The sequence below is a fragment of the Lissotriton vulgaris genome, chromosome 4_1, assembly GCF_964263255.1.
Source record: "Lissotriton vulgaris chromosome 4_1, aLisVul1.2, whole genome shotgun sequence".
Taxonomy (NCBI): domain Eukaryota; kingdom Metazoa; phylum Chordata; class Amphibia; order Caudata; family Salamandridae; genus Lissotriton; species Lissotriton vulgaris.
Window position 1 is genome coordinate 824,105,316 of NC_141691.1, and position 72,089 is coordinate 824,177,404.

Genomic DNA, 72,089 nt, shown 5'->3' on the forward strand with positions numbered 1-72,089 from the left:
ATCCTGTCCTTAATAATGAAATTGATGATTTTTCTCTACTAGATCGATCACCGCCTCCGTACGTTTCGCCTACGGCTCCACTTGCAGAATCGGATGATGAAGGACAGGATAAGTCGGGAAAGAAGGGGGTATCTGGTCTCAGGTTTTCGGCGGAGAGATCCGCGCATTTACGTAGTTGGGCTCGTAGAGTGAATACAAAGTTTGCTTCTCAGTCTGAAATTATTTCTGAAAGGGGTACCTGGACAGACCAAGAGTTATTGTATTTTATGTCCACTTTGGCAGACGAAGTTGTTACCTCATTTCGTAAAATTTCAGATACGCTAGAACCTAAGGATGTGTCAGTTCATCGTGAGAATTTAGAAACAGGTGTATTTGTTCTTGCAGATGTCGATGCCTTTTACAAACAACTGATCAAGCTGCGAGATGAGACTATCAGATTGCGAGACGAGCGGAAAAAGATTAAGGAGTCCGGGCTGGAATCCGACGGGCAGTCTAAGGAGTGTTCTCTCCGGGGTTCAGATAAGAGTTCTGCAATGCATGTTATGCCTATGCGTGAAGCTGCACCTTTGTATGTTCCACCGAAGGGGGAAGGTACAGATGATGATAGAAGGTCAAAGGATGCGAAGGGGTATTTTGTATATAATTGGGTGTATACGCCTTGGAATAGAGCGGATGTTATGGCGTTGAAAAATTCTCTACCTGACCTTCGTAAAAATCCGGCAGCATTCTATGAAGGGGTGGAAGGGGCTATTTCATCTTGTGTGATGACTCTGGTTGATGTAGATTTGTTTTTTGGATTAATACTTCCGCCTGACATGTGGAGACAAACTCGTAAAAATAATGATGAGACAATACTAGGGGGTACATGGAAGGAGATAAATCAAGCTGACTTAGAGAGGAAACCGGCATGCAAGCCTTGCCAGCTGATTTTAGACCTTCCAACGGCCATTTTGGTTAAATTAAAAACGCTCGTACCTTCTAAAAAGATAGATTGGACCATGTTAGCTTCGTGTAAACAAAAGCCAGATGAAACGGTCTCAGACTTTTTTACACGCTTTGAAGAGGCGTTTCACGATTACAGTGGTCAATCTTTAACAGACGATACAGGTCGGCATTTGTTTGTAGATAAGTATGTGGCTAATCTCCTGCCGGAGATTGCCAAACGATTGAAGTCGAGTGAAAGTTCCTGGGCCACGGCGACCCCTGCGTCTTTGTTGACTATGGCTCAGTATTATGAGCGGCACGAGTTGGAGGCTAAAGAAAGTGTTGATAAAAAAGCGAAAGAATTGAAAACGAAGGTGATGTTGGCGCAGGTTCGTGGAACACAGGGTAGAGGGAACGACAGGGGTAGACGAGGTGGAGGAAATACGTCGTATGGTCGTACGGATATTGCGGAGGATCAATGTGCTTATTGTAAGGAGTTTGGGCATTGGGCTGAGGATTGTCCGGTACTACGGGAACAACGTAGCCAGCGTGGTCGAGGAGGTGGTAGGTCACGGGGCGGTTATGCGGGGGCGAGAGGTGGCGGAGGTGATCATGGAAGGGCTGAGCAAGGGGGCCGTGGCCAGGATGAACGAAATACTTTTGATAGACGGAACCAATATCAGATTTCAGAGGGTGAGAATGTGGAGCACCAGGATTATGTGCATGCGTAGGACTGCGTAGGATGGGGTGCGGAACCAATTGAAGTGCCGGTAGATCAGGAGGGTCCATATGTAACAGCGGGCATTTTGGGTTCTACTGATCAATTCCTAGTAGACACCGGAGCTACTCGTAGCGCCTTGTCAAAGAAGTTGGTTCCGAGGGCTCCCCTGTCTGGCGAAATGATAACATGCGTAGGGTTCGATGGCACACCCTCCCCTAGCCCTTTGTCTAAACCCCTTGCACTCTGTCTTGATAAATTTTTTAGTTTCGGCCAATTTTTGTTATCTCCCTATACCCCAGATAATATCTTGGGCCTTGATTTGCTTAAATATTTTCGAGCAACGATACGGTGCGCTCCTGAAGGAGTGCGGGTTATCCTGAATGACAATTACCCTGATCCGAATAGGTTCTATACCATATCGGACATTCCCGCTTTGGCCTCTCTCCCGCACACGTTATGGGCGACCTCAGACACGGATGTGGGGGAGATGCGTATTCCACCTATTCATATTACTGTTAAGGAGGGGGCCTCTTTGCCACGAGTGCCACAGTATAAGATTTTGAAGGAAGGTGAAATTGCCCTGACTCACATTGTCCAAGACTTGATTGCTGCTGGGGTGGTGGAAGAGGTTTCTTATAATGTCTGTAACAGCCCTATTCTCCCGATTCTTAAAAGAGATACTGATGACAAAGTCTATCGCTTTATTATTGACTTGAGAGAGATCAACAAAATTGTCATTCCCCAATATCCGGTGGTGTCCGATATTACGACCTTGCTCACACTGGTACCACCAACAGCCACGACCTTTAGTGTAATTGACTTGAAAAATGCGTTCTTTTCCATCCCTGTCCATCCTGATAGCAGATATTTGTTTGGCCTCACGTTAAATAATAAATCGTATAGATTTTGTCGTGTTCCTCAAGGTTACACTGAGAGCCCGAGTATCTACAGCCAGGCTCTGAAAAGACAGCTTGATTCCTTTGAGTTGCAGTCGGGGGTTGTTCTGATCCAATATGTGGACGACCTTCTGCTTGCTGCAGATTCTTACACACAATGTGAGGAGAGTACGATTGCGCTGCTTTCCTTTTTGGCACAGAATAATCACAAGGTTTCTAAGAAAAAGCTTCAATATTGTAGACCCAAGGTGACCTACCTCGGTCATCTTTTGTCTAAGGAGGGGCGTGCGTTAACATCAGATCGAATTCAGGCGATTTTAGATACACCAGTCCCCCACACACAGAGAGATGTACGCGCTTTTATAGGGTTAACGTCCTTTTGTAGGCAGTGGATCATGGGGTTTTCGCACATTATAAAACCCTTGTTAGCATTACTGTCCAAAGCCACGCCAATGCCCCTTGAATGGACAGATGAATGTCAAAATGCTTTTGAACAATTGAGACAAGCCCTTTGTTCTGCACCCGTATTAGGTACACCAGATTATATGAAGATTTTTACATTGTACGTGCATGAGAAAGATGGGTGCGCGTTATCAGTGTTAGTGCAGACACGCGGGGATAAGCAGAGGCCATGTGCATACTTTTCTGCCATTCTTGATCCCGTAGCGCGAGGGTTACCTGGGTGTTTCCGAGCAGTCGCAGCAACAGCAGTAGCGATACGGCAGAGTGAGGGAATAGTGCTATCGCACAAAATGTTGGTGTTAGTTCCTCATGCAGTAGATGCCCTGCTAAACCAAACAAAGACCCAATATCTCACGAGTGCACGGTTAACAGGATACGAGCTTACCCTGTTGGCGCCACATATCACACTAAAAAGATGTGCTACTCTGAATCCTGCCACTTTATTGCCCTATCCGGTCGAGGAGGGTCAGGAAGAAAAACATCATGACTGTGTTTTCTTGACCGAGGAACAGACAAAGGGTCGTGTTGACCTACAGGATATGCCACTTCCAGATGTGGATGGGGAACTGTGGGTTGATGGATCATGTTTGAGGCTGCCAGATGGCACAACTTCCGCAGCCTATGCAATAACGACACTTAAGACAGTGGTGGAAACAGCTAGAATACCACAGAAATCGGCTCAAGCAGCGAAGCTGATAGCCCTGACAAGAGCCTGCGAATTGAGTGCTGGCCTATGTGTGAACATATACACAGACAGCCGGTACGCCTTCGGGGTAGCACATGACTTCGGTCTACTCTGGAGAGAGCATGGGTTTTTAACTTCTCATGGAGTACACATTATGCACGGAGAGTTGGTGCGTGATCTCCTCAACGCGTTGCTTTGTCCAAAGAAAGTAGCGAAAATTAAATGTAGCGCCCATAAAAAGATCACTGATGAAATAGGTCAGGGAAATGCCTTTGCGGACAGCATAGCGAGACAAACGGCTATGTCCCGAGATGACTCCCCCATGTACGTGACAAAATCCCAAGCAGAGCGATGGAATGATGCTAGAGCGGAAATATTAGACATTCAGAAATCAGCTACTGAATCAGAACTTGCAGCATGGGCAACTGATGGGGTGCTAGACGATGAAGGGTGTTGGAGAAGCAAGGACATGGAGAAATGGAAATTGCCTGCAGCTTACTTGCAAGCGATGGTCCAGATGACACATGGGTTAGCGCACGTGGGGGCTCTTGCAATTACTCGATTGTTAACGAGAGTTTGGGAGCATCCCGAGATTGCTAATACTGCTAAGAGAGTAGTGCAGACCTGTTTGATATGTTTGCAGCACAATCCTGGAAAGGGGACCCATACTCCGAAAGGAGGGTTCGTTCCACCTTCTGCGCCATTCGAGGTACTCCAAATGGATTATATCCAGCTTGAGCGCTGCAATAACCTGAAGTATGTCTTAGTGGTGGTATGTGCTTTTAGCAAATGGGTTGAGGCCTTCCCCACGAAAGATAATACAGCACTGACAACAGCTAAGGTGTTGCTCAAGGAGTATTTCCCTCGATTCGGAATTTGCAAATTTTTGTGGAGCGACAATGGGCCTCATTTTGTCGGGAAAATTGTGGAATACGTGCTGAAGGGGTTAGGGATCCAACAGAAGTTTCATGCTGTGTTCCACCCTCAGTCGGCAGGTCTTGTCGAGCGGTATAATGCCACGTTGAAACTAAAATTGGCTAAGATCGTGGCGTCCACGTCATTGAAATGGCCGGATGCCTTACCGCTAGCGTTACTCTCTCTTAGATCAGGGCCCCACTCTCGAACAGGCCTCACACCATATGAAGTGGTGTTTGGAAGGCCTATGAATATCTGGGGGGTGCCCAAGCCGCGATTGATACATGATGTGACTTGTATAATGATGAACGATTATTTGGCACGATTAACAAATGATTTGCTTTCTATTCATCAACAGGTTCGAGAAGCGCTCCCTGACCACTCTACTGGAGAGGGCCATGATCTTCGCCCTGGTGATCATGTAATGATCAGGTCGTTTGAGAGGACGAATAGCTTGGAACCGAGGTGGCGTGGCCCCGAGCAGGTCCTCCTGGCTACTCGAACGGCTGTACGAGTGACCAACAGGAAGCGGTGGATACACTCATCCCACTGCCGTCGTGTCTCTCCTGACCTGGTGAATCCTGCTGTGTTGACCGACTACAAAGAGATTCTGGATAAAGAAAAGAGCCCAGCGGTGACATCGGCCGAAGCTGAGGGAGCCTTCCCGGACCACACTGTTTCTGGACGAGAGCACTACAATCTACGGCCACGATGAGAAGATTTTTGGGTTGTTTTTGAAACTGGTTGGTTACCGCTCCAGGTTTGTGAAACGGAAACCGGGAATTCCAAGGGGGGGGGATCAGTTCTGCTAAGTGTAGCGACACCCATCTTGGCCCGGAGAAGAAAACAACGGCTACCTCGGAGCTCAGCACCGTATTTTTTTTTTTTAGGTATAATACACACATATGTACATTTGAGAACTTGTGAATTTTTTGAACTTTTTGAACATTTAAGACTTTGAACTATAATTGAACTATGGCGTCGTCTGCATCACGGGATAAACGAATACTGGGTGCCATCCTTTTTGTCCTAACGATTGTGGTGATAGCAGTAATAGCCTGGGTAGTTGAACTTGTGGTGCCCGCACGTAAACATTTGCTGCCGACTACCCCGGCTCCATCTGAACATTTTCACTTCACCTTGCCTTACCATGAAGAACGGCACCGACAGACTTATCTGAACAATAGCTTCATTCAGATCTTGCATCATACACATAACATGACAAATACCTCAAATTGTTGGGTGTGTGGGATGCTGCCTGGGCACCAGAAGAAAGGGGGCACTCCACTCATTCCACTCCCGTTCTCACATAATGGATCCTGCAATGCCTGGTACACTCTGCTCTTCACTTTGAGATGGCCAACAAAAGGGGGGGTGCTTTTCCGTTTAAATAAAGTATGTTACCATGACCGAGATGGGTATCCGCGAGCTGAGGGTACTCGATTTGAATGGGAGGAGTACCGCCCGACAATATCTCTGCCCCGCGTGTTTACAGCAATCAACGTAATATTAATGTCTCCAGCTCACATGTTATAAATGTCATTGCCACGAAAGCTGATTTGTGTATGCGTAATAAAGGCACGATTTCGGTTGGGAAAAGCGAATGTAATACCACAATAACGTTTGACAGCCCGAATGGTATATCGTTTGTAGCATCACAAAATACGTATTTTATTTGCGGAACGAAAGGGTATCATCAGCTCCCTTTGGGATGGTTAGGTACTTGCTATGTATCTTTTGTACTACCTCCTGTATTCATTGCCCCACCAATGTACCATAATGATTATATTTTGTACCATGATTTTATACTGAACCGTGTTAAACGTGCCGTTGTGTTGGATGATATTGACCAGACAGACACTGCTTTGCAACAGTATGTGGATTTTAATTTTGGACTGTTTTCCTTTGTTGGGGCTGCTTTGAATAGTCGGAAGATACGAAGACTAACTCGTGTAGTTGAGGCTGTAGCGAACGACACTGCTATTGCACTGGGGAACATTACTGAGGAACTTCAGATTTCTAGAATTGTCACATTGCAGAACAGAATGGTTTTAGACGTAGTTCTAGCCGATCGTGGGGGGGCATGTAGAATTATCGGGAGTAGCTGCTGTGTCTACGTACCTGACAACTCACCATCCGTTTATGATGCAATCTCAAAACTGCATAAGGTAGCTGCGGAAATACATCCGGATAATGGAACTTGGACTCTTTCAGGGTGGTTCTGGTCAATACTTACCACTTGGGGTTGGAAACTACTAACGATTCTATGTATTAGTGTGGGGATACTGTTTGGCGTATGTCTATGTATTCAATGTGGTCCAGCTTTGTGTTCTATGTGCCTATCGGCTTGTATACCATCAAGACGAACTCTTGCTCATGACAAAATGATGCTTCATAAAGAAGTAACTCAAATAATGTTGATTGATATCGAAGATGAACACCCAGATTATGTTCACTATGAGGTAGCTTCAGCTGAACGCTAAAAGGGTCGTCTGTCGTAATTTGACGATGGCCGAGTTAGCGCTTAGCTGTAGCTACACGTTTTCTGTTTAAATTGGCCATACTCGGAAACGCCATTTTGTGTGTTACGGCGGCCATCTTAGATCATGAACGGCCTCGTGGCCAGCGTACCCTTTAGTCCGTTGTCCGTACCACTGACCACTTGAGTTTGCCCAGCAACAGGCTATTTTTAGTAACGGTCAAGCCTGTACATGCGCAGTCCCCTCTGACCAGTCGTCCCTCAGGAATGTGTCGCAAACTGACCAGTGGGTTTGAAACCCTCCAATGAGCTGGCAGTGTTCCAAAACATGACCATATATGTACATAATGTTCTGTAACTTTGTGCCGCCTGTCCTTTTTATTACCTGTAAAACGTATAAAAGAGGGGGTCACACCGATGTTCGGTGTGATACTTCTTGCATTACCGAAGGGTGCTGTAGGAATGTACCACCACCCCATGGGGTCTTAATAAACTTGTTCTTTGAATTTTTCAGTTTCCGTGCCAACAGTCCTTCCAATGTAAGTGGGTTATCTTTGGAGCATGTAGGCCTTGGGAACCCGATACTACATTATCTCCCGTCTTGTAAACTTTTCCTTGGGAGTGGAACCACCACAGGCAAACAGTATCTACTTAGCTTCTGCTTAAGGGATATTCTGGAAAAGTCCAGATTTCTCTGGGCATCAGTTTTGGAGTTCAACGCACCCAGGTGTTCCAGGTCAGGGATACCTCTTACTAACATCTCAGTTCTTTTTCATCCCTGCTTTCTCACCTTTTTACATTTTTCCCAAATTGTTCTTCCCCCTTCATTCCTGTTTTCTGCCTTCCTCCCTTTTGCTCTGTCTCAAAGTCTGATGAAGAAAAATACTTTGCTGTTCCCAAAAACGAATTGAGGTGGCCGCCATCTTCAACAACTGGCACAAATTAAGCTATGGACAGTAAACAGAGGTAGTACCAGTGGTTAATTTGTAAAAGAAAACAAGGCATATTTATGAGCCCCGTGCACCGCCGGAGCGTCACTTTTCATGAAGCTCCAGCAGTGCAAACTACGAAATCATATTTTTATGAGGTCACACAAAGCTACTTTGCAAGGCTTTGAATGATCTTACAGATATTGAGTAAGGCAAGGCAGCGCTAATCATTGTGTTGTCTTACTCTGTGCTAGGGAGGCATTCCATGGGTGTTGCTGTGGATCTCCCCATGCAGCACCCATGGCTTTTGATGCTTTCGCAGATTTACAAAACCATATAAATCTGGGGATGCACCAAAGCGTTACGCCTCCCTAGGGGAGGCACAGCAAAGAGAAATAACCTTATTTCCCCACATTGTTTCCTCTTTTCATGTGTGCTCCAAACTGTAGCACATGTAGAAAGAGGAAAACACCTCCTGGGATTGTTTTCGTGCAGGAAGGTGCCCCTTCCTGCACAAAAACAATCGGCCGACAACACAGGCACCCTTACACTGTGGTGCAAGGGTTCCTGCTTGGAGCTAGGCATCCAAAATGGCACCAGAGTAGGGGGAACGGACAGGAATGCACCGTATTGGATAAATATGGTGCAATACTGCCCCTTCACTTTGAAGTAGGGCAGGGCAAGGCAGCAAGGCGACTTGCAGTGCTGCCCTACATCAGAACCCCATAAACAAGGCCTTAAGTGTCGGGACTTTAAGTTTTTCTCAGAATCCTCTGGCCGGTACCATCCCATGACAGGGTGATGAATACCAATCCTGTGTAGTCTTGATTCCACCTCATGCCTTTTTCGTCTACCACCAGACCCTCTCTGCCTCTTTATCTCGCTGTTTCAGGTTCTTTTGCATCCCTGCTTCTTTCTTTGTCACTGCTTTTATGTCTTTCTCTTCTTCCTTGTTTCCACCATCTGTGTTTTTCTCTCCCTTACTCTTGGTCAAAAACTAATAGGAAATGTAAGTACTAGCCTTCAAAAACAAGTATATGTGGGCCTCACCTTCAACCACCATCTCAGTTTAAGCTCTGAGTAGAATTTAAGAAACCAAGGGAATATTGAAATGTATGCAGAGATCTTGTCAGTTCCGGGTTAGGGAAATTGAATATAACATTTTATTTATTTGAGTTTAATGATCTCATTTCCTCAGACCAATGATTGGTTCAGGGATCTTCTGCACTGTCCCTCTGATTGTCACTCATCTCAGTGAACTTTACATTTTATGTTTATGTACTTTTGTAAATATTATAATGTTACAGGGCTTGTCAGTTAAAACTGCTGCTTAAAAAGTTAAATTTTACTCAGGGTAGACCGGCACAGATTTATGTACAGCAGCTACACCCTGTTGATATATGCATAGCATTAGCCAGTTGCATTTACCAGGCAAGGAAAATTAGGAAACTGTTTTTATCATATTTATCAGTATGCCTATAACAGGTCATTATTTGTTTGTTTAGTGATAAAATATAAATTTTCATACCTTAAAAAAGACATTATCTTAATTGTATTAATTGCAAATGTTCTTCTTTTAACCATTTTTTGTTATATATTGAAATTGTATGTCTTGATTAATTTGATGTTAATATCTATTTTATGTTTTTATATAAACCAGATAAAATTATGATTAATTGATTGAGTCTAATATTAATCATTTGCATTTTTATAAAGCTCTTGCTCACAGTAATGTATGTGTTTGGTAGCATTATGCCTAAATGATTTTACTAAAACTCAGCCCAGTGGTACTAAAGGCAATGAAACTCAAATAGATGAAAAGCAGAATTTGCTTTACATCCCTAAATTAAAACCTGAAATCGTGCGAGGGATTTCAAAACTCCAGGTAAAATAAACATTTGCTAGAGTGCTCACTATGCACTTGAAAAGGGGCAAATTAGGCCTTTATCGGCAATATGCAGGCAAACTCTCATTAGAAGCTCAGAGGGAGAAAGGAAAGGGTCGCCCTCCACTCAGAACCTATAATACAACAAAAGACCCAGTCCAAGGGCGTCAAAGCATGTCAGTGACTCAAAAAAAGGGGCAGTCAATATATACTGCTACCTATTGCTCTCTTATACAATTTATAAGGAGATACTGCACTGCACTCCGCCCAAGTTAAAAGACAAACCTGTTCTCCCTGACAGTGCCACAGAACAACAAATATTGTGACCTAAATGAGTTGGTCGCAAATGTTCACACAATAGTGTTGGACTAAATTCTCATTAGAAACAATGTGTGAGAAACAAGTGACGCCTCACGGAAACACCACCAACGGGGTAACTGGTATGTAATTTCCAGAAAAGCCCCTGTCTCATCATCGGTAGTCACTTGATTCTCAAAAAAATAAGAAGAAAGGAAAGAAGTGTGCAAAACAAACAACAAAAACTGTGACAAACAGTGGAAAGCAGAAGTATTTGCTAGTGACAAACACATAACATAAACACGTGCATAAAACACAGCATAAAGTTCCCTTAACCAACTTTATTTATAGGGAGGTGATTATATGCTGTTTGTGTTAAAAAGGCTGGTAGCTATTCATGCATACCATTACCTAGTGCCAGTGCCGACATGTTTCACTGCTATAACAACTTAAGCAGTTTCATCAGGGCTGCACTCATACGCTGCCACTCCACTTTTGGACACTAGTTCTGTGTGCACTGTCAAAGAAGAACAGGTAAAAGAACATAATTAAAAGCATGTAAACCCACAGTTAACACTCCGTATGTGAAACAGATGGTGTATAAGTAATGTTACCCAGAGTCAGCCAAGTTAGTCATACCAGCCGCTCCGGTGTCGGTAAGGTACGAGGGTACTCCAATAGTGAGCTATCACCTTCACTTAACCTTAAGTTTTCTGTTGAAAAAGAGTTTACACGAATTTGTAAGACAAATCCTAATAAGACCCAAAAGGCCATCTTATCAGTGTGTAAAACATGACTCTTAGTTAATTAGTCACCTTATGTAGTGTTATACATTCTACATCCAACCCCATTCGGCTAATGCTAAACAGTCATCAAATGGGAACTGCACACTAATTGTAAAAGCGCTAGGAAGAAAAAGTCAGCACCCGCTGCCAGGATTGCTTAAAGAAGCCTTATGTAGCTACCCGAGCCCGACTGCCTTCTTGAACAGACAGGTACCCGTGTGCTGCCCTCAGGGTTGATTCAGGCCTATACTTGGTAGGAGGGCCAGGGCATATGATTTTGTCCACATGTTTTCCACATTCTCTCCGTTGTCTCCTGCCTTTTGTTTATTTGGCATCTAGCAAAATGAGACCTGTTGTCTCGCCAAGCATGAGGTCCGTATTGGTATGGGGCACACACAGTTCCTTTAATGTCTATTAGTAGTATCAAGTGTCTAGCAGCCAGGAAGGGTGTCTGATTCGTCCATACATGAGCATTGGTCTTTGCAGCCACAATCATGCCCTAGCCATAAAGATTGATTTATACAATAACAGTTTTGTTCTTAAAATATATAACATCAGTTCCTCCCCTGTGTACCAGGTTTCTTTTTAAGATGGCCGCCATTTGGAGTACTAGGGTAGCACGATTTAGGAACCTATATCCAGTATAAACATGCCTTCGACACCTGTTAAGAGAGTTACCACACACAGTATGGGAATTTCCTTTAAAGAGCCTTGCACCATCCAGAATGGTTCTGGTATACATTAGTTTGGTAATGGAGTGGTATTATAATCATTAGGTACATAACTTTGTGTTTTGATCTGTTTGCCTACAGGCTCCAGCGCTTGATTTGACTAGTCCAATATGGCCGCCGTGGCTGGCACCGTAATCACATGACAGGATCGCAGGGCCGGTGACCGTTTGAAAGCTATTATTTCAGTGCGTCCGTGCGGTGCAAAGTTACGGTGGAGGAACAGCGTCTACCTGACGGTATCACGGTGAGGTTTGCTAACGAGGTCCGGTGCCAGGCAGGCACCGAGACTGTGGCAGGTCCGACAGTTTGTAACTTTCGAATTGTTGGGCTATTGGACTGTTCCGATGAGGCGGGCAGGGCAGCACACGAGTACCTGTCTGTTCAAGAAGGCAGTCGGGCTCGGGTATCTACATACGGCTTCTTTAAGCAATCCTGGCAGCGGGTGCTGACTTTTTCTTCCTAGCGCTTTTACAATTAGTGTGCAGTTCCCATTTGATGACTGTTTAGCATTAGCCGAATGGGGTTGGATGTAGAATGTATAACACTACATAAGGTGACTAATTAACTAAGAGTCATGTTTTACACACTGATAAGATGGCCTTTTGGGTCTTATTAGGATTTGTCTTACAAATTTGTGTAAACTCTTTTTCAACAGAAAACTTAAGGTTAAGTGAAGGTGATAGCTCACTATTGGAGTACCCTCGTACCTTACCGACACCGGAGCGGCTGGTATGACTAACTTGGCTGACTCTGGGTAACATTACTTATATACCATCTGTTTCACATACGGAGTGTTAACTGTGGGTTTACATGCTTTTAATTACGTTCTTTTACCAGTTCTTCTTTGACAGTGCACACAGAACTAATGTCCAAAAGTGGAGTGGCAGCGTATGAGTGCAGCCCTGATGAAACTGCTTAAGTTGTTATAGCAGTGAAACATGTCGGCACTGGCACTAGGTAATGGTATGCATGAATAGCTACCAGCCTTTTTAACACAAACAGCATATAATCACCTCCCTATAAATAAAGTTGGTTAAGGGAACTTTATGCTGTGTTTTATGCACTTGTTTATGTTATGTGTTTGTCACTAGCAGATACTTCTGCTTTCCACTGTTTGTCACAATTTTTGTTGTTTGCTTTGGACACTTCTTTCCTTTCTTCTTATTTTTTTGAGAATCAAGTGACTACCGATGATGAGACAGGGGCTTTTCTGGAAATTACATACCAGTTACCCCGTTGGTGGTGTTTCCGTGAGGCGTCACTTGTTTCTAACACATTGTTTCTAATGAGAATTTAGTCCAACACTATTGTGTGAACATTTGCGACCAACTCATTTAGGTCACAATATTTGTTGTTCTGTGGCACTGTCAGGGAGAACAGGTTTGTCTTTTAACTTGGGCGGAGTGCAGTGCAGTATCTCCTTATAAATTGTATAAGAGAGCGATAGGTAGCAGTATATATTGACTGCCCCTTTTTTTGAGTCACTGATATGCTTTGACGCCCTTGGACTGGGTCTTTTGTTGTATTACAGGCAATATGCAGGCCCCACTGGGTGGGGTCCTAAGCCTTCTGTATTACCTCACACAATAGGCACACCAGGTTTAAATTTAGGACAGACTGCATCATTGAGTGCTTAGCTCACTGAACAATTTTGTAAACTTAAATGCTCCATCTTTACTATTCTTATGTCCTCTCCTGAGCCCTTCTAGCCCATCTTACAAAAAGAACAGTAACAACCACAAAGTACTTACTTACTATCACAAAGAATGAAAATGAAAAGTAAGCAATCAGCTAAATAAGCATTCGGGAAGAATATGATTCAGGTAATTTTTAGCAATCTCCAGATTGCAAATTTTCCACGCGTTCTCAATTAATTTTTCACCAGCATTTCTGACTAACATAGACTGAGTTTCAGAGGGTTCAGATTTCTATAAACATCATCAACACCTAACCGGTACAAAAAAAGGACCACCGAAAGAGCATTTTGCACTAGTTGGTCAGTCTAAATGTCATTGTAAAACTGCTCTAGTTTAATCTATGCAATCCAGAAGAAATGTTGCACAATTAACAAAAATGATCCTGGTGCAATCTTTGTAATCAAGAACTGGATCCAAAAACATCAAAAAATGTCAGCCAATGATTTCTTGAGCAGCCATGCTTGATCTGTTTTCGTGAATCACAGATAGTTGGGAACAAAATGCAAGTGAAGATGCAGCTTAGTTTAAATGTACGTCAGCAAAGAGGAAAGTTATAGGCCTAGATGTAGGTAATAGCAATTTACTGAATGGTAAGTACCGAATTTTACAGATTCGGTATTCACTATTCGGTAATTGCTATGTAGGTAAAATAATCTGTAAAAATACCGAATCTGTATGATTCGGTAATTACCGATTCTGTAATTACAGAATCGGTATTTGCCATTGATTCCTATGGGCCTTGAAGCCCATAGGAATCAATGGCAAATACCCATTCTGTAATTACAGAATCGGTAAAATTACCGATTTTGCAAGGGTGACAGGGTGTCACTTTAACACCCTGTTGCACCCCTGTTTCTGGCTTGTGTGCCATTTGACACACAGACATGCCCTTAGGGCATGTCTGTGTGCCACATGGCACAGGTGTACATGCACAGATGTGCATGTACACTGGAATTCGTTATTTACCATGGAATAGTATTCCATGGTAAATAACGATTCGGTAAGGGCCTGTGGCACTGATTACAGTGCCACCTACATCTTGATTTACAGAATCTGTAAATTTACCGATTCGGTAATTTACCGATTCTGTATATTTACCGAATCGGTAATTATACCTATTCTGTAAATAAAATGCCCCCTACATCTCAAAAGCCAAATACCGGTCGGAAACGGCCGAAATCGTCCGTTTCCGACCGGTCTTAAGGCTCCTACATCTGGCCCATAGTCCGCATTCTAATATTGGGTTATGTGACTCCTTTGAAATCTGTAAACTTAACAGTCTCTGAGGTTAGTTCTGACTCCATTTATATTTGTAATATATGGGCTATTTCCCGACTGTCAGTGACGCTTTGTGTTTCTGGTATTCATCACCTGTCTGTTCGCAAATCCCTAATAGACACTGCCTTGTGCTCATGACCCTGTGAACGATTTGCACACCAATAATAAAGAAATAATCTATTTTTACATTATTATAACCAACAAAACCCATTAAATCTGATATGATGAGATCCTTGGCGACAAAAAAAAGCATCTGGCAAAGGCTTTGTCAGGGTAGAAGACTGACTGTGCATTGAAAAGTGGCAAGTGTTTGTGAATGGAATAAAAGAAAAAGGCACAGTCATATGTACCACTCATCCATTCTTCCATTCCTTAATTCCCTCATGCCTCCTCCATGCATAGCCCTACTTCCTTTGTTTGTACATCCATCAGTAAAGCAAGTTAATTGCTTTCAGTAACACAGAGGGCATCATGTTTGAGTATGTGCTTTGCCTTGCTATGTTTTCATAGGTCAGCCTTTACAGCAAGTAATCAGAATTGTTTCTTGACTGCAGATTCATAACCACCAAAGGACATGTTCATAACATGTAAATGCTCTGAAGTCCTGTTTCCAAGCAAAAATCCAATCACTGCCCTCTGTGTTGCTTTTAATTTAGGCTTTAGAAAAACCTCAAGTGAGGAAAACAAATCCCTGTTTTCCTCCATTCAAATAAAACATGTTAATATCTGTTTTGATTGTCTTTGGTTTGAATGTATTTCTTCAGTCTGTACACTGGCATTTTGAAATGTTGTTCTGAAATGGGCAGCTTTTGAAAACATAACTCTTTGGAAGTGGCTATCCTGCTTCTTGCCAATTAATCCATAATCTCTCCTATTTAGGCAAGGGCTAAATAATCTCTGGCCAGCTAAATAACTGAAACTTCAATGTTTATCTAGCCACATGCTAAATAGAAAAAATAATGTACTATTTGACAGGCGGACGGATAAATAGTACGAAGGAGGTCTTTATTTTGCCAGACATTAAGAAAAAAAGGCTGCAGGTAATGGTACCTTGGAGGCCATCTGGTAATGGGGATGAACCATGTGTGAATTACTTGAAAGCTAGTGCATATGTAAATGTACATTAGTAGGTACAAAGGAAAGATCATGAAATAAGCTAAGTTGTTTACAGATGAAGAAAGAGTACAAACAATTTTGAATGAAAACATTTATGTTCCTTTAATATTTAACAAAAGAAATGTAGGAATCAAAACTTCTGTTTCAGGAGCTTCGGCATATGGCACACACCTATTTTACGTTTCAGTCTAGGAGATTGTGGCTGTCTGCAAAAAATAATGGGTATGGTTTTAAAGATGATACGCAAACGTTTCGCATTGATGAGAATCCACAGTTTTTTTACATGTATCATCTTCCTTTTGATGATTTCTGATGGCTGGGCTCATTTTGGACTTCTTGTGGAAAGCCTTGAGCTAGTTTGTTGTATCTATTTAAGGATTGTCCTTGCTTAGTATTCCAAAGCTAGCAACACAGCAGCAGTCAACAAGTGCAAGTAAAAACATGGAATTCAGAAAGATAGGGGGTATATGGGGCACAGAGGGATGGACACTGACAAACAGCAATTGGTGTTTGGGAGCACAGAGCTTTGGGACATTTGCAGGAGGAAAAGTCAGTGAGACACGGTAATGGGGCTTCTGTGCAATGGGGACATGAAAGAACAAGACTGGCAAGCAATGCATCTGGGACATTCATGAGAGGAATGTTTAGTCACTCAGCTGGGTGCTAAATGAAGATGCATATCAGTCTCATGTCATGAGTGACCCATTCAGCCATACTGACATTTTAGACACTCAACCAATGTATGTTGTGAATGTAGTTCCATTTTTATCATGCTAAGCAGTGTTTTAAGTGAGCAAAGTCCTGTCTTTACTGAGCCCTCATATCTGGTCTTGACAGTGCAGCAAAAGACATCTGGAAGCTGTACCTGACTAAAGGTTTTAAGGTTTTCTGAAGGGGCAAGGACAAGGAAGGAGAAGGACAAGTTGGAGGAGGATGATGACCAGTAGGGCCAGGAAATCGACCTTGTGGAGGGCTAGAATAATCAGCTCCAGGAGACCAGAACAAGAAAAAACTGTCTCAAGGAGACATAATAAACAAGGATCAGGGTTACCAATGCCAGAGGGGACCAGGAACAACTAGACTAGGAGGCGCAGGACAAGGAAAAACAGAACTAGGGGTGCCCAGACCATGATAAGAAGGATCATGAAGGCTAGGTGCTTGGGGAACAGGGGGATCAGAACCCAGTGGACAAAGTCCTGAAGGAACAGAAGGACCTGGGTAAAAGGAACAGGAGGTCCTGGACTATAAAAAGAAGGAGGGTTAGGAGTTTCAAGGTGTAAGATCAGGAGGAGAGAGAGGACGAGGACTAGGAGTAGGGATAGCAGATCCAGGTGGACAGACCACAGAGGACCAATACCAAGTGACCTGTGGAAAAGTGACTAGAGACAGGAGGCCCAGGATCACTGTGATCAGATCAAGGAGGACCAAGGATCCAGGGGGACCTAAACTAGCAGAACCAGACGGCTCTAGATCATCAGAACCAGGTGGAATATAAAGGACCATGAGGAGCATGGCCAGAAGGTCAATGAAGTGCAAATTAGGGGACCCTAAATGTGAATGACGAGGACCATATTAACCAGGGTGATCTGCAACATGAGAACCAGAAGGAACAGATCCACAGGAATGAGGAAGCAAGACCCCAGGGGACCATAACTAGGAGGTCCATGATAGAGGGGACCAGGATCAGAAGGCCAAGAAGACACAGGAACAGACAATCTAGGAGACTAGGATAATTACAAGGACTAGGATGGGGCACAACTATTAAGGGACTAGGAGGGCTAGGCAAACCAAGGTCAGTTGTCCCAGAACCCGAAAACCCAATACAATAGGATTAGAGAAAGGTGTACAAGAACTAAGACCAGGACTACATGGGCCAGGGGTACCAGGAGCAGAAGGATTAGGAACCAGCAAACCAGGGGGCTAGATAAACCAGGGGCGCAAGACAAGGAAAGCTGATGGGCAATAATTAGGGTGAGAAGGATGAAACGGTCCCGGACAGGAAGCCTGTGAAACAGCAGACTCAGGATCTAGAGGACTAGGGAGAGCCGTACATGGCAATGACAATCAGAAAGCCCAGACCAAGGAAGTACATGGGCAGACAGTTGCAAGGCTAGCATGAATCACAGCTAAAGGAACATCAGGACTTATTAAAGGCTAGGATGATCTATGGTGGGACAGGACAAGAGCAGGAAGACTAGGGTCAGAAGGATCATGACCAGATTGAAGAGGACTATGAAGGTCAGGACCAGGAGGTCAATGGTCAATAGGATCAGAAGGGCAGGATAAGCACACCAGGGATTAGAAAGACCAAAGGAACTAAAAGCATCATGGCCAAGAGGATTGGAAACAGGGATAGGAGCAGGACCGTACTGGCTACCGGGCGTTTTGGCATACTGCTGAGCTGGGGGCTGATGTCACTGTGATGGGAGCTAATTTCGTTGATGGAGACCTGCGTGTGCCATGAAATAAACCAAGCAAAACTAATTTCGTTCAGCAGACACAGGTCCCCATCAACAAAATCAGCCTCCCAGCTCGGCAGCATGCCAAAATGCCCGGTAGCCAGTCCGGCCCCAGCTAATCAGACACTATGAGACCAGAGCTTGGATTACCAAGTGGGGCAGACCAATCATCTCAGATAGCAGGACCAGTATCAGGAGGATCAGATACAAGAAAAATGGTGTCCAGGAATACCAGTACCAAAATGACCAGATTCAGGAGGACCCAAACAATGAGAATCTGCATCAAGAGGGCCAGAACCAGTGGCTGCTGTACCAGTAGGACTAACGGAATACAAAACTGATCAAGGGGGACCAGGCCAACTCAAACCAGGGGGACAAACATCTAATAGGACTAGGATATGTAAGGCCAGATTGACTAAGGGGGCAAGCAGGGGGCACGCAGGACCAGGGACGGTGGTACCAGGGATAGGAGATTCAGGGTGAGAACTAAAAATTAAGAATCAGACAAGAAAGAAAAATGTTCAGATGGGCCAAAAATAGTTGAAAAAGAAAGGCCTGGATGGCCAAAAGGCAAGGTTTGTTATAACTTGCACCATAGTGCATGAATGACCAGGATGACCAATACAAAAGAGACCAAGACTTGAATTTCTGGTGGACCATTTACAGGAGAACTAGGCAAAGGAGAACCCAGACTATAAGCAACATGAGGATCAGGGCCAATGTGGACAGAATCTGAAGAAAACAAGGACAATGAAAGATAAGAATACAATGAGCATGGTCAGGAGGGTCAGAGAGGTGAGTCCAGGGACACAGGCAACCATAAGCAGAAGGAAAGCCCTCTAAGAAGACCAGTTAACAAAGGACCAGGGGGGCCAAGAAGATCATGGCAAAGAGGATCATGACATTGAGTAACAACACCAGGAGGACCAGGGTGATGAGGAAAAAGAGGATCAGCACCAGGGACATCAGAACAGCAATGACCAAAGACAGCAGGATTAGACCTCAGACCTGGAAACAGGATGGTCTGGAAGATGGGAAGCAGGGTGGCACTCCCAGGAGAGCAGAACAAGGAAGGCCACGGTGACTTGGTGTTGAACCAAGAGGACAAGAAGTGGGATGAGCAGGGTCAGGAGTAAGACCAGATCCAGGACATTAGGAAAATCAGGAGAATGAGGATTATGGCCAGTGGGTCCAGAGGACCAGAACATGCAAGGAAGACCAGGCTTTCAGTACTAAGGATACCAGGATGACTATTGAAAGGAGGTCCAGCACCAGACCAAGGAGGAAACGTTGGATCAGAACCAAGATGATCCAAAATAGTCCTAGGAGTGCCAGGGACCTTAGGACTAGTACACAGAGTACCAATTGGAGAAAAAAGAGCAGGACCTGGGAGTAGCAAGACCAGAGTGAGAAAGAGCAGGAAGACTGGAACAGCCAGCTCTAGGAAGACCTAGGGGACTAGACATGGATGACAATGAGGACCAGGGACAAATTGACCAGAAAAATCCAAACGGAGAGAAACAGAACCAAGAGGGCCCAGAAAGTGGGAGCAGGGTCAAAAGGACATGAGGACAAGGCACATGGTCAGAAAAATCCAACCTAGGAGTATAAGGACTAGGACAAGAGGGTGAGTCCTAAGAGGACCAGGACACAAGAGGCCTGGTGGAGTGAGAGGATCATTAGAACAAAGAGTTGGTGTACAAGGAATCTATGAACAGAGTGATGAATGTTGGAAGGAACAGGTCAAGGGGATGAGTCTCAAAATGACCAGGTAGCATCAGGAAGAGAAAGGCGAAGGGGACTTGGAAGTATATAATAACCAGAAGGACCAGGACCAAGAACACTAGGCATACAAAGAACCAATTATGGATGAGAAGAAGCAAGAGGATCAAGTCTAGTGGGCACAAAAGCTGAAAGAGAACAATGACTGCGAGGACCAGGAATAGGAAGACCAGTGCTAGGCAAACCAGACTGAAAGTGAGAAAGATTAGGAGAACATTATCTTGTGAATAAGAAGGAAGTGGCTTGGAAACCGGAGTCAACAGGACAAACGCTAAGAGGGCCAGGGCAAAAAAAAAGAACAGTTGGAACACTACCATTGAGAAAGGGATGATCAACTCACAGAGGCCCAGAAGTATCAGGATCTATCAATGAGAACCAGGAAGAGGTGGAATAGGAAAACCAGAACAAGAAGGGCCAGTATAACAGGAGCCAGGATAACCAAGCCAGTGGATGACCTGAACAAGGAAAACTAGGACTACTTGGAGAAGTTAGTGCAGAACCAGGATGATAAACAGCGGAAGGACCTCGGTTATGACAAGATGGGAGAGGACTAAGAGAACTAGTCATATCAGGAGCAGGTGGGCTAGGGCCAGTAGGACCAGGGATGAGATAGGTAGGATTTAGCGGACTAGAAGGAACAGGATAAGCAGGAGCAGAATGGGGCTTGGAGGAGGGATTCCGCAGATTTCTGCGGGTGGGCAGAAGTGCTTGACCAACCGTTTGCACTGTTTTTTTACATGCAGGAAGAGCGATGCCCGCTTCTGCACTGCAAAAGCAGCGTAAATGACACCATGCAATGTGCTTGGGTACTGGCATTTAGTTTTACGTGTTTTCCTGTTCTGTGCTTGTGCTGGGCCTGATTTTTGTAATCTAAATTATATTTTAGCATTCCTCTCCTTATTCAGAGAAATTGGTGTCAGAGGAATGGCACTTAGATGCTTTGAAAGCTTCCTTGCCGACAGATCTCAGCAAGTCCAACTTGAGTCATTCACTTCTCAGACCTAGGCTATGGAAAAAGGGGTACCACAGGGCTCCATTCTAAGCCCCACATTATTCAACATTTATGTATCTTCTCTCGCCTCTATTATCAGCTCTTGTGGTTTGACACTGTTTCGTATGCGGATGATACTCAACTGACCATTACCATTGATGCAAAAAATGCATGTTAATGACGGCGGCCTGGATGACTGCTAACATTTCCACTTACCCATGTGTAAATTCTCGATGCTGATAATAACGAAACATTAATCACGGCATTGCTCTCCTTTCAGCGCTCTTCCTATCAGCGGAGGCTTTTCTTGTTGTGAATCCGGTAAGCTGATAATGGCTTATAAAAATCTTGGTAGCTATGTGGCCATTGCTTTATACCATGTTTATTGTACTAATTACTATTCTTTATGGTTTAGGCAATTTTTAATACTCAGGCTACCGATTCTCATACCAGTCCTTCAGGTACACCCACGTCCCTTGGTTTTCACAGGTTTGGTGTCCGCCTATGGTGAAGGTTGAATTCAGGTTTGGTCCCCTTTAATTTTTCTTGTTGGTCACGGTCACCCTCAGGTTCGTGCACTGCGTTATGACAACCCTAATTCACGGTGTTAACTCACGTTACTATGTCTTTTGTGGCATTGATGGTCAACTAACACAACTGCTTTTATCACATGGTCAAACTTTAAATGAATGAATTTTCTACAATTGAATGTTTCTGTTCGGTCCGCAATGTGTAATACTTGGTGGAGTAAACTAAGTGTATACTTGTGTGTGTGATCAACAACAGTTTTTTTGAAGGAAATGCCCTAATCTGTGTATTTTGTTTTGTTTTTTCTCCCCCTTTGAATCTTTTCCTTGCTGTATTTAATATGTGTTGTGGCAATAGTGCCCATAGTACGGGCCAAAAAGTTAATTGTGACTTTTTTAATATAAAGAGAAGGCATATAATTGATGTCCTGAAGATGAACCTTTAATATGTCATAGGTTCGGAACGTCGTCGACCGTGTCACACTATATGTGTATGAACTATGCTATTTGATGCCAGCAATAGTGTGCAATTAATATTGTCTGATTGTGAACTGTACTACACAGACTGTTCATATTGCCTCCAACTCCTTGTTTGTCCTCTTCCTAAGTGTGTTAGTCGGACATCGGCTGGTGTCCTGCTGTCATTACAGTGAATTTTGTGAAATTGTTTATTACTAAAATAAAAACTGTCGGGCTGGACAAAGAATATAGTGCCTATTTAGTCTACATTTATCTTTTTTTTTAAATTCCACTTGTCTAGGGACCATTGTCCTGTATAAAAAACATTTTGCATCTCAACACAACCAAAACTGAGATTCTGCTGTTCAGGAAAGCAGAGGAGCTTTGGTCTACAGATTGGTGGCCTCCAGTGCTGGGTGACCCTCCGACCCCCAAAAATGGGTGAAAAACGTAGGTATCATGGTGGATGATAAACTCTCCATGGAGCAGCACGTGAAAAGCATTTCGGGCACCTGTTTCGGCTTGATGCGTATGCTCAGAAAGATCTTACCTTGGCTTCCCCTCTCTGTAAGAAAGTTGCTTATTCAGACATTACTAGTAAGCAGGCTGGATTATGGTAATTCCCTACTGGTAGGGATTAGGGAAGATCTTCTGCTCTAGACTGCAGGTCGTGCAGAATACTGCTGCACGTCTTGCCCTTAATCGCCCATCCCGTTCGCTTCCGGAACCTCTCCTGCGCCAACTTCACTGGCTGCCAATTAGGAAGCGAGCATTATTCAAGCTTCTGTGTCTGGTATTTAAGACTCTACAGGAGCATGGCCTGGTCTACATCAGCAAAAAGCTAATTCCTTACATTCCATGTCGGCAACTGAGGTCGAGCAATCCGCGGTTGTTGTGCCCAATGAGGATCAACAAAAGCAGAATTGGAGGTCGCTCATTTTCTTACCTTGGGCCCTCCCACTGGAATAAGGTGCCTTACAACATTCTTGATCGACCCTCCTTTGGGCTGTTCAAAAAACGTCTCAAACCTGGTTGGTCAGTCACTAATCAGCAGGTCCCTTGAAGGCCGGACTGGCCTTTGCGGGCACCCGGAAATCCCCCAGTGCGCCGCAAGGGTGGGGGCCAGTTTTGGGCCCATGGGGGCCGTTTTTGTTACAGGGCCGTTTTTGCAGCATAGCTGCAAAATCGCATTGCTTGCTTATTGACAATTACTAGTATTCTCACTGCAGTGGTGTCATTAATCGTCCCTTTATTGGCTACAGTAGGGGTTAAGTTCTTAATGGTCTCATCTATCTGTAACAGAGTAGCTAAAATCTTATAATGAACACTACAAAGGGAAACAGCAGTTACAATGCTGTCAGAACAATGGAGTGACATTACAACACAGGCACTACAATGAACGCATCGTTACCATGCGTTCCATTACAGCACGTTCCATTACAACACAAGTCATTACAACGACTTGCTTTAGGGAACTCATTTGTGTATTTTAAACCCAACAACTTCCCTACGATTGCACAGACTGGAGTTGAAATAGTAAAATATATCCCTAAAGCGTAACGACATGTTCGTTGTATTGCCCATGTTGTTAAGGCATGCATTGTAAACACATGCGTGAATATGTCATACATCCCCATCTTTGGTGATAAACATTCAATTAACTACCAATGCTATCTGCAAAGGGCAAGGGGTCAACTGGAGACCCCTTCCAATTTGCGAATACATTACCACCAACTTTGATTTGGTGATAAAGTTTCAATATTTTGTGACCACATTTTGGTCACAAAACATTCCTACATGCCCTAAACATGCCCCTTCCAAATACCGAATAGCAGAACTCACAGAATATGGGCTTTATACATTCCAAAAAGGTTTTTTTTGGTTGGAAAGGGGTTGATTCTGCCAATAGGCCCATTTGCCGATGGAAAAATGCTTCGTACATATTGCCAGAAGTGCCTGATTTCGAGTTTTGTGGACAGGATACTCTGACAAATATGCCACATGATGTGTGTGACATATTGTCATTATCATTATTTATCTTCCTTTTAAGAGTCAAGGTAGAATTTAAAGACATTTGGAGATGAGCAGGACTGTTGGAATTAGAGCAAGATAATTGTCCATTACAGCTGCCCCAGCTGAATACTGCAGAGAGTATCAAAGTACAAAATGTGTTAGCTAGCATGCCTCTATTAACTTCGAACACGAAGAATACTTGTACTCCATAGTGCATAATGCATTTCTCATTCATGAAAGGTAATTTATGGAGGGGCGTGGCTACGGAGCCGAAGGGAATGGCGGCGTGAGCTCGGAGCTCCGCGCCTGATCCCCGCATTTATCCTGCTAAACGGTGCGGCGCCGGAGGCAGTGTGAACCTGAACTGCACCCTCGATACAGCCAGCGGAGCGGTGTGCTAGCCTGCCAGCGGGGTACAAGGCGATCGCAAGTCAGAACACGGAGGAGCGCAAAATGGCAGATGTCTCGGATGCCGGGAGAGAATGAGAAGCGCATCTGAATAGGAGGTGCCTCTTTGGAAGCTAAGCGGATGAGGAGAAGCGACCGATCCGCAGAGCGAGTGATTTGGCGACATTGTGGTGAGTCCCGTGCCCCTGAGAGACTTGCCGACTTTCGGCTTGGACCAGGCTGAGACCCCAGTGTCGAGATGGTGGCAGGGAGTACTGCGGAGGGCTGAGGCGCAGATGCGACGGCCGCCCTTACTGATCCCTAGCCAGCTGAGATCCAACCGGGGCGCCGCCTGTCCCCGTGCGGCTGAGAGGAGGGGGCCACAGCGAGAGACGTCCAGAGGGCGGCGGGGCACCCGGCCTGCTTTGTGACCGGGGAGAAGACTGCACGCCGGACCCAGCCGATGGGAGCGCCCGGCGGCTTTCACTGGCGAGCGTAGGAGCGAGGGGCCTGCCCGGTGCTACAGGAGTCAGTGGGACCAAAGGAGAGATGCTCGCCCCCATCGGGGGAGAAGGTGCCCCGTGACGCATGGGAGTGGCTTTGTCTTGGGCCTACAGGAAGCCCTGGGAGACATCGGGAGATCCGCGGCTGCCCCACGGAGATTGGTGGGTCTGGCGGAATAGCTGCCGCTGCTGACCAGGCGGGAAAGCTGTGGAAGCTGATCGAAGAAGGTCTTGCGCCCGGGCCATACGGAAATGAGCGGAGAGTAGGATCCGGAAGACGGATGCTTTCGAGGGGGCCCTGCGCTGCGAATTAGAAGGAGGGACTTGCGGCTTTGGCCTCCAGCGGCGGCTGGCAGACCCTCGTCCGTACTTGGGGCATTGGGGAGATTGACGGTCCCAGGTGGACATGTCCGGGGCTTATCTGTCTTCTCGAGGGCACAGAGTGGACACTGGGCGAGGGCAGGAGCCTGTGCAACCAACCTGGGCTGAGGACGACTGCGGCGCAGCCTCTGGTCTGCTGGGTGGCCCTGGGGTGGAGCGGACTGCGGTTGCGAAGTAGGCCTCCCTGTTAAGAAGACCCTGTCAAGGAACAAGCTCCCACCACAGATAGGGAAAGGCCTACGCCCTGGGATCATTTCCCTAAAACTGACGAACGAGGTCGCAGAGCCGTGGATGTGCGTGAGCGACACATTCAAATCCGGAGCGGCTACACAGCGAGGGAAGGGGCTGGAGAGGGCGCCCTGCGGCCGAAACGGCCGCAAGAACGACAAAGAAGCGGATTGAGGGTGGAAGGGAGCCCGCGGAGCCCCGTCTGAGGACGAAATTGAATTCGACCCCCCTGGTGGCAGGCCGGCTGCGGAGCTGGTAATTTGGGGTGGACGTGACACACGATATTGTGGCCTGAAGGAGACCACTACAGCTTACGGACACTGGTGCGAATACCGACCTTACACCAGGGTGAAAAACAAAGGTAAAACCGAGGGAACTACGACCCCGGAGTCATCAGAGGGTGGCCCTGTGGGACCCTCGGACCTGCAGCAGCTTCAAGACCGCATCCTCGAGGCTATTGCGGCAACTAGAGATGCTTTGCAACACGATATTGCGCAGGTGGTATCGGGGTTGGGACTCCTGAGGGCTGACTACGACAAACTCAAGGATAGAGTCAAAGAGGCCAAAGACACTTTGGATGTATTAGCCCCAGCCCACAAAAATATGGAAGAAAGGCTCTTGGACGCCCTGGGCAGGATACAAACGCTGGAGAGGAGGGCGGAGGATGCTGAAAATAGAAGCCGGCGCAGTAATGTTCGGATAGTGGGTCTGCCAGAAAAAATAGAAGAGGAAGATATGATTGGTTATCTGGACAATTGGCTTAAGACCACAGTAGCGCCGGAAGGCCTGTCGTCATTCTTTACCCTGGAATGAGCTCATCGTGTCCCGGCTAGGCCCCCCAAGCCAGGTTTGCCCCCGAGACCAGTCGTGGCCAAACTGCTGCACTACAAGGACAGGGACCTTCTGCTCCAGAGGGCCCGCGATGCGGGCCGTTCCAAGTAGCGAACAGTAAAGTGACCCTATTCCCGGACTACACATTTGAGACCCAGAAGCTGCAAGCCTCCTTTTTATCCATAAAACGCAAACTGCGAAATGAGGGCATTGGATACTCCCTGCTCTTCCCGGCTAAACTAAGAGTTGTCCTAGACGACAAAACACACTTCTTCCCCACGTCGGCGGATGCCTGGGATTGGTGGGAAACGTATAAGGCGGGCACGGATGGTGCCAGAGTCCAAGAGGAGAGGGAGCGAGCAAAGACACAGACGTGGAAATCACAGAGGCTGCTCTGGCGATGACAGGGATCGAAGAAACCATCGGTGTCCCAGACGGAGGCGGAGCGACAGGCTGCACTACAGGCAGTAGAATCGTTTTCGAGATCGGGCGCCTCCCCATCACAACGGGGCTCGAACTCGGAGACCAAAGACACAGGATCAGAGTCGGAGAACTCAGAGACATGCAGCACCAAAGGCCCGCTGGTGACGCCACAAACGTCAGAGGAGATCCTGAACATTTGATATGCAGCTAACGATAAGAGGACATTCCTGCAGAGGAAAGAATTCACAAACTGTAAGGTAGTGCGGTGTGGGATCATCGACCGGGATGTCGGACCGCTGCTAACAAGTGGGGGCGGGGAGGGCGGTTGTCTCTACCTTCAGGCCTAGGCCACAACCCGATTGCCCTCAAGGCGCTCACGGTTATGACCGTGAATTAGTCAGGAAGTTGAAGAGATTGACTTAGTTTGGATGGGTACTGATAGTTTGATACTGGGGCCTATTCTGGGGCGGGTGGCAGAGGGTATTGTTGGGGTTGTTCCATCTTTTTGGAAATGGTTGACTCAGAAACAGGTGGGAATTACAATGCCAGATGATTTGAAGTTTAGTTGGGGAGACACCACCACTCATGACACCACAGAACTGCTAAAGGATCTGTACTATGAACTATGGGACAATGACTAGTGCAAATGAAGTGCGATACATAACCTGGAATGTGCGGGGGCTACACTGAATGGCACGAAGACACAAAGTACATGCCTATCTGGTCCGCAGAGGGGTGCATATTGCGCTGCTGCAGGAGACACATCTCACGAAATTGGAGGGGATAGCGCTACAAAAGAGGTGGAGGGGCCAGATATTTAACACCACTTACTCAGCGTTTGCTAGGGGGGCTTTGATATGGATAAGGGCGGGCATCCCATTCCAGGCGACCAGGCACATAATAGACCCTGAAGGACGCTATGTGGCAGTGGAGGGCAGGCTGTGGGTCAGGGACATAATGCTGTGTAGCATATACGCACCAAACATTGACCAGATGACCTTTTTCACTGGACTGTCAGGGACACTAGCACACTTCCTAGCGGGCCTGATCCTAATTGGGGGCGATTTTAATTCAGTAGCGGACACTGGATAGGTCCCACCCACCTCTGGGATATTCCCCCGTACACCGCCTCACGAAGGGGAGACTGGATTGGCAGGAGCGATGGGGTTTGACGGACGCATGGCGCACGTATCACCCAGCCGAGCGCGACTACTCTTTTTTTCGAGCCTCCACGACCTCAATGTCCGAATTGATACAATTTTGTGCTCTCGGGTGGTAATGCAGATGGTGACACGGACCGAATACCTGACCAGGACAATCTCGGACCACAATCCGCTGCTGATTGGCCTGGATTGGGTCTCGGAGATATCGCTGGTCCCGACATGGAGGTTGCGTCCTGAGACATTGGAAGATCCGCTTTTTCATGCGGCGCTAGAGGAGGGAATATCCCAGTACTTCGCGGAAAACGAGGGGTCCACGACTTCCACAGCGATGGAGTGGAACGCTTTTAAGGTGGTAGTTAGAGGGCAGTGCATAGGGAAACATGTGGGTATTCGGAGGGTACTGTTGGAGGATCTGCGAAAGGCGGACTATAAGCTGAGGGATGCTGAGAAAGCGAGACCGGGGCACCCCGAATTACAGGAGGAGGTCAACTCAGCTAAGGAGGCAGTAGCGGTAGAAGTAGAACGCCTCCGCAGCTTCGATCACAAAGTGTATATGCTTCGGGCCCACATTGAGGGGGAAAAAACTGGAGCATTACTAGCGTGGCTAGCCAATCCTGCTAGGCGTAGCTCCCCGATACTGGCGATCGAGGGAGAAGAGGGACAAATGCAATACTCCCAGATGGAGATATTAGCCAGTTTTCAGAACTACTACTCGACCCTATATAGGAGTGCGCTGATGGGACAGGAGAACGACATTCAAGCCTTTCTCGCGGACCTTCAACTGCCACACTTAGAGAAGGAACAAGCTGACGAATTAGGAAGGGACATAGAACTGGGGGAGATTAGAGGGGCGGTTAAACGGATGGCTCATAACAAAACGCCGGGCCTAGACAGGCTACCCATTGAATTCTACAGCAAATACGTAGACTTATTGGCGCCTAGGCTACAAACGATATATAATGAGGCCAGGAAGACCGTCCATCTGCCCCAGTCTATGCGTGAGGCCTTAGTGATCCCACTACTAAAACCAGGGAGGGAGAGCGAACGCCCGGCCTCCTACAGGCCGTTATCCATGCTGACCACGGATTATAAATTATTAAGCGCCATATTAGCAAAGAGGCTCCTCCAGCACATGCCCGACGTAGTCCACACGGACCAGTCGGGTTTTATTCCTGCTCGAAACACGACGATAAATATAAGGAGACTTTCACGCTTGGTGGAAAGCCCACACATGGAAGCCCCTACGCCCCTGGTTCTATCGATAGATATAGAGAAGTCGTTTGATAGCCTGGAGTGGGAATATTTACACAGGGCCATGGAGCACTTTGGACTGGGGGAAGGATATATCAAGTGGACGCGAGTACTGTATACGGCGGCGGTGGATAGAGTGAGGATAGGACCCCTTGTTTCACACCAATATCCAGTGGAACGGGGTACCCGGCAGGGCTGCTCCCTGTCCCCCCTCCTGTTTGCCCTGGCGATCAAACCCCTCGCGGCTGAGGCCCGCACGGGTAAGCATTTTCTGGGCATAGATAGCAGAGGGGGTCAACAATTCATCTCCTTATATGCGGATGACCTGTTGTTATTCCTGGAAAACGGGACGAGGGCACTGAAGGGCGCGGAACGCCTACTAGAGCGATTCGGAGAATTGTCAGGGCTGAAAGTCAACTGGTCTAAAACCTGCTTGTTCCCCCTGAGACGGGACACAGCGCGGCCCGACCACCGTCCTGAGCTTAGGTGGGAGCCCGTTTGCTTGAAGTATTTAGGTGTGTATATATACCACACGGCGGCGGACATACTGGAGGGTAATATAGGCAGATGCATATGAGCGCTGAAGGGCGGCATGACCTTTTGGGCCACGCTTCCGCTGACTGTCACTGGGCGCATTTCATTATTGAAAATGATCGCCCTGCCGCGCCTCCTTTATTATTTTCGCACCCTTCCTGTCTGGATGCCTAGATCCCTGTTTTCTCAACTGAAATCTCAGATGACCTCCAACATATGGGGGACGGGCAGGTGTAGGGTTGCACTGGCGACACTCACCCGCCCGAAGGATGAGGGTGGATTGGCAGCCCCCGATTTTGAACCTTACTATTTGACTGCTCAACTGCAGATCTTTACGCAGGAGGTGGCGAGGGTATATCGCGGTCCAGAGAACGAGAGAGATAAGGGCACCCCGCGTCATGTCTTGGCCTATATAGCTTTACAGCAGAGAATTGCTCTTAGGGATCTGACACCCAAGGAACGGACGTTCAGACTTTGCTGGAACCGGTCTCTGCTTCTGGCGGAAGAGTAACGCCCATATGCCCCGGAGATACTCTTGGGAATGCTAACAGCACCCCCCCCCCACGGCAGAGACTGGTCGCAGTTGCAGAGTTGGGAAGAAGCTGGTATACAGGTGGTAGGCGACCTCTACGAAGACGGGGTCCTTGTTCCGTTTCTGGAGCTGCAAGAGAAATATGAGCTGCCTACAGGAGGGTACTTACTGCACTCTGCGGCCATCCAAACACATTGGAAGGAAGGTCTTGTGGAACCAAAGACACTATGGCCTGCCAGTACACCATGATGGCAGCCGGAACCTATAAAGCAGTAACTTACTTATATTCTAGAATGCTACGGGAAAATCTACCACCGCTGTCGGTGCTAAAGACCAAATGGGAACCAGACCTTGATAGGGAGATCCCTGAGAGGACTTGGGCCCGTTTAGTGAGACGAGCTAGAAACAGCACGAGGAATGCGCGCTTTCAGCAGATCATTTTTACGTGCTGCATAGGGCTTATTTGATCCCGGGAAAAATTAAGAAATATTTCGGAACAGTCACCGTGGCGTGCCCGAGATGCGCTTTGGAGGGAGCGGAGCTGGAACATATGTTATGGTCCTGCCCTGGCCTCCGGGAATACTGGCAGGCGATAGGTGATACTTTAACGGAGGTGATGGATAGGACATTCCAATATGATATAGCAGTTTGCTTATTACACTGGTTCCCCCACAAAACCACAAGTAAATTTATAGACACGGGCCTGATCATAGCCAAAAGGGAAATCATACGACACTGGAAGGGGAGAGTAGGTCCCACACACAGGAGATGGACCAGTGAGTTCTTGAAATGGGCCGCTTGAGGCAGTACACACCGATACCAGATGGCTCGCCGTAAACCAAATGATAGGGCACTGGACACGGTGGCGGTTTGGGAGACATTGGTCCAAGCCCTGAGAGATAGCACAATACAGGAGGATGAGGCTGAACTGGGCAAAACTGAGGATGGCCCCCGCGACACACCGGGCACATCGCAAATCTAGGTAGACACTAGACATTAACTCCTGATTGCACCCATAGAAGAGATGGTGGCGAATACTCCTGAGTGGGTGGTGGACATTTGGGAAGGGGGGGAAGTTGGAGACAATTCATAATTGTTGGGAGATTTCATAGAGAGGAACAGAAGAAAAGCTCCCAACAATTATGAATGGTGTAGTCCTCACTCTTAGATACGTATCTAAGAGTGAGGACTACACCTGCTACATCTTGCCAGGCTTCGAGAATTTTTATGTTTACCGCCGCCCGACCTCCGTGTTGTGGGCCTTAAGGCTGTGTGCAGATGCTAATGCAAACGGATGAAGGGGAGAGCTAAGAGGTGTAACCCTGTGATACAACTGATGTACTGCATATCTGCAATAAAAAAAAAAATGAAAGGTAATTTATTTATTTGTTTCCACACAAAGTGTCTGTTTATTTTTTTCTAGGAAATTCTTCAAAAGAAAAGATATATATATATTTTTTATTTGTGCTGTTATTCTGCTTTAATTCCTTTCTGCAAGTCAGTGCTTTTGCCTTTTATATTATGTATATGTGGATAAAAAATGGCCCTGTGAGTGTGACTAATCACATCAAATTCCAATGGCCCTATCGGACAAGTAATGTACGGCTACTGTGCCACTATATAATTTTAAACAAGAACTTTGCAAAGATTATTGTTTACAAAGTATCTTTTTTCTTTCTTGATATAGCTAACCCTGCTGGTTAAACACCTCCACAGCAGGTCATAGCAGCCTGGCGGTGGCGGCAGAGGCTGGAGGCAATAAGGGCCAATTTCCAACAGCCAGCGGCCCTGCAGGAGGAGGATGAGGCAGCTGCCCCGCCTGAAGCTCCAGCCAGCCTCCAGGCAACAACATTGCTAGTGACGTCAGCAGCTAGCATCTGCTTGTCTTATCACTACCACTGCTGACCCTCAATTCCCACCCAGACCACCTATTCCAGTGCTGCGTCCTGGAGCACCTGGTGCAGCAGGACCGCAGGATAGCACAAATGGAGGGAAACCTTGAAGAGCTCCGGACCTGGGTGGAGAACACCGTCTTTTAGCCCTTTTTTGGGGGGGAAGGGTGGAGAGTGTGGAAATTGAGATAGGAACAGGACTAGTTTGGACTTTTCTTTGGACATTGGTTGGAGACAGGGTGATTTGTTTGGGAAGAGTGGTTGGCCTGTTGTGGGTTTTTCTTTTTGTATGTTATATTGATACCAAAAATTTACATGAAATATTGTTCTTTTACTTTATGCCTGAAGTATTTTACTTTTACTTTGCACTGCTGCCTTTTTGCACAACCTATTTTAAATCAGGTTATCAAAGTGTATACCTACCAGTTAGAGATAGTTAGTCTTATCCATGTCCTGCTACCTCCTGAATCTATATTATCAATTGACCATTGGGGTGGCAGTGTATGCTGCCATTGCCTATATTGCCTACAACAACCTAAATGAACCCACAGTATAGTAGCTTCTTGCCATTCCCGCAGTATATAGAATATGTGTTCATAAAACTCAGGGTCATCTACATTGGGACCATACACATTTACCAGCGTAATGAGGGACCCCTCAGCTTGCCATGTGTTATAGCATATCTTCCAGAATCGCCTGTGCAACTTTTGATCATAGTGTAGGGTAGGCTCCTCTTTATGAGGGTAAGAACTCCTCTGGCATATGATGAATATGAAGAGACCTGCCGGTAGCCCACCCACCAAGACCCCAAATGTGTTACTGTGTAGCGTGTTAGATGCGTTTCCTGAAGAAATTCAATATTGACATTATGACGATCCAGGTAAGCTAGCGTCTGTCTTATCCTTTTTGGGGTATTGAGACCGTACACATTCCACGTTAAACAAACAGTTTTTTCATGAGCCATCTAGCCCCTGTGAGTGTAATATATGACAGGCACTACAAAACTGCTCCTCTGTATGTCATGCAACCAAATGGCCCAGTACATATTAGCCACAACAACCCATTCCCTTTATCCCCCCTCCAGATCAAACCCCCACCCACTTCAGCAACCCCAGCCTACCAAAGCCACCCCAAACTGCCCCAAAAACCGTATCCCCCAGAAAAGAGACATCCCATAGCGCCAGTGGGAAAAACCTGTGGGATGGGCGCAGAAGCACTATGTCTCTCCCAGATATAAAGGGAGGTGACCGGAGTAAAGTATTGCTAGTTCCCACCCTATTCAACACATGAACAGAAGGAACGACTATAAACCATTTTGATAACGGTGAGGTCTTATCTGCCAGGTCCAAGTAGGGGTCGCCCAACTTATTTCAATCCTGCACGGATCACCAGCAATCATGTCCATCCCTAGGCTCCAAGGGTGGTACCACTCTCAGCAGAAAGAGTCATTATTCTTTACTTTAGATATTAATGTCACTCTGCCATACTCCGCTAGCCTGCATCATTGTCGCCGTCCTCCGGAATAGGAGAGGTCTTGGCCTTGCATTTTAATGATTTTCCATAGTCTATTGCATCTTTAGGAGTAGTGACAATTCTAGATCTGCCATTCATTTCAACGTGCATCCGGGCAAGATACAGCATTGCATAAGGAACTTTTTCGGACTTCAATATTTTCTTAGCCGGTTAAAATTCTTTTTCGCGCTGCTTGTACTGCTGTGGTTAAATCCGGATAGAAGGCCAATGTGTTACCCTTGTGGACAATCATTCCTTTGTCTCTGGCCATGCGGAAAACAGCATCTCGGTCTCTATAATTGAGAAGACGTGCGATTTTAGGGAGTGGAGGCCACCCAGTTGGTGGTCTGGCAGTCAGGGAGCCATGGGCCTAATCCACAATCAACACAGCTGACAAATTATCTGCCCCAAAGACCGTCTTCAGCAGGGACTCTATGAACGTTTTGAGGCGCTCGTGTTCGTAGAGTCTGGCAGCCCCATAATACGCACGCTGTTGTGTCTCGAGTGTGCATCGAGGTCTTCGTCCTTGGCCTGTATCACCTCAAGCACCCTCTCCATGGTCGACATCTTTGTGGTCACCTGATTTAGTCCATCCTCAGCTTCCAAAGATACGCGTCTCCGCCTCGTCAAGTCGTGGAGCATGCTTGTCTAATTTAATTGACATATGGTCCATTCTCAAATTAAGGTTGTCTATCTTGCCATCAATACTCTGGAGGCTGCTTTGAACCACAGCAAGTGTGTTTCCAATTGCAGCCAAACTGTCTGTGGGCTGTCTAGTTCAGAGTCCGAAGTGGCATGGTGTTGTGTCTTGCTGGATTTTCTAGGCTCAAACGTGAGCCGGGGCTGCCCTCGGTCCATTTTGCCCAGCTTGCAGTCTGGGCGCTTGTGTTATTTTTGCTCCTACACAGACGGAGACGTGGGTGGGGTGCACAACAAGGATCCCTTCAACGCCGTGAAGTAAGTGCGGCTCATCTTAGTAATGCCCAGCGTGTTTTCCAGCCAGGAAGATGGAGCAGGGAGTGCTACTATAAAAGTCAGGCTGGGCCCTCAAATGGCCGGTCACTTGTGGTCTCAGTTGATCACACCCTATAGGTCCCCAGTGCCACGAGTGTGAAGTGAAGCTGGCACGCCCCACACCAGTGTGCATTCATTGTATTGGGTTTATAGCCCCCGCCCCAACAGCACAGCCACTATATACTGCTCTTTATATACTGCGACCGTTCAGCAGGTCGATTAGGGCTACTCCTGTGTGTACTGTGTAAGATTTGGCGTGTAAGAGGCTCAGCTACACCAGCCAGTATTAGCCTATGCCCACCCTAGGTTCCGCAGTGTTGTGGCAGTGAGGCAGCACAGGATTCAGGTGGTCCTAGTCTCATTGGTGGCCCGTTGCTCAGAGTTGGTACAAGCTCCTTCATAGCACTGTCAGGCAAGGCAGTGGGGTATGGCACCACACCCCTCTCTCCAGGAGCAGGACTTCCCGGGCGCCGTAGGCCTCAGGGCCGGCTCCTGCGTCACACTTCAAGTCGTGGCTCCTTTCAGGATGGGCCCCGAGTGCCAACATGAATGGTACAGCAGTGATGCCGATTGCGGCCGCGCAGGGCTGAGCGCCGAGAGAACGCCGGGCAAGGCCACACACCCCGCAGCCTCCGGTAGCCCAGTGTCAGTGAAATCGGGCACAAGCACCTATCAGGCAGCTTGGTAACGTAGTCCGTGCTTGTCTCAGCGGCACGCACTCACAGGCAACCCACAGTCTCCCAGGTCCACCAAGTGGTTGCTCGCCCCCAGCCTCCACAGCAGTCTCAGCTCCTCAGCAGTCCTGCAGGCTCTGCCCAGGTATCAGTACAGTAGTTAGGCCGCCATTTTGAAAAAACAGGTCAGCAGCGAGAGACACCTCATTAAGCCACCACGTCTCCTCTAATGTTGGTTTTTGCTCATCGAGAGGTCTGCGGAGGTATAGCGCAGTCATGAGACTGCTATTGTTGTGTAATTTACGGGCTGGAACTCCAGGATATTGACAAGATAATCACTCCGGTCCGCAGAGCTGCACTAAAGCCCGACCATCTTGCCTGGCGCTGTCTAGCGCCCCTCCCACCCCGGCTACACACTATACTTTATTCATTACAACACTTGTGATGAACTGAAAAGAAACTATGCATGAGGAAAAAGAAATGAAAGAAACTAAAAGGAAACTGGAAGCGCTGCAGTAGAAACTTGAGGATTACAAAAAAAAAATTTGAAACCTACATTGAAGTATTGCCCCTGGTAGCACCACCAAATGTTTATGCTTATCAGACAGCCTTCTCTCCAGGGCAATTCAACAGGCCAGTGAAAAGCGCACAGCAAAGGAGAGGGCTGTAATTTAATTTACAGGCAACATTACATGAAAATGAGCTGATAGTGAACTGGCAGCATTTATGGTAAAGAAACCCATAGCGTTTGTTCTGCAGTGAACTGGCAGTGTTAAATTGTAATGGTGATGAGCTGAACTCTCTCTGGATTTCTGTTTTTTTTTTCTTGGACACTACTTGCACTATTCAAGCTTGGACATTTAAGTAGCGCTCAGTGAGATGGCACTCGTCGCTGACATTTAGTGCATTTTGTGACAATAAATACCAACCAATACTTGAGTGACAAGGTAAAGGAAGTTGGATGCATTTGATATTGGAACAACTGAATGGTCAGTGCATTCAAGGTAAAAAAAAATTATGAGTTTCAAAATGAGGTGCACTGAGTGTTTGGAGAAGCAACAAATATTAAACATAAGTATTATGCCCTAACTCACATGATTTATGTTGAGGGCACTTGCAACAGAACAATGTTGGACGTCGCTCATGAGAGTAGAGTGCTGTCACCTACCGGAAAAGGAGAAAATGATTATGTCCATCTTAAATTGGACTCGCTGTCCTGTAGGGTATACAGAAGGGGGAGTGTTAGTACTGTGATAAGTTGATCCTAGAATGTGACCTTGTTGTGACGTGTTGGTCCTGTAGGGGGGCCATGTTGTGAAGTGGTTTAGGATGTAAGGGCAATGTGTTGAGCCCAAGGTTGTCCATCCTTCACAAGGGGTTAAGGGTGTTGGAGCAGTGTGTAAGCCCAAGGTACCACACTTTCTAGGAGGTTAAGAGTGTAGTTGAATGTGTTCAGCACAACATTGTAGGGACGTATATTTTCTATGTCCTGTTTACCATGCAGGAGGAGGAGAGTGTGTTGAGAGAAATTGTTGTGAAGTATGATGTTGACCATCCGTCCTAAGGGGTGTAGGATGTAGGGGCAATGTATTTAGCCCGGTGTGTAATTACTATCCTTCTTTCAAGTGTAGGATGATGGGGCATTTTTCAGCCAAATTTTAAGGGGGTACATTGTTACACCCCACAGCGTGGAAGAAGCAAAGGTCCTGTTTCAGTGTTGTGTTTTGGAGGGTAACAGGCTGGTCTAAAAGAGTCCAACAGTGTGAACCAGACTTCCCTCGATAAAAACGTGTGTAGCAAATTGAGCATATTGCAATGTTATCCTCCTGCTTGCTAATTGTAAAAAAGTTCCAAACTGGTGCCACTGCCAATGCCCGGTTCAATGTCATTGATCATTGGTGTCATCATGATGATAGTGGCTATCTAGGTGAGGGACATGGGCTTGGGATTGGTTTGGGTGGTGCTGTTGACACAGAAGTGCTGCTTCCATCTTGCTCCTCAGACGTCTGTGCGGCAGGAACGGGTTTTCCAAAAAATGTTCTGGCCAGCATGCCCGTTGTGGAAAGCTACTTCTCACTGGCCACTTTCTTGGAGGCATCCTTCTTTGGGGCCATCTTGAAGGTGCCAGTTGGCAGTGGCACTTAGCTGCACAAGCAGAAGAGATTGGAGGACTCACATCAAATGCTGTGTGGAAACGACACATGCCTTCTGTCTCGCAGTACTCCAGGTGCTGTCTCTTGTGCACCTAAAAGCAAACAAGCAAGAAAAATATTTAATGAAACATGACATTATTGCAGTATGAATCATTACAGGCAAAAACAATATAATTTAGTGTGGTTGCTTAAGTTATTAACTTAAATAGTTATCAACAATAGTGTATCCATTCCATAGACAAACAACACCACCATAACATTAATATTTAATTTACAATCAGCACAGCTGCTGGGAGCAAGATGGAGTCAGCGTGAGTCCATGCCACTCAGCCGCTCAAGCTGTGCATATTGGCTATCAGCTATGCAGACTGCTCTGTGATGCCGAATCAGAAAGGGAACAGAACGCAAGTGACCAGTCTCTACTTCCAGATTGCCGGGACTGATCTGGACGCTGAAAACAAACGCGGGGTGTTATGTTATGTTATGTTAACAAAAGCTTATAAAGCGCATGGTCACCAGGAGGTTTCATGGCGCTAATCATGCATAGTGTTGTTGCATAAGGACTATTAATAGGCTTGCTCAAACAACCATGTCTTCAGGTCCCTTCTAAATCTCAAGAGGAGGGAGGAGCCTTAAAGGAAGGTACAGGACTCCAGCCTTCTGCAGCCAAACCTTTTTCTGGAGGTAAGGCGCCACCTTCTGAAATAGACTCCACTGTTGATTCCACACTCCCCCTGTGTGCAAGCCTGAATGCTGACTATTAGACAAACAGGTGGATCCGAACCTTCAGCTATCGATAACCACCCACAGGAAAGCTGTGCTTCTGCCCAACCGATGGAAAAGGCGACCCCAAGGGGACAAGGGTACAGCACAGAAGAACTGACAGAGTCTACTAATTTTACTCTCACTTCAGGACCCACAGAAGGAAACATCGGAGTAATAGGGGATCTGGGAATTCCAACACCTTTGCCACCACTGTGCCAATCTTACACTCTGCACCGACAATCGGGAAGGAGTGGAAGGGGACGATCCAAGGTATTATATTGTGAAACTCCTGCAAGAGGCCTTTCCTGATCAATCGAACTGGAATTGGAACAATGAAGTTCAGAGGGCACTTCGCTTCTCTTTTAACCAAAAGCAACAACGTGATGGCAGTAGCTTTCCCGAAAGAAAACCCAGGGCTTTCCTGGTGTTCTTCTGGAACTTTCTCCTTAGCCAGCTGGTCTATGATCAAGCCCGACCGAACTCCCAGAAGGGGTCTAATTGGATAATTTGCTTTGCGAAACCTGACGTTTGACACTCTACAGTAGAGCGGAGGTGGTGCTTGCATCAATTAATTGCCCCCTTCCAACAGCTGGGAGCCCAAGTGTTTTTAATGAACCAGATTGAAAGTCATCCTAAATGGGGCCTCCTGGATCTTCCTGTATGAGATCAAGGCTGGGGAATTTGTTGGGGGAAATTAAAGCCAAAAAGGGGTTGAGTTAAAGGGCAGACAAAACTGCCCTGCCTAAAAGAAACTTCTAAATCAAGTATTCTCCCACTTTATTATCTTTTTTTTGATCTGGCTAGTTTCCTCCGCTGCTATTTGTCTCACGAGGTATACCCATTGAGAGCTTAGACAGATTAGCTCTTGAATGAGGTAGTCTTTTTTTCTGATACTTTTTTCTTCTGTCTTTTGATTCTCTCCTTTTTTCCTATGTTTTTTCAAAGTACTGACATATGTTGAATTCTCTAGGCTGATCTAAACAGCATGGAATAGCGGCGGGAACCTATTTCTGATAACCATCACTCAGGGTCTTCCTGATTGCTCTAATTTATGGGGGGTGGGATGGGGAGGGCTGGGAAGATATCTGCATTGTGGTGGAGGGATTAACGGCACTTGTCACTATTGCACTATTAGCTAATGCTAAACTACACTGGAAGATAAGGCAATCTAATGGGCTAAAAAATTAGCAAATTGAGCAAGCTTGTGCCATGGGAAGTGAAGGAAGTTTGAAGGTATTGCTGCACACATTGAATGAATTTTTGATTATGTGGGGGACACAATCTGTATATCATCGAAACATGTCCAATTGATAAAAATATTTAAATGAATTAGTTAAGCACCCGTAGAAATGTTTCACTTAACATTTGCGGTCTGAATGATGCCCTGAAAAGACAGAAAGTGGCACAAGGTCTGCGTTTACTGGGGGCTGATATCGTCAGTCTCCAGGAAATGCATATTGGGGGATCGCAGAAACATCTGCTGAACGCATTGGGATAGAGAGTCATAGGGGGTACTACACAAGGTGCGAAAAGATGAGGTGTAGGGGTTATAGAACAAAGCAGACACCCACCAAAATCTACTCATGTGAACTCCAACCCTCTTGGAAGATGGGTTATAGCGGAATGTTGCTTGCCTCCTAATTTTTCTTTTACTTTATGTTCCATCTATGGGAGCAAAACACGGACGACCCCGGGGGTTTTTAACTGGATTACAGGAGAACGTACCCACTGGCCCCCCCAATCGTTATCTGTGGTGACCTTAACCCTTTCGATGCTCATGACGAGCTCAGCTCGTCATGATGCACAGTTGAGCTGTGATGATGACGAGCTGAGCTCGTCATGACACCAGCAAAATGGCAATTTCCAGCACAGGGGGGGGGAAACGCCTAGCAGCCAAGGTGTTAATATAAATTTACCCTGCAACTGTAAAGCAAATGATCAATGGTCCTAGGTAGGTAGGAAGCCCCAAGTATATCAAGCTGTACTAAATCTAATGCAAACTCATGGGTTTAGCGACGTGTGGGCTAGTTTGAAATCTGCCCTGCCGTAATACACCTACCTTTCAGGCCCGCACCTCTCCTTAGCAAGGTTGGACTATTTTTTGGTTTCATATTCTTTGCTCCGAGACTGCTCTATAGACATTGTTCTGCATTTTATGTCAGACCACAACCCACTTATCTTAAATATCGGAGAGTTGGGAAACAGTAGGGAGATTCCAAACTGGAGTTTTGAAAAAGCTTTACTTCAGGATGCTGGCTATCGAACACATATGCAGGGGTGGATCCAAGAGTTTCTTGAGTTAAATATAAAGTCAGCCACAATTCTGATGGTATGGGATGCATTAAAGGCGGGCATCCAGGGGGAAACCCTACAATTTTCTACAAGGAAATAGAAAAAAGAAAAGATGCAGATCTCGGAACTCCAAGACTAGTTGAAAAAGGCAGAAGAGAAACTAACTCAGGTAGTACAAACGGGGGCTGAAATTGAAGCTTCTCAACTAGAAATGACAGTCATTAAGGCTGAAATGGGTCAATTTTTGCAGAGAAGGTGGCAGCTAAATGGGCTTCAGCACGTGAGAAAAGTTGTGAGTGTAGCAAACTCATCGGCCATCAACTGGCTCTCAGAACAAGACAGCAGGTTCCTGCCAATGAAATACTCTCAATTCAACTTTTAACTGGAGAGATTACCAACAATCCGATTAAACTCTAAAGGTCATTCCGAGAGTTCTATCAGAATCTCTACTCTGAGGAGAACATCAGTCAAGTAGATTTGAGAGAGTATGAGATCCTTAACTATCTAGATAAAATCACCCCGTCACAACTCAGTGCAGAAGATCGTGACCAATTAGAGGATCCTCTGACCTGGAAAGAAATCGCCAAAGCCCTAACTCGTTTGCCAGATGGGAAGGAGGCCGAGGCCGACTATATCCCAGCTGAGTTTTATAAAATCTTTGCTCCCCAAATAAGGGCTCTTTTCACTTCACTTGTAGTCTATATCTTTAACCGGGCTTCTCCACCTGCTTCCTGGTTCAATGCTAAAATCGTAATTTTCCTGAAAAAGGACAAGTCACCACTTGAAATGGGCTCTTACAGGCCGATCACTCTCATCAATTGCGATTCTAAGATATATTCTAAGGTTTTTGCGGCTATACTATCTTTAAGAATTGAACCTCTGGAGTCGGAATGGCAACACAGGTTCATCCCCAAGAAAGGTACTACTGAACACATCTGACGGACCATCACTTTATTAAACGCAGCTCGGATATCAGGAGACCCGTTATCGTTAATTTTACTTGATGCCGAAAAAGCATTTGACCGGGTCTCTTGGCAGTTTGTCTGGGGCGTCATGAGAAGAATGTGTTTTGGGCCTAAGACAATTCAAGCTATTCAAGCTCTTTACCTTAACCCCACAGCCAGCATCTCATTCAATGGGAAGTTAATGGAGCAGATTGAAATATCACGGGGTACCTGCCAAGGCAGTCCTTGCTCCCCACTGCTCTTCACTTTATATGTAGACACTCTTATTAAAAAAATAGAAAACAATCAAGCAATCCGGGCTATTTTAGCATTGGAACAGGAGGCTTAGGAGTTTGGGAAAATTTCAGGATATGCATCAACAAAAATAAAACCTAGTTCCTTTTAAATAAAGAAATCAATTGGGTGGATAGTCGGGTCATGCAGAAAGCTAAATACCTGGGGGTCACTGCTGCTGCAAACACCAATCTGATTGTGGCAGAAATTCTAATCCCATTGGCCGCAGATATTAAAAGAGATAAATAACTTACACTTGACTATAGTGGGACAATGTAATGTCATCAAGATGACCTATTTCCCTAAGCTTCTATATTTTTTCAGGGCTATCCCTCTAGTTTCATTAAAACTATGCTGCAGAGATTTGAACAACTTTTCTCACAATTTATCTGGACATACTCTCAGCCTAGGCACGCTTTTAACACCTTGGGTGCTTGAGAGATTTTTCTCCTGTGCTGCATTCCCTTCATTCCCATTGTTCATGACGAGCTCAGCTCGTCATGAGCACAGCTCAACCGTGCCTCATGACGAGCTGAGCTCGTCATGAGCATCGAAGGGGTTAATTAAGCTACTCTTTTTTCCCAGGGAGAGGGGTGGATGGGCGCTCCCTAATATAAGACTGCATTACTGGGCTTCGGTCCTACAGTATAGTATAGAACTGCTGCACGATCATTCCTATATTCCAATTACTGGGCTCCCGTCTCCCTTCCAACTTCTACTTAGGGAGAAGGCTTGGGGATGCCTGTGGCAGCAAATGACTATTGGATATTACAAACTGGTTAGATTTAAGACCCTGGTGAACGTGTATAAACTTTTTTCCAACATACGCAGAATTTATGGGCTGGGCAAACTGAATTATTACTCTCCCATCAATATGAATACCAACTTGAGATCTTATCTCCAAGATTGGTATAAAGAGGGAGTCTTAAAATTGGGAGATGTATTCACTATCGAAGGAATTAAGCCATTTACCGACCTTAAAACTCAATATAATCTGAGGGAACAAGAGGTTTTCAAGTATATTGCCATATGGGATTTCTTGGCCTGAAAGGCTGGTGGGTCCGCTGGGTTCGCAAAGATTGACGTTATCAACAAACTAAAAGCCCTTGCTCTACCTGTTCGCTCTACCTGAAGTTCAAGAGAATACTAAAACTCCCATAAGCTGCGAGGAATTCTCCTCATTTTTCACGGAAAAATCCAAACTGCTAGAAGTTGAACTCACAAATGCAGCAGCTAACCTGATGACCCTTTCTCCACCTAAAATGGAGGCCAATGTCTCAACAGAGGGTCTCCAAACAAAAAACAAGGCAAAATGGGATACATTTGAATTATACGACCAGGGAAAGATCGCCAAAACGCTGGCGGAACTCAGACCGAACAACCACTATCAAGACCCTCTACCGGGAAAGTGTGTAAGAGAAATCAGCCACACTCTAGTTCCAATCTGGACCGAGATAATAAATGCCTCACTTGCACAAGGGACTCTCCCTGACTGCCTAAAAACAGGGCAGGTTGTGCCCATCATCAAAAAACCGACAGCTGATGCAACAGACCCGAACAACTATCGTCCAGTGACCAACATCCCTCTACTGGCCAAACTCATCGAGAAATGCGTGCAGGGCCAACTAAGCCAACATATACTGAAATTCTCATTACTTGACGATTGCCAATCTGGATTCAGAACAGGACACAGTACTGAAACTGCGATCCTGCACATTGTCGATGACGCCTTACAAGCCCTAGACCGTAACCAAACGTGCCTACTGATCCTCCTAGACCTGTCATCAGCATTTGACACGGTAAAGCACGAAGTACTAATGACCAGGCTACAAGACAGGATGGGTCTGTCCGGAAACGTACTGAAATGGTTCAATTCCTTCCTACAGGATAGGACTCAGCGATTCCTGGTTAATCGAGCAATCTCTTCTCCGAGCCCCAATGCAATCGGGGTCCCACAAGGCTCAACGTTATCCCCAGATCTATTCAACTTGTATGTAGAACCTCTCACGGAGATTCTTCAAAAATCACAGATATCCTATCATATGTATGCAGACGACACGCAATTATACATAAAGATCGCCTCCCTTGAGGACATTGACCTAATGAACAAGACACTAAAGGAAGCTTTGCGATGGTTAACATTGAACCCTCTGAAATTAAACGCCCAGAAAACAGAATTCCTGCTAATTTCACCGACAAGGAGCCAATCCGAAGTCAAAGAATGGACTAAAATGGTGACGGCGCTAAATTGCACCCCGACCCTAGTTAACTCAGCCAAATCACTAGGAATTACACTAGATGAAAACCTTGACATGAAAGTCCATATTAATTCAATGGCCAAGAGCGCCCACTTCCAGTTGAATTACTTAAGAAAACTGAAACCCTTTATCTCAGAGACGGATCTAAAACTGGCTACCCAATCACTAGTTATCTCGAGGATCGAATACGGCTGCACCACACTGGCTGGCCTACCGAAAACATCCACAGCACCATTAAAAGCCTGCCTCAACGCAGCGGCAAGACTCATTACGGGAACGAAGAAATTCGATCATATATCTCCTCACCTGAAAGCACTAAACTGGCTACCTTACGAGGCCAGAATTCAAATGAAGATGGCCTGTATTACACATAAAGCGGTTCACTACAACACCCCTAGATACCTAGCCAAGAAACTTAAGCTATCAGGAGGTAACAGAACAACTAGAAGCTCAAGAGAGTTGCTATTGCGACCAGCCTTTTTCCACAACAAAAAGACCTACAACCGAGCATTCTCTGGAGCTGCCCCAGAGTCTGGAACTCAATCCCCCCAAACATCAGGAAGATCCAAAATACAGTAACATTCAAACAAGAACTTAAGAACCACTTGATGAGTAAATACCCGACATAGAGAAACCTAAGGATTACTGAGATGACCACTTACGCTAACAGATGATTGTCCCCTTTATGAAAACTGGAAGATCAATACCTGACAATTGACTGTTGCCATGTTCAAGCAGAGGCTAGACTCGTTACTGCTACCTCATATACCTGTAAACCTATAACTATATCTCTCAGACAAAACTATATAACCTCTACCTCACTCTATGTATTCTTCCTTATTATTCTCTATATGCACTGGAATGACATGTAACCCTACCTCACCGAGCTTGGTTTGATACCATGACACTAGCCAAGCCTTACTAGCCATCTAAGGCTAATTGCACATACATTAGGAATTTATATATCTAATCACGCCCACACATTTTATTGCCTTCTACCTCATATCTATTTTTGTTGTTATTAATGCTATTATAAAGTTTATATGTTTGACATTAGGAATTTTATATATCTAATTACGTCCATACACTATACTGCCTCTACCTCATATCTATTTTGTTGATTTTACTGCTATGATAATGTTTTTATGTCATTCTGTACCTGTTACGCGCTCTGATACCCACGGGTCTTGTCTGCGCTATACAAAACTCTATAAATAAATAAATAAAAATAAATAAATACCTTGTATTGGATGCATTTACTCTGCACTGAATAGTGAAATGCCCGATGACATGTCCAAGATAGCAATCAAAATGGCAGTTGAAGCTGGAGATCCCTCATAATAACTTTTATCGTGCCTTGCAATCTGCCCAGAATGATCTGCTTTCGGCCAAACTGTAAGCACAATTTTTTAAGACCGTTTCTTTCTGTATATTACACCCAGCAGAATTGCTAAATGGGAAAACAGGCAAAGGGACGTTTTGTCCTAGGTGTTCGGAGTTTAGAGCAGACTCAGTACACATGTTTGCAACTTGTCCGAAACTCACACAATTCCCTTGTTAAAATACAAGATTTCTTAAGGAATGTCCTTTCTCAGGATATTCAGTTAACCCCCAAGACTATTTTGTTAGGGACACAAGACAAGGTTAACAGAAAGAGCATATCTTTGTAGCCATGACAATACTGCGGATCTGTATAGCCTCTTCATGGATAGATCCAAATCCTCCATTGTTCTCCCAATGGTTGGCCCAACTAATTACGTCATGTCACCTTGAGAAGGCTATCGTCGCTAAAAAAGGCATTCGGAGAGTTACCTTCCTTCTTCTTTCAGCTAGCTACTGTCTATCAATTTAGTTTATATCTGTAACAAGAGGGGAGAGAGAGACTAAAGTGGATTCATTCTCCCTGGGTAATGTAAATAAACAAAATAGAATCCACTGGGGATAGATAGTATGGTCCCTACTATGGTTGGGAGCACACAGTGTTATTTTTAATACCCCTCACACACCAAAAGGACCCTTGGTGTCATTCTACCATCATTGGGGTCTTCGCACTCCTCTACGGAATGCGGCGTGCTGCGACCAAACGTTTGCGCAGGAGCACTTTTATTATGTAGACTATGTGTGGTGGTATGTGGGGTAAAAAAAGGGTGAGTGGTGGAGTGGTGAAAGTGGTGTTAAAAGATACCTGGCTGGTGGGGTCAAAAACTTATTTAATCAAGCCCCCAGCTGGTAGTATTAAAAACGTGCTTGGCGAGGTAGTTGCTGTATAGTTAAGTACAGCTACCTCTTAGTGCGTCACAGTTTTTGACCCCACCAGCCAGGTATTTTTTAACACCACTTTCACCACTCCACCACTCACCCTTTTTTTACCCCACATACACTGTGGGCTCCCAACCATAGTAGGGACCATACTATCTATCCCCAGTGGATTCTATTTTATTTATTTATATCAATTTAGTTTGTCTTGGTTGCATGCAATGTTTGATTATTTGAAGGTTTGCCCTAACTGATTCTCTTAAAGGCTTATGGCAGGGACATTGTTATGTTTATGGTGATTACACATCTTATTGCTTACAGCTCATTATGTTTCTAAAAAATCCACCACTTTTTTGTGATCATGCTTTATTCTATACACTTCATAGATTAAGAAAGACAACAAGAGAATAGATGTAACAGGTTATCTCTACCTAGAGCTAACCTTCTTGTTTTTGTGTAAGGGGTGGAGGGTGGGGGGAGGGGTGGGGGTTGGGGGTTGGAGGGAGGGGTGGGTGTGTCAACATTGCTTTATCTCTGCATTTGTTTTTGTACTTTATATTTATCAAAATAAAAAATACAATCAGCACAAACAACATACATATATGAACAAGTGTGCTTCATGTGCATCTAATCCAAGGAGACCCCTGTGGCAGATAGGGAGGTGCAAGGGAACATGGAATAATCCTTAAAAATGAATGCTGTTGTGCACCAATTGCAGGCAAGGGGGTCCACAAGGAAATGGAATAATCCTAAAAAATGAATACGGGTTGAGTGTGTGCCTATGGCAGGCAGGGGCTCGAGGTGAAAAAGGAAAGTACTTAAAAATTTAATGATGTGCGCCTGTAGCAGGCACAGGGAGGATGGTTGGATGGATTGTGGGAAAATGCAAAGAAAAAATAAATTAAAAATATGAATATATGTTTTATTTAAAAGCAAAAATGTTAATAATGTAAAAAACTGAAGTAAATAAGTAAATACCAAAAACATTAATTGCTGGTTTATTAGGGGACTTTGAGAAACCCATTGGGAGGCAAGTAGCTGCAAGTAAAAAAAATGCATATAATATAAAACACTGTTCATAATAATCATAATGTACATATAATAAAATTATCATCCAACTTTACTTAACTGATATCAGAGAAAAGTAAAAAAAAAACTGGACTAAAACAAAGAAGGCATAGCCCTCTCTAATCAATCTCTGTAGAAAATGGCTTTTAAAGAAAATTGGAAAAAAGTAAGCTAAGGGTGGCTGCACAAAATGGCTGCTGGCCACATGGTCAACCAACATCAACCAGCAAGGAGGCATAACCATAACAAAGAACACATGCAGACCTATTTCGAAATCATTTTAGCTGGCTACACAAAATGACCACATGGTCAAGCAGTAACAATCAGAAAGGAGGCATGCCCACGACAAAGAACACATACAGGCCTATTCCCAAAGCACACTTGCTGGCTACACAAAATGGCCACCAGCCACATGGTCAAACATTAACAACCTGCAAGGAGGTATGCCCAAAACAAAGAAGACATGCAGGCCTATGGCCAAAGCACACTCGCTATTTACACAAAATGGCCAGTGGTCTTATTCTTAAACAACAACAGTCAAGTAGGAGGCCTGCCAAAAAACAACACGTACCATAAAAACAGTTGTTTCGTATACTCATGATTAGTACTGGGTCTACTGGCAGGATGGCCCGTTGGTAGACTGGGCCACATAGTAAAATAAATGAATATATTGCAAATTTTTTAACACACCTGGAGCAAATATACTGAACTGTTTAGCGTTTTTCCTTTACAAAAGATTACAAATGAAATGCAAAAAATACTAGGCCACTATCGAAACTAAGGCCCACCCGCCACAATAAATTAGAAAAATCAAATCAAAGTACAAATAAATACTGTTGTATGTTATGTTATGTTATGTTAGTATGAATTTGTAGAGCGCACGTTCACCCTGGGGTGTATGCCCTTTAACAAACAAACAACAGTCTTATACAATTTTTTTTTAATTTACCTGAGATATCACAAACATAAAGTACTTAAATCGAATAGTAAAAATGCAGCAGACAAAGAGAGTGATCAATTCAGCACCAAATTCAAATGAAAAGTGACCAGAAGATGAACAAAGCACTGGGAGGAACCTGCTGGACAGGAACAGGAAGTTGGAGTCTCTTGGGCACTTCCTTCCTGTTGAAAAATAAGGCTTCTCACAATAAAAAAACAACTTGAACATTCCTTTGGAGTAGAATATCAGCTCAAAAATGTATTTCGAGGAGATTTAGCTGCTTTTCGAGAAGACAATATGCTTGAGGTGCAGCAGTAGTCACTCATGCTCGCAGTCGCCAGCGTTCTGAAAAAGGTACCATCATAGCCGGAAGACCCGCTAGTGACTGCTAAATCTCATGTGCACTCGCTAGCGACCTAAAGGTGCATGGTTGAAAAGTAGTGTAGTATGTGAAGGGTAGCAGAAAGGGTTAGGGGAACCCAGATAGCTGAAGTCAGCAAAAATGGATAATGTCAAAAAAGAGGATCAATGGGCTATGGCAATCAGCAAAGAGACACCAGGGTCCCAAGAAAGCTCCAATGAGCAGAAGAAGGGGTGAGTAAAGCTCCACATAGGTCTTAGATGGCCCACCAAGGGATTTTAAATAACAATGGGCTCTGTTTTCCAACTGTGGTAGTACCAGGCACCAAGGCCAGCAGTGATACCTTCAGCATCAGATCAGTGATCTGCGAAACTATGAGAAGTAGATGAAGAATTATGGAGACAAATATGTGTTTGGAAGGCTACCAAAGAGTCACTGAGTGTCAAGACCAGTATAGCAGTCTGTGCGACTACCTGACCTTTGTGGTAACATTCCATATGTGTGTATAGGTGGTGGATATATAGCAAGTGTGCAGTAATAAGCAGGAGTGGGTGGAACTCACGAAGTTTCACTCTGTGCAATTCCGAAGAGTTACTCAAAAACTCCACGAGATTCCATAGAATTCAGCGAGCAGATGGAAATCAGTATGTTGCACCACTCGCCCTGAAGTTTAGCACTGGGAGCTTGTTCCACACTGCAAAATCAGTGCGAACAACACCATGGTGTGCACTAGAGGGTGCCGCTTCTTTGCTGGCACACTCGTAGATTTTCTACTCGAGTAGCAGCTTTCTCACTACGGACGGTAGTGACCGTACATGACTGCCCAAGTTGAGACTTGGAGTACTTCTAGTGCCAGAAAATTGCTCTAGAGGACACCAATTCTTCCTCCAGCTCGCCAACTTAATGTTGGCGAGCTGCACACAAATAGAAACTCTTTCACGCAGTGGTTTGCACAGTTTCACCTTGAGCAAAACTCCACAAACTCCGTGAGTTTTATCGCCCTGCCCCTAGCAGTAAGACTCCATTTGTGGTGGAAGTCTAAGTGCTGGGGCCAGTGGGATCCATTTTATATGGCTATTGGTTTAGCTTGGACATGAAGGAGCTTTCCTAGAGAGTGGAAGTGTATTGACTGCATCCAGGTTTGGAGCCCAAGAGCTAAACTAAGGGAGCATGAAGAAAAGACTACCAACAGAAATTCTGTGAGGCCATTGTAAGCAAAGGGCTGCTGATTTGTTTTTCCTGAGTGATGACATAAGGAAGTAGGTAGGAGTCATGGGTATGTCAGAGGTTTCTCTTGTTGGAAAATGAGGAGAAAAGTAGAGCTCTGCAATGATTGATCAGCAGGTCACAGGAATTGAGGTAGCAAAATGTCTTGTCAGTATTTTATTTCCTACAACAGTTGTGATGAATGCCAATGAATACAATGTCTCTGTTGATTTCTTCTGGTCTGTGTTTTTAATGGTTACATGTCTTTCTCAGATTTACTTGGAATATTCATTCATCCTCCAAAGACATTCAGTTCAATTAATTGTAGTCCGATTACTTTGCTCGGTTGATCTGTAAACAGAATACTTCCTCCTTTGGCCTGACAGAGTAGGGGCTGTCAAAGAAAGGTATATTAACTCTCTTTGTGTAGGGGCCATTAGTTTAATGTTTTTTTCAAAAGCAAATACCCACTTTGGGAGTTAGAAAAAAAAAAAGACTTTGAAATATTTTTTGGGTAGCTGTCATGTCTGATAGTGCTATCCAACAAACATTTCCTGCATAAACAGGAACCGCCGTGACAGCAGTTCCTGTCTAAGTAGAAAATGTGGTAGGGCCAGTGGACAACTCTAAATTTGGCAGGCACTAATTCCTTATGATAGCAGAGCTATTGCCCTCTGCCATCCCAACAGAGATGATTTCATTTTGCAAACTCTAAATCAGGCCCATAGTTGTTCTTTCTTCTGTCATGAAATTGGAATTAGGTCTCTAATTTATACTGAGTTGGTGACCTCATAAGAGTCTAATGCAATTGTTTAAATTTTGATACGCTCGCCCTAAATATCAGACGGCACGCTGTCACTGGGATACAACATTTTCAGTTCTGACTCTTGCTTTTTCAAATCATTGATTTCAGGTGTATTAGTCTGATTTATTTAATTGAACCAAACCAGAATTAATAATTTCAGAAAGCACTGATTTGCAGCAGAAAAGGGGCGTTCTGGTAACCTGGAGTCTTTTAGTAAACCTGCACTTGGCTTGGGTGCATTCACATGGATGTGTGAGTAAGAGCTAGTACAAAGCTGTAGAAGAGTAGTTTTGCAAAGGTCCCAGTAACCTTTACTATTAGCCACTTTTGCCAATAAACATAAAGGAGTGGAAGCATTAGTGGAGAATGAGACATCTCCCTAAAGGGCCTCCCAAGTCACTGTATCTTGATCGATGGTATAATGGAGTATCATTATATGTCAAATCTGTCAAAATAACTTGGAAACATTCAAACTTTTTTTTATTTTTAGACCTATGATTTAGTGATTGCACCTAAGCCAGTTTTAGCATTAAAGACCTTATGTAACAAACTCAGAGGATTGGTGACCACAAAAGGACTCATCAATATGTAAAAAAGCACAGGAAAATATAGACAGTTTACAACTGCAATTGTGGTCACAAATCATTTAAACTCATCCCAAGTTGAGTGGTATCTAATTTGCAAAGGGGCACTGGTATTTCTACCCCCAGAGATTTTTCAATAATTGACTTTCCTTTTATAGGAGCACTGGTTCTTTAAGGTGACTGACTTTTTAAAAACAAATTGTGTTCCATTTTGAAATGCAATTATATGGATGGTGGTATGCTGTTCCTTTCAGGAAACCACCACTGTGATTATTGCCACCTGCATAATGAAGATTATCTAATAAAGCAGGTTGTTCTGTAATCCACTGCAAGTCAGTATTCTGTGAACTGACCTATTATTATGCAGGTTTGCAAAATACTATTCCTTTCATAAACTAGTTGTACACAATTTGCAACCAATATTTGCAAATGCAATCAGAATACATCCGGACCATTACAAGCATAAGAAGATGGATCTGCTGATTTTCTTCACTTATTATTTAAAGTTCTACCTGGTAGAAATTAATAATAATAATAATAATAATACTAATAATAATAATAAGCAATTGTAAAGTGCATGGTTACACTCACTAGTGTGTCCCCGCGCCAGGGCACAGACTCGTCAAAAGAGCAATGGTAGGAATCAACGCCGAGAAGAACCCAGTGAGTGCCTGTTTAAATCTGCATAAGGCATAATACCACAAAACGTAAGTTGTATAGACAGCAGCCAAGTAAACTGCGAGGTTTCTCCTCAGTTTGCATGGCTAGAGGCCAGCTTGTGCACACAGTCTGCTATTAGCCAGCCACCAGATGAATAATTGGGTTTCTTTTCTCTTTGCAAGCCCAGTGACTAAACAGTACATCATTTCTGCAATTTAGCCAGCAGTCAGTAAATAGTGATTTGCTATTTTTTTTATATATTTGCCAGGCCACTGGAAAAATAATACCTAAAATCTGAAGTTTATTTGCTATTTGCATGGTTGCTGGCCAAATTGTACTTAATTTCTGCTGGTTTGCCATCAATAGGGTAATGAGTGAAATTTCTTTGATGTTTGCTTTGACCACTGGCCAAGCAATACATGCATCTTTTCGATAGCCATAGGCCAGATAAATAGAAAAGTTCCTTTGCTATTTGCATAGTTGCCGCCAGATAGTACATATCCTCTGCAATTAAGCAGCAGTCAGGTAAATAGTGAAGTTTCTTTGTCATTTAAAGTATTGGCAGCCAACCAAACAGTGCAGAATTTCTACTATTTAGCCAGCAGCCGGGTACATAATGAAGTGTTTCTGTTATTTGTACAGCAGCTGGCTAAACAGGACAGAACCTCTACTATTAAGCCAGAAGCCGGGTAGGTAGTCTAGTTTCTCCACTATTTTCAAGACAATACAGTACACAATTTCGACCATTTAGTCAGCGGCCAAGTAAATACCAGAAAAAATGCACTATTTACCCAGCGTTCGGGTACTTAGGTACTACCAACTTATTTATTATGCCCTAACTTCACCAGCCATAGTTGTGTGGTATAGGGAACAATTTGAAGCCCATTACAATTCATCCGCAAACACCAAGGTATAGCTCAATGATGTTGTGATCTACTGAAATACATACCTTAATCAATAAACTGTGCGTAATGTTTAATATACACAACAAACGTTTTCTGCATGATTTTGGTAAGCTGTTCCAACCTCTCCTTACATGATTCTGCACAGCTGTGTGCATGCTTACTCCTGAAATCCAGGAGTAAGTTAGGATCAAGCCAAGCGTACTCTTCATTTACTCCTGAAATTCTGAGTAAAGTAGTAAGTCACACTTCCCAGAAGCAAAATATCTGGGTCCGATTCATAAAGATCTTGCCATGAGTAGGAGTGACCTATACTTAAAGTACTTGTAGCATATTGCTGAATTCCAGGAGTAACTTGGTAGAAATCCTGGAATTCAGTAGTAACTAATATATAGAATAAAATGAATAAAAAGACTCTGATCCATCATTTGTTAACTCCTTCGCTGCGGCGGCTATTTTGCCGCAGCGCTAACGGTCGTGGGCGGGCGCGCGGCTCACCCGCGCTGGTGACAGAACCGTTCCGTCACGGCTCGCGGGTGAGCTGTGCTTGTGACTGAACGGTTCCGTCACGGCCCCGCCCGCTTAATTAAACCCGCCGCGCAGGCGCGAAATCAGCGCCGCGCAGGCGCGGCGGCCGGGCCGTGACGGAACAGCACAGCCCACCCGAGGGGCGTGACGGAACGGTTCTGTCAGCAGCATTGAAGGTGTTAATAGGTAGATAGATATGTATGCGTAGAGAGAACTTTTGCTCATTTATAACCTACTCTTGGAGCTAGACAGGGGCAGCATAATCTAGACAGGAGCAGAATAATCTGTTCTAGTGACATTATCCAACGGTCTTTGGTAGCTTCCTAGAGACAAAAATATTTAGAGCTGCTGAGACCAGATAACAGCAAAATACTAATAGGCATCTCTCTAGTTTCAATTCCAAAGAAGGAGCTGTGCACCACTATCAGGCAGACCTTTCCTGTAGTAGCCAGACAAGTGAAAGATAGTTATTGTGAAAGTGGCAAATGTCCATATCCCAACCTATTGATATGATTAACTAAAACCGTGTTTAGACTGCATATTGTGTGACATGATATGAAATGACAGCTCCTCATACCATTTTTAAAAAAAAGTCTGGGGATCTGAATACCACCCATCTGTGCAGCAGAGATTTTTAACTGACAGGTTCATGAAACAACGAAGCATTATTTTTTTTTAAATCCATAATTACACCAAGATCCTATTTAAATGTCTGTGAATTTTAGTTGAGATTAAAAAAAGATGCGACAGTATGTTAAGGCGCTGTGATTGCTACCCACGCCAAGTTTGTGGTGGTTTCATTTTTAGCATTTAGAAAATATTCCCTCTTCAAAGGAGATTTTGGGCGAGGAAGTGGAATGTTTCATTTGAATTACAAAAAGGCATTGATAGTCCCCTACACGTCAATTTTACCTGCGAACAAAAAGATCCACACAGAGAAAATTGGACCAGGGACTGTTTGATAAATTACCGCAGGGTACTTGAATATTCCATTAGCAGAATAATTGCTTGTTATGGAACCTTAGAAGAATGCAGTGTAATTATGACACCATTGTCCCCTAGGATGGAAGGAGAGGAATGTAAATGCTGAAAATGATAGCTGTTTAACCGCTGCTAAAAACGAGGCCATTAAAGAGGGAGTAGTTTGTGAGCTTAACCTTCTGTAGGGATCTCAAATTACTATGCTTCAAATCCCTGAAACCATTTCAGCCAGTTGATAGCCCTACAAGTACAGAAACCCCCGCCCACAGACACACGCACAGTCACACACACACAAACACAGGCAGGCACCCTCACTCACAGATGCGCACTGATGTGTGCTTGCAAACAAACACAGGCACACACAGTGGCACAAAATAAGACGCACACGGATGTGTGCATGCAAACGCACACAGACATGCACACAATGGTTTCCTTGCATTCATTGAGAATTCAGTATGTACCAAAAAAGTGATATAGCAGATTGAAGGGACAATAGCGTAAGTAGTGCTATGGTATGCTGTGCTTAGGTGTGGGATACTAGGTGCTTGAGAAGACCACCTGGAGAGATAGGGATAACATTCCAGCCAATTTCTGAATGCAAACGTTTTTTCTAGAAAGCTGTCTGGATGTTTAGGACAGAGCTGTGATAATGTAGGCACATAAGGGGAATATATGGAAGGCCTACAGGGCATAAAAGTGTTTTCAGAAACCAGAGGGAGAATCAGCTAACATACTTTTAGCTAAGATCAGAAATCATGGGAGTACTGAGCAGTGCCCTGCAGTCACTGACACTCATCATACTTGAACATATAGGCCACAGGAACAATGGATCATCACAATTTTCTAGAATTGTCGAAAGCTTATTTTCCAACAATCTTCTCTAATAGCTTAAAGATCAAGACATCAAGGGCTTATTTATTGTCTGGTGAAGCAGAATATCGGCAGTAAACTGGTAGATGGCTAATCTACCATTCCTGCGGGTCACCCACTCATTGAAAGTTGAGGAGTTACCTAATTTCTGATATTGGAGACTCAGCTGACTGCTGTCAGAAATCTTTAGCTGGTGGCTCACCCACAACAGTGTTTTCAGTGTCTCTATGAGAGAAGGCTGCCATATTTAGGGTGACCTTTATAGGAGCAGAACCATACTCCTAAATGTGGACACCCCAAAAATTACCTCATTTGATTATCCCACAGTTTACTGGATCAGAGACAGTGCTAAACCTCAGTTTCATTAAACAATGTGCCCCCAAGTTAAGGCTCCTCCCCAAACATTAGATTAGCAGAGTAAAACAGCTTAATAAGTAATTGGTTCATCAATAATTGAGGTCCTTATTAAGATGGTGGTCAGACGAGCATTCAACCGCCATTGGTTCAGGCATGGGACCGTCTGACAAGGAGTCGGCGGTCCCAACAGCCCAACTACAATGCAACAGCCATGGAGACAGTCGTAAAATGCTGTTTACCATTGTGGCTTGAACAGAGGCCCAGGAAAAGGACCACTGCGCAAGTCACAATAGTAAAGAGCATTTTTCAAACAGCCACACACCGTGTGCCAGGCACCATGTGATGCCTGGCACATGGGCCATGGATGTTTGTGGGGTCACCACAGGTGCCCCCATGGCTACATTGCAGTGGCATATGGGGGCCGTGCTCGGGGACCCTAAAGTCCCTTTCAGACAGCCTTTCCATGGCAGTCAGAAAGGGACATCATTATTCCTATGACAGTGAGTGCGCCGGCACCACCTTCATAATAGGGATTACGATCTGACCAATGGCCCGGCAGGCTCCTTGAGCCTGTCGGAATGTATCGGTCTATCCCTCTGACCTATGTGCAGCCTCAAATGTCAGACATCATTCCGATTGATACACAAAATATATAAACCCAAAAAACCTTTTCACACCTTCTGACACTGATTTCTCCTGCTTGAGTCCCCAATTGTAGGCACGTCAGTCCTACGCAGGAAAATGACAACAATGTTCTTAACTGGCAGGGATAAATACCTGTTTATCAGTGCCATGACATAGCAGCCCACTCATCCTATTAATCATCATTATTGATGCACAACATATATAAACGCAAAACAGGTTTCCACAAATTCACCTTCTGATTATTTTAGTAGCACTAAACAATGAATACAACTTTATTAATCGGAATTCAGTCTCCTTTACTTTCTGCTTCTGGTTGTAGACATGATCATGATATTCTCCATCTCATATTCTTCAGACCATTCCTCTTTATTAGCCTCTTCTCATTTTTATGCCCAAAATTTTTAATCAGACATCCAGAAAAGAAACAAATAATTGAACATATAGGGGACATATTAGCAAGAACCTCGTTAAAATTATAGCCGTTTTAGCGGCAAAAAACGGCAGCTAAAACGGAGATAATGGGCTTGCTAATATGCGTTATAGAATTCCAATAGAAGCCCAGGTTAGATGTCCTGCACATCTAACCTGGGCTTCTATTGGAATTCTATAACGCATATTAACAAGCCCATTATCGCTGTTTTAGCTGCAGTTTCCTGCTGCTAAAAATGGCGATAATTTAAACGAGGTTCTTGCTAATATGCCCATAGTTATTTCAGGGGTCAGTATAATACCTAAGGTCCCAAGTCCCACGTTATTGATTCATTGACCTACCTTACTAAAACATCTCACACACCCGGGAAACTATGGCTTCCCATAATCCGTGCTTTTCTAAAGATTGAATTTCACAAGAGATATTAGTCATGTTTGTTACCTAGAAGTTAATAGTAGGACTCTTCTAAGGAGTAAAATGCAGCATCTTTTAACTTTTAGACTTTTCCAATCCCAAATTCCTTTGCAAGAATTCCTAATGCTAAGTGTTTCTGCATCACCAAAGCTCTAATGGAAATTAATTCTGAATACATTTTTGTTAGCGCTCCAGCCATGCTTAAGGTAAGTCTATCCACCAATGTAGATAAATGTCTAATTTTCACATCATTCATTGCTACACCTATACAAGAAATAACAACACCTAATATGACTAGAACTACCTGTTCAAATCCTCATTTCACTCACCTCAAACCAACTGCATCATCTGTTCCACTCAAATGGTAAACTCTAGAAAATACTAAAGCAAGATATCAAGAGCAAGCTCCATTATGTGGCAAAAAATAAGCAGTTTTACCACACACATAATAAATTCCCCTCAGACTCAGCTCTGCTCCAAATAAAAATAAATGCCACTTACAACATAACCTCTTTCACACTCACTCTCTCTAACATATTCAGCCTGCCCACCTTTAAAAAGTTAATGATGCACCATATACATTTCACCTATTCTCTCTTGTTCCATTCTCAATCTAAGTTGTGGATATGACAATGGACATTCTTCTTTTTCTTTAAATTGTTCTCTTATTGCCTTTTCATCTTTCCAGTCTCTTACAATTTTCTTTAATAAATGCATGTTCATCTTCACTCAAACCACACACATTAACCCATTTAATAGTTTTAATTTCACACTTTATGTGTGCAATACATTTCAGAAATGTATCATTTTAATGCCTTTGTTAGATTCTTCATTCTCCAAAATAGGTAAGTCCTCCAGTAACTGGTTGAAATCAAATACAGGCAATGAGGCAAAAATATATTATTATTTAATATGTTAACAAACGCTGTGCACGATAGGCCATAGAAGATCAATTAATCAATCACAGCATTTGTATAGCGCGCTACTCACCCGGAGGAGTCTCAAGGGGCTGTAGGGGGGGGGGGGGTCTGCTACTGCTCGAAGAGCCAGGTCTTGAGTTGCTTCCTGAAGGATAGGTGGTCCTTGGTCAGCCGGAGGTGGATGGGGAGGGAGTTCCATGTTTTGGCTGCCAGGTAGGAGAAGGATTGTCCTCCGGTGGTGGCTCTGCGGATGCGTGGAACGGTGGCGAGAGCGAGGCTGGTGGATCGCAGCTGGCGGGTGGGAGTGTAGAAGGTGGTTGTTGAGGTACCTGGGGTCCAGGTCGTGGAGAGCCTTGTGTGCGTGGGTGAGGAGTCTGAACGTGATCCTCTTGCTAACGGGGAGCCAGTGTAGGTCTCTCAGGTGTCCAGAGATGTGGCTGCATCGGGGGATGTTCAGGTTGAGTCCTGTGGAGGCGTTCTTTATGCATTGGAATCTTTTCTGAAGTTTGGCTGTGGTTCCGGCGTAGAGGGTGTTTCCGTAGTCCAGTCGGCTGGTGACAAGTGCCTGGGTGACCGTCTTCCTGGTTTCGGTGGGGATCCATCAGAAGATCTTTCGGAGCATATGCAGGGTGTTGAAGCACGACGACGAGACGGCGTTGACTTGTCTGGTCATCGAGAGGGTGGAGTCCAGGATGAAGCCCAGGTTCCGAGCGTGGTCCGTTGGCTTGGGAGCGGTGCCCAGGGCAGGGGGCCAACAGGAGTCATCCCAGGAGGAGGGCGATGATCCCAGGATGAGGACTTCCGTCTTGTCTGAGTTCAGTTTCAGGCGGCTGTTCTTCATCCATTTGGCGATGTCTTTCATCCCTTCGTGTAGGCTGGTTCTGGTGGTGGCGGGGTCGTTTGTGAGGGAGAGGATCAGCTGGGTGTCATCGGCGTAGGAGATGATGTTGAGGTTGTGTTGGCGTGCGATGGCTGCGAGGGGGCTCATGTAGACATTGAAGAGGGTGGGGCTGAATGATGATCCTTGTGGTACGCCGCAGATGACTTCGGTGGCCTCGGATCTGAACGGGGGGAGGCGGACCCTCTGGGTTCTTCCGGTGAGGAACGAGATGATCCAATCCAGTGCCTTCTCTTGGATTCTGATGTTGTAGAGGTGCTGCACTAGGGTGCAGTGGCAGACCGTATCGAACGCTGCAGAGAGGTCCAGGAGGATGAGGGCCGCTGTTTCCCCATTGTCGAGCAGGGATCTGATGTCATCTGTGGCTGCGATGAGGGCGGTCTCGGTGCTGTGGTTGGCTTGGAAGCTGGACTGCGAGTGGTCGAGGGATCCGTTTGTCTCAAGGAAGGCGGCAAGCTGTCTGTTGACGGTCTTCTTGATGACCTTGGCAGGAAAAGGGAGAAGCGAGATGGGACGGAAGTTCTTGAGGTCGGAGGAGTCCGCTGTTGGTTTCTTCAGGAGGGCGCTGATCTTGGCATGCTTCCAGCTTTCCAGAAAGGTGGCGGTGTTGATGATGTCCCGGAGTTGGGGTGCGAAGATGGAGTTGGCTTTGTTGAAGACGTGGTGGGGGCAGGGGTCGGTTGGTGATCCGGAGTGGATGGTGCTCATCACGCTGGTGGTGTCTTCGGTGCTGATCGGTGTCCAAGCGCGGAGGGTGGTGGTGGGGGGCGTTGGCTCGGTGGTTGGGTGCGTGGTCTGTGCACAAAGCTGTTGTGTATGACAGCGATCTTGCTGTGAAAGAACGAGGCGAGTGAGTCGCAGCGGTCTTGAGAGGGAGTGATGTTGTTGTTTTTGGCGCTGGGGTTGGAGAACTCCTTGACGATGCTGAAGAGTTCCTTGCTGTTGTGGGCGTTGTTGTCCAGTCGTTCCTTGAATGCTGCCTTCTTGGTGGTGCGGATCAGCTGGTGGTGTTTGCGGGTGGCGTGCTTGAGGGCAGTCATGTTGTCTGTGGTCTGGTTGTTGCTCCAGGCTTTTTCCAGGATACGGCAGGTCTTCTTGGAGTTCTTGAGTTTGTCGGTGAACCAGGAGGCTTTCTTGCTTCCGGGTCTGCTGGGAGGGGTCTTCAGTGGTGCGAGGATGTCTGCGCAGTTGGTGATCCACTGTGTGAGGTTGCAGGCTGCTTTGTTGGGGTCCGTTGTGCTGGCGGGAGGGTTCTGGCTGAGGGAGGTGGTGAGCTGGTCAGCGGTGATCTTGTTCCAGCTCCTGCGAGGGGCCTGTTGTGGGTGGTGGTGGGTCGTGGTTCTTCTGAAACTGAAGTGGACGCAGCTGTGGTCCGTCCAATGAAGTCCGGTGGAGTGGCTGAAGGAGAAGTGCTTGCTGGAGGAGAAGACGGGGTCAAGCATGTGGCCGGCGTAGTGGGTGGGGGTGTTCACCAGTTGCTTGAGTCCGAGGTTGGCGATGTTGTCCAGCAGGGTGGTGGTGTTGGTGTTGTTGTTGTTCTCCAGGTGGAAGTTGAAGTCCCCTAGGAGGATGTAGTCAGCGGAGAGGAGGGTGTGCGGGCTGATGAAGTCTGCGATGTCTTCGCTGAATTGTGTGCGTCGTCCCGGGGGTCTGTAGATGAGGGTGCCTTTGAGTGTGGTCTTGGGATCGATGTGTATCTGGAAGTGGAGGTGTTTGGCGGCGGTGAGGGTGTCGTCGGAGTTGGTCGTGATGCGGATGGTGTTCTTGTGTACGATGGCGATGCCTCCTCTGGTCTGGTTGACGCGGTCCCTCCTGGTGATCTTGTACCCGCCCGGGATGGCGATGGCGATGTCGAAGGCTGAGGAGGCGTTCATCCAGGTTTCCGTGAGGAAGGCAAAGTCTGGTGAAGTTGTGTCAAGGAGGTTCCAGAGTTCCACGGCGTGTCTGTGGACGGAGCGGGTGTTGAGCAGGATGCACTTGAGGTGGTTGTTGCTGGTGCTTGGCTTGGCGGGCGTGGTGCAGGTTCGCAGGCAGGTGAACCGGCAGGCTTTGCAGGTGAAGGGTCCGTGGGTGCGTTTCGGGGTGGCTCGGTAGCAGGCGGGCTTCCGGCCGGCATTCAGTGCGTTGAGGGTGGCGGCGTCGTAGGTCCGTCGGGTGGTCTTGCCTCGGCGGGGGCCAGGGGTCCTGGCGCTGGGCGCGGTCCAGGCGTGGACGGGCGCAGACGGGCTTGCCTTTGGCACGCCTTCGGCGCACAATCGCCGCTCCCACTGCGCGCGTCCGCTGCGCGGTCGCTTCAAGGGGATCATAAGAAGGAGCCGGGAGGGAGGAGCAGCTGGGTGGCAAAAGCGGGGCGCGAATGGGCTGGCGGGGGGCGGGCCGCAGGGAGGCAGCGGCGGGAAGAGACTGGGGGGAGCGGGTGGCTCAGCGGTAGATGGGTCGTCCGAACGGGCAAAAAACGAAGTTCCAAAAATGATCCTGGCGGCACAGGAGCGTGGGGCGACCTAGCCTGGGACAGGCTCAGCGGTCGCTCCCTAGTCCTGGTACGTGGTCCCTTAAGAAGGAGCCGGGAGGGAGGAGCAGCTGGGTGGCGGGAGCGGGCGGCGAATGGGCTGGCGGGGGGGCGGGCCGCAGGGAGGCAGCGGCGGGAAGAGACTGGGGGAGCGGGTGGCTCAGCGGTAGCTGGGTCGTCCGAGCGGGCAAAAAACGAAGTTCCAAAAGTGATCCTGGCGGCACAGGAGCGTGGGGCGACCTAGCCTGGGGACAGGCTCAGCGTTCGCTCCCTAGTCCTGGTACGTGGTTCCTTAAGAAGGAGCCGGGAGGGAGGAGCAGCTGGTTGGCGGGAGCGGGCGGCGAATGGGCTGGCGGGGGGTGGGGCCGCAGGGAGACAGCGGCGGGAAGAGACTGGGGGGAGCGGGCGGCTCAGCGGTAGCTGGGTCGTCCGAGCAGGACAAAAAACGAAGTTCCAAAAGTGATCCTGGCGGCAGAGGAGCGTGGGGGCGACCTAGCCTGGGGACAGGCTCAGCGGTCGCTTCCTAGTCTGGTACGTGTTCCCTTAAGAAGGAGCCGGGAGGGAGGAGCAGCTGGGTGGCGGGAGCGGGGCGGCGAATAAGCTGGCGGGGGCGGGGCCGCAGGGAGGCAGCGGCGGGAAGACACTGGGGGGAGCGGGCGGCTCAGCGGTAGCTGGGTCGTCCGAGTAGGGCAAAAAATGAAGTTCCAAAAGTGATCCTGGCGGCAGAGGAGCGTGGGGGCGACCTAGCCTGGGGACAGGAAGATGGAAAGCTGCATATACGTAGCACCCATACGTGTAGAGAGGGAAGAAAAGTACAGCTAGAACAATTTCTAATCTCCATAATATCAGAATATTCTTGTATCATTTTAGTATAAATGTTATCTTGAAGTCCACTACCTAAACTTTCCCTTTGTATCTGTGTTTTACATTTCACTTGATTATGTACAGCAGTTAATTCAACTCTTGTGGAGCCATATCTCACCAGAGACAGTAAGCACAACAACAGGGTAACTAACACGATTAGTATTATTAATGAAACAATTAAACTAAAAACTTGCAGCACATGCTGTACTCCATTTCTTATTGAGTCTTAGGGCCATATTACAAGTACTGCAGTCCTGGCACTGCCGTACTCGTGGTTTGATTGCCACCACACCGGCGGTCCAACCACCATATTACGATGGTGGTAGTGGAATCATCAGCAGCCTGACAGAAGACTGCCACCACTGCCAGGATCCTGAATACCAATGGAGCGGTGGTGGGGAAGGCAGGGGTCTGCCATGACAATGTTTATCCTGGAACCGCTGTGCAGATTCCAACCTGCCTCTCCTCTAAGCATTTCATGGCGGTAACCCCACCATGAAATGTTTGGCAGAAAGGTAGGTAAAGGGGCCCCCCTCAGGGCCCCTGGACGAAACTCCCCATGGGGGTGTATGGGGGGCACATGATGTGCCCCCCCCCAAAAGTGCATGGTCGTGTATGCACTGTGTGGCATGCAAGGCATAGTGCATGCCACACCATGCACAGATGACCTGAAGGCACCGTCACAGTGGTGGTATGCTTGTAAGGCTTTCCAATGGGCCAAGCATACTGCCAACCTTGACACTACAGCCACCGCGTATCCATTATTTAAACTAGTGTAGGTGAGGGAGAATATGCCAATCTCAGCACTCTCCCCATGACCACCTCATTTGGGTGACAGACCAGTCTTTTTCTCTGGGGTACATCTGATGCTCATCAAAACAACCAGTAGAAGCACAGACCTTTATCAATCTGTTCTTGAGAGTTTCATTTACCCTCACACCCACTCTGGAAAGATGAGGATGATGACTACAATACAACATCTGATCAAATTGGAAAACCGTACAAAGTATTTGCGAAATTTCATTTTCGAAATGTGAGCCATGATCTGTCTCAGTAGAATTAAGTAGGCCAAAACGTGGAATTAACTCTCTCAACAAACGTTAGGAATGGCAAAGCTGTCTGATTTCCAGGTGGGACAAGCCTCAAATCATTTAGAAAACAAACAGACAATGATCAAGGAGTATTTCAAAAGTATGCAAAAAGTGATGGATGGAATGTTTAAATTAATCTTAGCCATGTTAATCCCTCGGATGTGGTCAAGGTAGCGAAAGGCTTTATGCGTGACAATATATAGTAGCTACAAATATCAATTGTTCAATATGGCATGAATCCAATTTATTCACTTTTTGAGACAGGTCATCTAATGCAATTGTATACAAAACATTAGCAGATAATGGCAACTCCGTTGCTTATTGTTATTACAGTGTAATATATTCAAAGCTTTCACAGTCAGGGGCGTAACACAGGCCCCTGCAGCCCCCGGGGTGCGGGGGGCCCAAAGCTCCAGGGGGCCCCCTCAGCACAGCACTTGGGCTGCAGAACTCCTGATTGAGCTCGGAGGGGGCCCCTTTACGTGCCTTGCAGGGATACCCCCTCGAGTTTTGTTACGCAAGTGTTCACAGTTAATGGCAATGCCGTTGCTCATTATGATTACAGTGCAATATATTACAGTGCTCTTGGTTCAGAAGGGGAAGTAGGAAGGAATGGGTGTTAAGTGGTAATGTGTGAGTGGAGGACAGGGAAAAGGAATTTGTGACATATACATCAAAGTTGCTTTTTAAAACGTTTCCGGTCTGTGGTAGTTCAAGCATTCCTGAGAATACACATAGCTCTAATGGACAAGCTCTTTTTTTAAACAATGTCGCCAGACTTTGTGTAGTATGTTGTAGAAGTTTTGACCCGAGTGCAGGAATGATTGATGTCCTTACGGCGCTGTTGCACAAACTGCAGTTGGAAAAGTAAATTTTACTTCTCCGAAGTCCAGCGCTTTACCTACTGTTACACGGACTGGAGTGGAAATAGTAAATGTACCCCCTAAAAAGTTCTGTTACACAGACTTCAGTGGGAATAGTAAATGCAAGTCCTCCGAAGTCCAAGGCTTTTCCTACTGTTGAACAGATTGGGAGTGAAATAGTATATTTTACCCCTTTGAATTCCAACCCTTTCCCTACTGTCCAACACTTTTTCAACTGTTGCACAGACTGGAGTGGGAATGGTGTATGTTTTATTTTCTTATTTGAATTCTTATTTTTATAATTGTTGAAATATATATTAGTATTACTTGTTTGTGACATTTTTTATCATGTGTTTATATATAGACATTTTTCGTAATGTTTGTAATATTTGTAATGTTTTTTTTAATTATGTAGTTTTTTATGTTTAATTAAATTGGTAATTTAGTTTGTCCCCCGAACCCAGCGGTCTCCAGATATACAAATAATTTTGAACCTTAATTTAATCCCTCGAAAACTAATGAACGGATTTATACCACATTACAAAAAGAACGCTTTCTGGACCAAGTTCTAGATTCCTGCCAAATTTGGAGGTAATGCCGGGTGGGGAACATCGAAATATGTCCCAATCTAGTTTAAAGGTAGGATTATATGGAACATCAGCCTCGTCAGATGAAGGATATAATGTGCTGCCGGATGGTGGGGAAGCCCAGGACCTCTAGCTCTACTTGAAGCAAGAGTGTTCCTTTTTTCTTCATTATTGTGGCGCACTGGAATGACTCAACATGCTGAAAATAAATTCTAATTTAATAGTGATCTGGGAATAATGTATTCCTATGTTAGAACCCTTCTTGGGGTTAAGTGATGCTACATATGAAACTATTTGCCTATCAAAACAGCTTCTGTTTGCGGTATGTGGGGTCAATAACTATAGGAGGCCATTAACTATGCTCCAAGAATGAAACTTGACTTGTTACTTTTTTTGTTTCATCCTTCACCCCTTTTTATACTGTCCTTATGTTCTCGGATGTCCAAACAGTGGCTGTGTTTCTTCTCTTCTTCTTTACAAAAGACAATTTAATGATCCTGCTTTTGTGCATGGGACAACTGTGATCACATCTAGCTTCGATGTTTGTTCATGTTGCATGGATTTTCCTCACAAAAATGTAATGCAAATTATTTTTAAAAGTACTTTAACAATGGCAAATAGTTTTAACTATCGTGAGGAGGGCAATGAAAGGCAGGTAGATGGGGCAATGAAAGGCAGGCAGATGAGTTTAGAAAGGATTAAACCATCCTTTGGCTGTTTTACTACACACTAATCAATGGAGCTATCCAATACAATCAAGTAAAACCAAAATCTTCCTACAAACCACAGGCTGAACATTGATACAAAAATGTAACAATCCGAAGACAATGAAGTAAAATATAAGACTGTAATGGTGCACCACGTTTGTGAGAGATTGATCCATACATTGCATTTTTTCATCTCAGTTGTAATTTCAGTTCTGCTTCACCATTTTGATATTTCACCTCCCCATTGAAATTCCAAAGGCTACATGATCAGAGATGGTTGGGACATCGCCATAACACTCCCAGGTTTCATGTATCTAATGTCATATAGCCATATACTTTCTCATCCACGCTCCCTCCAGAGTCAGCTTCACAAAATGGTTGCAGCTATGACCTCTCATTTAGGGGGGCAACTCCATCCTGGCTCAAGTGTTTTTCCATTAGACTTCCTGCAGCATTATTTCAGCTAGGTGCTCTGAAGCATGATGTCAGATCAAGCATGCAGTGCTTTTGTTCTGTGGTTCAATTTTCATATCACAACTGTGATATTTTTAGTAGAATGCACACATTGGCAACTATATCCTTGGTATAAATTAAAATAAATGCACTGGAGGCGAATTTATTTAATGATGAAAAGCCAAACCATCTGGCTCTTCTGTAAACAATAAGGTCCCTATTTATCATTTTTTCACACAGAGGAATGCAGCAAGCCACCTTGCTTCAAAGGAAAAGGACAGGAATGCACCGTATTTAACATTATATGGCACATTCTTTTCTTTCTTAGCGCTGCTGCACCTCTGGTTGCCTAGCGCCAGAACACGCACCCCTCTATCATGGTGCAAGGGTGGCTACATTGTAGGCAGGATAGTTTTTGTGGAGGAAGGCACACCTTTCTGCACAAAAATAATCCTGAGATGAATTTTCCTCTTTAGTAGAAAGAGGGACAAACAAGGAAAAATAAAGATATTGCTCCTTGTTACTTCTCCTCTGGGGAAGAATAGCATTTTGACACATTCCCAGTGCTTCACACTGTTTCATATTTACAAACCAAGGCATTGGGCCCAATGCACTCATTTGTAGAGGCCTGCATCACATTATACCTGCGCCAGGTATAATGTATGCAGGTAGGTGTTCCCATGTTAAAAGCCACTTAGAACTGACGCAGTGAAATGTCCAACTTTTCACTGCGTCACTCAACGATTTGACTGCTCCACAGTCCCTATACCTTCTCAAACCACGCATAAGGATTGATGTTGAGCTTTTAACATGGGACTCGCCTCTGTTTTCCGATGCTTTGCTGATGTTGCGTCTGTCTTACGACCAACTCCAGCAATGTGAACTTTAGCGCCAAAAGATGCATCAAAATTTTTAGCACATCTGTGAATCCTTGCACCATGGAGCACTCTATTGTAAATACAGCTCATTCATGGAGTCATTAGGGCATTAGCAGCAGCCTCAAGAAATCTGATGCATCGATGCCAGTACGTCAGTTCTTGTAAATATGCCCCTATGTATCTTAACAAGAACCTAAAAAGAAACATTCCAATTTAGTTTGCAGCTTCACACTACAAGAAAGCTCAACAATCCACCTAATTTTCTGACGAATTTCATAAAAAGGGGTTTTCCTATAGCTAGTACTTGAATATTTTGTGCTCCCGTTTGCAAGTCTATTCTGCTAAATGAGGTTGAGATGCATCATCCTTTTGTAAGGAGAAGTGTGTGTCTTCTATATTTGTGAACTGTAGATGCGCCTCAATGCCAATACATATCAATGACATCTATTACATTTAGCGATTGTGCTGCAGATGGAAATCAGAATCAGAGTTTGAGTGGATATCTTACCTGTTGATTAGATGGATGTTTCAAATTGGGACCGGATTTAGGTAACCAAATGGCACCCAACCCATTGACAATGAGGCTACTGTTCCTTTGTGAGGTTTGTCTGTATGCCTCTGGAAAATATTTTGGGGAGACCTGTATGCATTTGGCACAGTACCACCGTATGCATAACCGTCTGACGCTTCCCTGGTGCATTTCATTGCTAAGGTATGAAAGCAAATGCTGAGTTTTCTTCCACAAACCACAAAATGCTGATTCTAAACCACAGTGACACATTTGGGATTTAGTGTAAACTTCATTCGTGAGCTACTTTTTAGAATCACTGCGAAAGTATGCTCTAAAATGACAATGAGCAGATGGGTAAAATGTACAGTGTACAGCGCATTACCCATGTTTAGGTAAACGAATATTTTTCATAACTTTTACTGTTCATGTGCATTCCTGTGTAACTCAGGGAGAATGAACACCTGTTGTAATCTATGAGCAAATATGTTTGGTGTCCACAATCTAAAGTTATGCCATTTTCCTGACTTTATTTGAGCATAATTTATGCTGTTCTGAAAGTGTTAATGCACAGAGTGGATTTCAGAAGGGTTTTACTGCACATTTTTTCTATGACAAAAGTAATTTTAAATATTGCTTACCTTCTTACAAATAATCTAAAAACCTTGGATTGCTATACTTTGCTATAATTTCAGCGTTACTCATCCCATGCCCATTTTGTTGAAGCGGTTTCTCACAATATCTGATAAGTGCATTCTTACATGTTTGTGAATGCTGAAAAATGAACTACAGTGTCTGTAGTCAGTACATTTTACTGACCACTTTCGTGGTCCTTCTATGAGTTATGGTGCACCAAATATTTTCAACCTTATCCGTGTGCAGCATTCGCATACCTTGTGAGTATTTGTTATGCATATTCAGCAATACATAATTGGTAAGACTGCAGTGTGGCCCACTATGGCCATGAACATTTTCTTGTAACACCAACTGTTTTTTAAATATCACCACAACCCCAACATATCAATGCATTACATGTTTTTTTGGGGGGACAGTAAGCTGTATTTTTTAATCAAGTTAATATTTACTGAAAACAGTAAGTGAAACATTGAGCTCTACTTGTTGTCCATAATAAAAAGATGTAGTAACTTTACAACTTTTTGGTATTTAAAAACTTTGGGGCATCTTCACAAGGAGCTATCGCGGAATTAACTGCACTTTATCGCAGCCAAAGTCGAGATAAATTTACCCCACCATTCACAAGCAGGTGCTAACAGTCCACAGCACCACTTTTCCCACGAAAGCAGCCGCAAAAAACATCGCCGTAAGGCCAACACAATATACAGGACCCACTGGTGACCAAGCAAGGACCCTACGCCATAGCCGGATGCATGCACATGTAGGGGGCAATCCACTGCAAACATGTCCCACCTGTGCCCCCTGGTGGCACAGCACACAATCAGCGCAACAGGAAGCACAAGTCACATATCAATATGCAGGCAACATCCGAACACTGTGGGACCCTCACCAAGGTTGCGTCCAAATACACAGCCAGTGATGATGATCCCTTCACCCTCCGACAGTCAAACAGCAACCAGCCATTCCAAGATTGCACTATGGGAAATGCAAAGCCCCTTGTCAACTTCCCAGTTTACACCCCGCTCACCTCAACTCCACAACCATGCAATACTCAACACTGGCAATGCACACATCACAAAATCACAACCAACATGCACAACAACATGCCCACACACGAGGCACGACAGATCAACTCATAATGGTACCCTCGGCAAGCCGTGAACATGAGCCATAAATCGCATGGCACCTCAGCCACGGGAAACAACAGTTACAACGCAACTGTTACAATGGACTACTGTTAAAACGCAACTACTACAATGCAGGATCCTTTACAACGCATGCCTTTACAACGCATGACATTACATAGCAGATGCTATTACAACACATGCCATTACAATGAAAGTATAGGCAAGTTTATATTTTTTAAAACATTTTTTTAATTTGGGTTTTGGGGTACAGGGGTATTTTTAGGGTTCAGGGCTAGGTTTGGGTTAAGGGGTACAGGGGTATTTTTAAGGTTCAGGGCTAGGTTTGGGTTATGGGGTACAGGGATGTTTTTAGGGTTCAGGGCTAGGTTTGGGTTATGGGGTACAGGGGTATTTTTAGGGTTCAGGGCTAGGTTTGGGTTAAGGGGTACAGGGGTATTTTTAGGGTTCAGGGCTAGGTTTGGGTTAAGGGGTACAGGGGTATTTTTAAGGTTCAGGGCTAGGTTTGGGTTATGGGGTACAGGGATATTTTTAGGGTTCAGGGCTAGGTTTGGGTTATGGGGTACAGGGGTATTTTTAGGGTTCAGGGCTAGGTTTGGGTTAAGGGGTACAGGGGTATTTTTAGGGTTCAGGGCTAGGTTTGGGTTATGGGGTACAGGGGTATTTTTAGGGTTCAGGGCTAGGTTTGGGTTATGGGGTACAGGGGTATTTTTAGGGTTCAGGGCTAGGTTTGGGTTAAGGGGTACAGAGTTATTTTTAGGGTTCAGGGCTAGATTTGGATTATGGGGTACAGGGGTATTTTTAGGGTTCAGGGCTAGGTTTGGGTTATGGGGTACAGGAGTATTTTTAGGGTTCAGGGCACAAGGTTTGGGTTATGGGGTACAGGGGTATTTTTAGGGTTCAGGGCTAGGTTTTGGTTAAGGGGTACAGGGGTATTTTTAGGGTTCAGGGCTAGGTTTGGGTTATGGGGAACAGGGGTATTTTTAGGTTTCAGGGCTAGGTTTGGGTTATGGGGTACAGGGGTATTTTTAGGGTTCAGGGCTAAGTTTGGGGTAAGGGGTACAGGGGTATTTTTAGGGTTCAGGGCTAGCTTTGGGTTATGGGGTACAGGGGTATTTTTAGGGTGCAGGGCTAGGTTTGGGTTAAGGGGTACAGGGGTATTTTTAGGGTTCAGGGCTAGGTTTGGGTTATGGGGTACAGGGGTATTTTTAGGGTTCAGGGCTAGGTTTGGGTTATGGGGTACAAGAGTATTTTTAGGGTTCAGGGCTAGGTTTGGGTTAAGGGGTACAGAGTTATTTTTAGGGTTCAGGGCTAGGTTTGGATTATGGGGTACAGGGGTATTTTTAGGGTTCAGGGCTAGGTTTGGGTTATGGGGTACAGGGGTATTTTTAGGGTTCTGGGCGCTAGGTTTGGGTTATGGGGTACAGGGGTATATTTAGGGTTCAGGGCTAGGTTTTGGTTAAGGGGTACAGGGGTATTTTTAGGGTTCAGGGCTAGGTTTGGGTTATGGGGAACAGGGGTATTTTTAGGTTTCAGGGCTAGGTTTGGGTTATGGGGTACAGGGGTATTTTTAGGGTTCAGGGCTAAGTTTGGGTTAAGGGGTACAGGGGTATTTTTAGGGTTCAGGGCTAGGTTTGGGTTATGGGGTACAGGGGTATTTTTAGGGTTCAGTTTTTAGAAAAACTACTTTAAATAAAATAGATTAATTAAATGAAATTAATTAAATATTTATTAAATACAATTTTAAAAAAAAGATATACTTACCTATACTTATGTTGTAATGGCATGCATTGTAATAGCATCTGCTATGTAATGACATCCGTTGTAAAGGCATGCGTGTAAAGGATCCTGCGTTGTAAAAATCGCGTTGTAATGGTATGCGATGTAAAAGTATGCGTTTTAACGTCATACATCCCTCAGCCACACAATAGCCGAATGTGGGGAGAGTTGTCAAGCAGGCATGTGTTTAGAATGCAGTCGAAACATGATTGTGAGAGTACACAATGCCAAGAGTGGCCGCGAAGTACTGAACAAACTGCAGTATGCTCAACACACCCAGATCCGCGGCGACATACCCCTCTGGTAAATTGAGTGTAGTGGACAGTGGACGCAACCATGTCACCCCAGCCAGTGGGGGTCCTTGCAGAAATGTGCCTGTTACGCCCCACCAGTAAGCGTGAGCAGAGTGGGATGGGCCGGCGGATGCCAGGCCAGTGTAGGGGTGTGAATAAAAAGCACATAGCCCTGGGCGTTGTCCTCTTCCGGAAAGCCCAACGTCTCTGCCAGGGCGGCGCCTCCCACCCCGCCACGAAGCTGACGCCGTCCTCGTAAGCGGAGATGCCTGAGATCCCGTGCCACTGACATACCCTGGCTTGCTGGACCAAGGACCTGTCAGGCCCAACCCTACGCAGCCAGGCCACACTGATCAGCATCCGACACCGGCGTGTGTCATGGAGGGCCCCCCACGTGCCAGTGTAAGCTCCAAGCCTGAGACTCCCTTCCATCAGTGAGGCATAGTGCCATAAGCACTTCTTGCAACACAACCTGCCACAAACCCTGTCCAATGTCATCCGGCGAGCCGTGCTGCCACAAACCCTGTCCAATGCCATCCAGCGAGCCGTGCTGTCACAAACCCTGTCCAATGCCATCCAGCGAGCCGTGCTGTCACAAACCCTGTCCAATGCCATCCAGCGAACCATGGATGAGGGACCAGGACAACCCTGAGGACCAGTAGGTCTCACATCCAGCACCTAGTCGTGAATCATGATTAGCTGAGTCCACAGCAGTGGATGCACAGAGAGGAATAAGAGGAAGATGTGGCTCAGACCGGACGAAAGGCGGGGCACACTCACGGAGGTGACCGAACTAAGCAGGCTGTTGGGGCCACCAACCTATGCCAGCGACACTCGGTGAATGGCACGTGCTGTCCGTTGCCTCCGCACTACACTGCTCTTGGCCTAG